The sequence below is a fragment of the Podarcis pityusensis genome, assembly GCF_964106645.2.
Source record: "Podarcis pityusensis genome assembly, chromosome: 3".
Lineage (NCBI taxonomy): Eukaryota > Metazoa > Chordata > Lepidosauria > Squamata > Lacertidae > Podarcis > Podarcis pityusensis.
Genome location: NC_138026.1, coordinates 5973868 through 6045956, shown reverse-complemented (window position 1 = coordinate 6045956; position 72089 = coordinate 5973868). Strand labels below are relative to the sequence as shown.

General features: G+C 43.0%; 1 long non-coding RNA gene across 2 annotated transcripts; it reads left to right on the top strand.

Annotated features, from left to right (window-relative positions):
* Nucleotides 1-33682: 33682 nt before the first annotated feature.
* LOC308473725 lies at nucleotides 33683-61162 on the top strand. 2 transcript variants are annotated; one of them, XR_013984249.1, is made up of 4 exons: nucleotides 33683-33849; nucleotides 42629-42776; nucleotides 60596-60679; nucleotides 60799-61162. It is a non-coding gene; the product is annotated as an uncharacterized lncRNA (long non-coding RNA). The 2 variants fall into 2 exon arrangements; XR_013984250.1 differs by having other exon boundaries at nucleotides 42629-42890.
* Nucleotides 61163-72089: the final 10927 nt, after the last annotated feature.

Sequence of the window (72089 nt, the reverse complement as noted above, 5' to 3'; positions counted from 1 at the left end):
AGGAAACCAGTGTACGTCACATCCAGTCTCCCTTTCCCGTGAGAAACTCCAACAGTACAGACTGTGGAATGTAAACACCTGTCTCGTGACAAGCCCTTTCGCTGCACAGTGAAGGAAAGCAGAAACCAACATCCTCCCCCTTTCTGTGAACGTCACTGGGCAGCGTGTTCGTACAATATCAGTACAAACCCAACTTCTGCACATAGGTACAGTGTTGATCCCTTGATACAATCTTGGACAATACATCAGCAGGAATTTCATTACCTGGCATATAGGACACCGTTACGAGTCCCTTCTGAATACATTCCCTAGCATGCTGCAACTTTAATTGCAAGTGCTTCGTGCTTTGCTTACAACCTTCAGACTTCAGCAAAGCCAAACATGCTTTGTTGTCCTGGTAAACCTGGATTGGACATTTGACAGGAATTTTCATATCTTTGCACAATTGTATTAACCATTCACAATCCTTAAGTGAATAAGACAGTGCATTCAGTTCGGCTTCACAAGTACTTAAGCTAACTGTTGTTTGCTTCTTGCATGACCAATCAAACAGACTCTGATTGTACATGTAGCAAACTCCAGACGTACTTTTCCTGTCTGTAGTGTCACTTCCAAAACTTGCATCTGCAAATATCTCAAGACCACCAGACTTCTGATTGTTAAATCTCAGTCTGTAATGCATAGTGCCTTTCAAATACCGCGCTATGCGTTTCAGAGCTTTCCAATCCTTGACACTAGGATTGTTGACTTGTCTGCTTAGCAAATTACAGCTAACAGCAATGTCTGGTCTTGAACATCTGGCAATGAAGTTTAGCTTGCCTAGCACACTTCTGTACAGTGTAGTGTCAGAAAATGCTTCTTCAGTGTCATCTACCTGATAACCTGTTGTCATCGGTGTGTCTACAGGGTTAGCATCCATCAGATTTAGTTTGCTTAACACATCAGCAATTTTCCGTGACTGGTGTACTAGAATGTTACCATCTTGATCTCTCTCTATTTCCAGAGATAGGTAGTTGTTTACCTCACCAAGATCTTTCATGTCAAAGTGCTCTTTCAGTTGAGCTAGGGCGTCATTGTACATTGCGACATCTTTCCAAAAGAATAATAAATCATCAACATAAAACAAACAGTACAGTTTCTTTTGCCCCTCCTCTTTGACAAATACACATGGATCAGCTTTCCCTTGCTGAAAACCTAGAGAAAACAATACTTCAGTGAGTTTTGTGTGCCAACACCGTGCACTTTGTTTGAGACCATAAAGGGATTTCTTCAGAGCACAAACAAATCCCTGTTTTACCTGTACGCCATCAGGTGGAAGCATATAAAGTGATTCATCCAGAGATCCGTACAGAAAAGCTGTGTTAATATCATGGTGACTAATGTGTAGATTTTCCTCTGCAGCTAGCTTGAGCATAAGCCTAATGCTTTCATATCTCACTGTCGGTGAGTAGGTCTCGTGATAGTCTTCACCTGGTACCTGTGCAAAACCTCTGGCTACCAATCTGGCTTTGTGTCTGACTATCTTGCCATTTTGATCTGTCTTCGCTTTGAAGACCCATTTGCTTCCAAGCAGTTTCATTCCTGGAACTACTGGAACTAGCTCCCATGTTTTGTTCCTTTCTAAGGAATCAAGCTCAGCCTTCATGGCATTTAACCATGGCTCAGCTTCCTTTGAATCCAAACCCTGGATTTCTTGAAAACTTGAAGGTTCAAATACCTTCTTGGAGCTTTTAACAGCTGTTACTGCTATCGTAGCAAACTCATCAGCAAATCTCTTTGGAGGTCTGCCTTTTGTGGCTCTTTGTGACCTGCGAATTAGCCTTAAGTCTTCAACACTCTCCTCTTCCTTCTTAGGAGAAAAACGACCTACTGTGAACAATGGTTCCTCCAATTCTTGATCAGAGCTTTCAGAGGGTCGCATAGAGGCTTTTGCACTCTTGAAATCCTCTGAATCACCCGATTCAGTTTCAGATTCAGACTCAGAACCTTCATCAGTGGGTGTGGGTTGTTGTGGTTGCTTTTGACTATCCTCAGTCTCATCACCGTCATCAGGATAACATTGGAAAATTCCCACATTCTCCCCCCACTTTGCATTGTACTCAACACTTCTCGTGAGCTTAATTGTCTTAGAGTCAGTCATCATTATTCTGTAAGACCCTTTCTGATAACCTAGAAAGATACCATGCAATCCACGCTTGTCTAACTTGGAATTTTGTGGTGAGTGAACCCACATGTCAGAACCAAAAATCTTCATGTGTTTGATGTATGGCTTCTTGCCAAACATCTTCTCATAGGGGGTACAACCAATCGCTGAAGATAACCTGCGATTGTAACTGTAAACAAAACACGAGAGAGATTCGGCCCAATAACTCTCTGGAAGATTGGCATCATGCAGCAAGGTTTTTAACCCTTGAAGCAATGTCTGATTTGCCCGTTCCGCAAGTCCATTCTGCCATGGCGAGCGAGGACTAGACAAATCGTGTTGAATTCCTTTCTCAGTCAGAAAAGCTTCAAACTGCTGAGAAGTGAATTCTCCCCCGCGATCAGTGAAAAGAGTCTTTATCTTCTTACCATGCACATTTTCCAACCAAGCACAGAATTCCTTGAACCTAGGAAAAGCCTCTGATTTCTGCTTGAGATTGTACACAAAAATATATCTAGAAAATGCATCAATGAGAACCATGAAGTATCTATTTCCACCCAAAGAGGGCGCTAGTGGTCCAACCAAATCAGCATGAACAACCTGGTATGGTTCCGTAGCTTGCCTACTAGACACCTTACCTTTCGCAGCCATTTTCACCTTGTTTGCTGCGCATGCTTTGCACTTCATGTGGTACCTGCAGGGTTTAATAGTCATACCTTCAACCAAGGCAGGCATTTTAGATACTGCCTCAAAATGCAAATGACCAAATTTTCTATGAAAATCGTGAATACATTCTGCATGCAAACTTTTGTTAGAACCTGCAATGCAACAAGTGTCATCCTTTTCAACATCATCATAATACAAAACAAACAAATGATCAACATATTCAGCATGCAATACATAATCATTTTTCTTTGTGATGATGCACTTCTTGTTCTTGAAGGAAACGTCAATGTTCCGCTCATTCAGCTGTCCAACGCTGAGCAGATTATGTTTGGCGTCTGGCACGTAAAGCACATTCTGTATCGATAAGTCCAAACTGTGAAGAACAACAGTTCCGTAGCCTTTACTGGGAATAGTGTGGTCATCCGCCTGGTGAATCGCACCTTCCTGCGGCGTAAAAGACACAAACAGTCTCTTATCGTTGCACATGTGGTGGGTTGCCGCTGAATCAACAACGAAGAAAGATCTAGACGTCTTCTGGACCTCTGCAACCTTTGGAGTGAAGCGTGAAACCATAGCCTTGTGCTGCGTTGTCCTAGACACCGGACCTTTGCCTTTGCTTCGGCCTTTTCCGCGCGATGAACTTTCGCTGCGCTGCTCTGTCTTGGCCCTGGGATATCTGCATTCCCTCTTCATATGGCCTAGACGTCCACACGAGTAGCATTTCACTGCCTTCAAAGCTTTGGCGCCATCTGGTGGTTCCACTGCACTATGGGATGACGTCTGTGAAGACTCCCCTTTGCCCATGCAGCTAGCACCCCGGCGATCTGCTTCATTTAAAATCACGGCAGTAACAAAGTCCACTGTCAGCTGAGCGGTTGGCTGCACAGCAATCTGGGTTGCAACAGACTCCCAACCTGAACCCAAAGATTGTAGTATCATGAAAGAATACACAGCCTCTGGAAAGTTGAGTCCTCTCTGTTGCAGCTCATGTCTCAGATTTTGCATCTCCATCAGATGTAAACGCACATCTCCACCTTCAGCAAGAGCCATATTATGCAGCTTGTTAAAGTAAAACATAGTGGACCCAGCTTCTGTCCTTAAGTGAGCTTCTCTCAAAGCGTCCCAAATTTCTCTGGCTGAGGTCTTATCACGCAATAGACAGAGCTCTTCTGGGGATACTATCAATGTAAGAGTTCCCCTTGCTTTGGAATCCTTAGCTTCCCATGCATCTGTAACTGGAACTGGGGGGGTTTCTGTAATCACCTCAAACAAACCCTCTTTCCGCAGAATTGCCTCTGCATACAGAACCCAGTCGGCGTAATTTGTCTTGTTGAGCTTAGGAATCCCACAAGCATCCTGAAGGGCCATCATGACTCTGGCATTAGCCTTCAGCGTCATATATGCTGCTTTAAATCTTGCTGCGTCACTGCTGCAGCTGCTTTATTCCAAAAGCGCACTTAAAAGTTACTTTCGATTTCCCCAGCATAGTAACTTGTGCCTGGGAGCCTTTTGCCTATTCCCGGCAAAACGGCTTTGAAAGTTCGAAGTCCAGCCATAGAGCCATAAAGCCATTAACTAGAGGCTGGCAGGCTGCCCGGAGCAGTAGCACATACCTCATCAATCACTTTTACGCGCAGAGCAGATTCCGATCCGACCTGTCCCTCTGCATTCCGATCCTTTGCCGGCACTCCGATTCGACTTCTGGAGCCCATAACCACGTGTTGATTTAAAGCAGAGTCTCGTGCCCAGCGGAAGGATGAGGAGTACGTGCTGCATACTCTATATTGCTTTATTTACAGTTCAAAGCTGGTATATTACAGAAAGACATCTTGCCTCTGCCGGAGCAGAAAATGCATCCTCTCTCCTCGACAGCTCGGAGAGAATCACAAAGTGAAACAGCAAAGTACAGTGAAAAACAGGAAACCAGTGTACGTCACATCCAGTCTCCCTTTCCCGTGAGAAACTCCAACAGTACAGACTGTGGAATGTAAACACCTGTCTCGTGACAAGCCCTTTCGCTGCACAGTGAAGGAAAGCAGAAACCAACAGCCACGTGACCCGGAAGTGTTTTCGGACGGCACTGGCTCCCGGCCTCTTGAGTGAGATGAGTGCACAACCCTAGAGTCTGTCAAGACTGGCCCGTACGGGCAGGGGTACCTTTACCTTTTTATTCCGTTAAAGGAATCCAGGGGCTCGCTTGCTTTTGTCCGATTCCCTTCCAGGGCTTAGGGCCACACCAGAGCCCCTGGGAGCATTTGGGGTGAGCTTGAGTCTGAGCCTGGTCCAGTGCTCCCCCAGGATGTTTACCTGTACTGACCTCTGCTGGAGTCCAGTCGTCAGTGCTGCCCTGCCAAGGTCAGGTGCAGCTAGTCGGGAACCAATGCCTAAGCAAACCACTCACAATCTGTAATCAATAAAGCTGTAGCCAAAATTATGCCAATAACCTTAAACTAAATTCTGTGTCAATTGTGTCTTTATTTATTAGGGGAGGTCTTGGGATCTTAACACGCAAATGCAGGCTGATGAGAAGAGCACATGCAGGAAGCAACAGTGTTAGAATCCAGCCAGATCAAGCTGAGTCCAACTAGGAGCCAAAAGAGAAAGCAAGTTAATAGCTAATATAAAGGGTTGAAGGAGAGATCTCCCCTGATCCCAAATACAACACTCTGTTGAGCCTCTCAACCAACATTCTTCTGTTTGCAGCAGTGTGTGAAACTGGCCAACAAACTGTCCCCCTCAACAATTACTCTGTGGTCAATGGCTACAAAGCATGCTCAGTCAGGGTTTGGGGTTTTTTGCCCACTTTCTCCCCAAAGGTTATTTTTTGTGGGGAGGTGTGCTTCTACAAAGCTTGAGATTCCTCCAAGCAAGTTGATACCTCCCTCTTGGGTGTGGTTTTGTGCTGTTTTTACAACGTAAGGATCCATGCTCAGAGAATGAGATCACTGTTTGTATTTACAAAGGAGGGTGATAAATCATAAAGCAACACCCTGATTATGGAACCCCTCCCTTAAGAGAGTCAGGCCCAGGCATAGGCCAACTCGGCCCTCCAGATGTTTTGGGACTACAACTCCCATCATCCCTAGCTCACAGGACCAGTGGTCAGGGATGATGGGAATTGTAGTCCCAAAACATCTGGAGGGCCGAGTTGGCCTATGCCTGGTCAGGCCCCATCTCCACTGTATTGTGCCTCTTTAACCATCATGACTTTCCCTAAAGTCAATCCAAAGTTTATTTTATAAAATTTTAGTTGATTAAAGGCACCAAGAGTTGTTGAGACCCTCCCCCCCACATTTCTCTCTCACAGCTACCATTTCCTGAGGGAGAGGTCTAACAATCAATAACTCTTTCTAGGGAACTCTGGGAATTGTAGTTCTGTGAGGGCAATAGGGGTCTCCAAACAACTCTCAGCACTTTTATCAAACTACAGTTCTCAGGATGCTTGGAGGGAGCGTGAGCCTCACACTGTTTAAAGCAGTGCAATACTGCTATAAAGTTATAGTGCAGACAGGCTCATTTCGTCGCCTCTTAGAACTTCCAAGAATTCTGGGTGCTGCAGTTTCTTGAGGGCTGCTGAGACTTGTAGCTCTGCGAGGGGTAAAAGCTACAGCACCCAGATTTTATTTGAGCGAAAGAATGTGCTTTCAAGGTGCAGTGTGTACACAGACTGAGTTTTAGGAAGGTGGCAATAGGTTGATCCTTTAAACTTCGTACTGTAGTAGTGTTTTCAAACTGACCCATTCTTTTCACTTTCCTCTCTTGCTTCTCTCTTAATGTGGAAGCTGCTTCGGGTGCCCTTTTAGGGCCAAAAGGTGGGATACAATTTTTCCAAAATAAATCATTGACAACGACAACTCAGCCCATGGAGGACCATATAACTTTGGCATAATTCATATCATGAGATCGCAGTCATGAACACATCCCTTATAAACCTGATGAGCAGAGTGCTGGATGAATAGTTCAGTTAGTTAAGTGAATCCATGAACTGACCTCGGCAGTTTTGAGTTGGTACCATTTCTCCTTCTAAGCGTCAGAAGGCCCTATTTTGACCAGCATTTGGCAAGTCTAAACCCTTGGGTATTTCCGAAGGGGGAAAAGTACAAGCAAATTATCACGGGAACGGCAGAGTTGGCAAGAGGCAGAGTGTTGGCTTTCTGCTCCACTAGACTCCTTCAGGGCATGTTCATACTAGCAGAGGAGGCAGTGAAATACCCAACCCTTTTGCGGCAGGCAAGGTGATGCACTTAGAGTTAAATACTCACCCTGCCCACAGGCCTCTCTGCACCCTTCTGTTCACAGGCTCTGCCCATTTTTAATCCTTCCACTCCACAATTCCCTCGGAATCAGTCACTGATTAAACTTGCCCTTCTTCACCTGCTGTCACAACCACCACTAAATCCCAAAGCAGCTCCACCCTACCCAACAGCCCCACTGTGGAAAGGCATCTTTCACAGGAGCCAAATCAGTGGCACAGCCATAAATTACTTTTAAAAGGGAACGAGTCTGCTTGCACAGAGATGCCCAGAGAAATGGCACACACCCGGTGCTTTCCTCACACAGTATAAATTGTTGGTCATGCGAGCCACCGTGTGAAATCAGTGTCCCATTTATATTATATACAAAAATAAATGGCAATCAAAGGAGGTTGTGTGCAAGACAATCCCCATATAAGCCCAACTCTTTGGAGCTCAGGGTCTGGGAGCACAATCCTTTGACTCCAGCAAAGTAGAATAAAACCTATTTGAAATATATTATTTGATGAAAGCAGATGTCAGCATATACTGCTTATGTAATTGATATTTGATTTATTCAAGATTTATGCATGCTGTGCCTTAGATTTATTAATGATAATCCCCTGCTCTTGTGTTTAATATAGTGGAACCAAAACATAATTTGCTGGGATCAGTCAGAAATGCATCAAAGTGATTAACTCTACATGCAAACCATTATCCAGTGACATCCCTACTGTGCATAGTGCAAAAGGAGGCAATAATACCATAATTGGCTTCACTTAAGCAAGTTGGATATTTGCTGTGATTGCTGGTAAAACTTGGTCCCTTTAATCTCTGCGGCTCTGTAACTCATCATCCTTCATCATCAAGCCTTCCTTCCCCCACCCCCACCACTGAAGCCTTAGAATAATAGTAGTAATAGTAATAATAATAATAATAATAATAATAATAATAATAATAATAAATGTTATTGAAAATTGTATTGGATCAAGCAATGAAATACATGGATGTGCTTGAATAAATCTCAATTAAACCACTATCTTGCTCTACGTTTGAGCTTCCCGCATGCCTTCAAGTATGCATATCAAAAGTGTGTGATTTGCTACACAAGCTATTCTATGCTTACACAAAAAGTTATTGTAAGAAAACTCATGAGCCTACCTGAACTTCTAATTAGATAGTGAAACACAACTATGTTCAGCAAGACAGCTTTTGATTCATCTCTCCTTGCTGGATACATTATCATGCAAAACAAGAGCTGTGGTGTCTCTATATCTCTTAGATAGATTCTCTCTATATAGGAGGAGAAGAAAAAACCCACAGAATGACCAGTGAATTTCCCAGGAATAATGAGCATGAAGATGTAACTCTCAGAAAACCCACCCCACCCCCCAAACCCTGGAATACCTTGTGTTCTCAAGCTTTTGTTGTCTCCGGACAGGATAATAAACCTGAGACAGAAACTCCAGATCTTGATCCTGGAAACACATCTGGAGAAGGATCAGGCAATGTTCTGCCATGATTGCTCCTACACTTCTTTCTCTTGTAGCAACAAACATGACAACCTTTCCCCAAGTATGTATCTCTGGCAATAAAGTTACCGTATTTTTCGCTCTATAAGACGCACCAGACCATAAGACGCACCTAGTTTTGGAGGAGGAAAACAAGAAAAAAAATATTCTGAATCTCAGAAGCCAGAACAACAAGAGGGATTGCTGCGCAGCGAAAGCAGTGATCCCTCTTGCTGTTCTGGCTTCTGGGATAGCTGCGCAGCCTGCATTCGCTCCATAAGACGCACACACATTTCCCCTTACCTTTTAGGAGGGAAAAAGTGAGTCTTATAGAGCAAAAAATACGGTAATTCTTCCCATTAGCTTGATTAAGCTGCAACTGGTGTGGACAAAAGCATCCTCACCCTTGAGGGGAGTAGCCCTGTCTTGGATAGCATTGCTTGGGCTGCTGGAATTTGGGTATGTAATAAAATGCAGGCTTTTAAAGATTCTTTTCCCTATATCCCCCCACCCCCAACATTCCAAAGAAAAGTACTGGTACCTATGGAAATCTTGACCAGAGGACTGGAAGAGGGGCAGGGGCGCAGTGGGGCTGCTTAATCATTTCATAGAATCAGAGTTGGTAGGGACCTCAGGAACCAACTACTCCAACCTCCTGCAATGCAGAAATCTCAACGAACAAATATACCCACAACGTAGCTGGCTGAGTTTATATGATGTATAAAGAATTTATATAGTTAAACATAACTCTTTTCACATTATCTAATTGAGTAGAAGCAATTAAGGACCATGGGACGCGGGTGGCGCTGTGGGTTAAACCACAGAGCCTAGGACTTGCTGATCAGAAGGCCAGTGGTTCGAAACCCCACGACTGGGTGAGCTCCCATTGCTCGGTCCCAGCTCCTGCCCACCTAGCAGTTCGAAAGCACGTCAAAGTGCAGTAGATAAATAGGTACCGCTACGGTGGGTAGGTAAACGGCGTTTCCGTGCACTGCTCTGGTTCTCCAGAAGTGGCTTAGTCATGCTGGCCTCATGACCCGGAAGCTGTACGCCGGCTCCCTTGGCCAATAAAGCAAGATGAGCACCGTAACCCCAGATGATCAGGGGTCCCTTTACCTTTACCTTTAATTAAGGATCAACATAAAATAAACACTGCATACAGCAACTGCATACAACAACCATACTTTGCATAGGCAGATGTGGAACATTACAAAGAAAAGTTCATCTTTTGCAAGTACTGCTCCTGAAAGTTGTTACGTTTGACACTTGTATTCGCTAAGACACACGGGGGACACAAAAGCTTCTATTTGGACATTACGTATAGAAGAACTGACCTATTTGTACTTCCTGTTCTAAATGTTGGTTCTTAATTGCTTCTACTTAATTAGATAATGTGAAAAGAGTTGTTTATATGATGTATAAAGAATTTATATCGTTAAACACAGCCAGTTATGTTGTGGGTATATTTGTTAGTTGAATTTACGTAACTATCGGTTTGACAGTGTTGTATACCTGAAGGAGCGTCTCCACCCCCATCGTTCAGCCGGGACACTGAGGTCCAGCGCCAAGGGCCTTCTGGTGGTTCCCTCATTGCGAGAAGTGAAGTTACACGGAACCAGGCATAGTGGCGTCTGCCCTGTGGAACGCCCTCCCTTCAGATGTGAAGGAAATAAGCAGCTATCTTCTTTTTAAAAGACATCTGAAGGCAGCCCTGTTTAGGGAAGTTTTTAATATTTAATGCTGTATTGTTTTTAACACTTTATTGGAAGCCGCCCAGAGTGGCTGGGGAAACTCAGCCAGATGGGCGGGATATAAATAATAAATTATTACCATTATTATTATTATTATTATTATTATTATTATTATTTAAGGAATCTCAGCTAAAGCATCTATGACAGTTGGACACCCAACCTCTACTTAAAAACCTCCAAAGAAGGAGAGTCCACAACTTCCTGGGGGAGACAGTTCCACTGCCAAACAGTTCCTGTTGTCGGAAAGTTTTTCCTTTGAACCACATCAGCAAGGCCGAGAGGGGATATTGTCATATGGGCAGCCCCACTGCCTGGGCTTGTGCCCTGGGGAGGTCACTTGGGTGCTGCCAACTCAGCAAAAACTATGTTGAAGGCAGCAGTCATGAATTACTGGCGTCTGCAACCACAGCATTGTCCCCAACCATGTTTGGCTTTGCCCTACCCACCATTGACATGTGAACCCTGGAAATTAATCACAAGAGGATGTGGAACTTAAGGTGAAAAAGCTTATTCACCCTGTGCTACAGGGAATAATAATAATAATAATATAATAATAATAATAATTTGTTATTTGTACCCCACCCATCTGGCTGGTTTTCCCCAGCCACTCTGGGCGGCTTCCAACAAAGATTAAAAATACATTAAAATGTCACACATTAAAAACTTCCCTGAACAGGGCTGCCTTAAGATGTCTTCTAAATGTCAGGTAGTTATTTATCGCTTTGACATCTGATGGGAGGGCGTTCCACAGGGCGGGCGCCACTACCGAGAAGGCCTGGTTCCCTGTAGCTTTGCTTCTCGCAGTGAGGGAACCACCAGAAGGCCCTCGGCGCTGGACCTCAGCGTCCGGGCAGAACAATGGGGGTGGAGACGCTCCTTCAGGTATACTGGGCCGAGGCCGTTTAGGGCTTTAAAGGTCAGCACAAACACTTTGAATTGTGCTCGGAAACGTACTGGGAGTCAACGTAGGTCTTTCAGGACCGGTGTTAAATGGTTTCGGTGGCCGCTCCCAGTCATCAATCTAGCTGCCACATTCTGGATTAGTTGTAGTTTCCGGGTCACCTTCAAAGGTAGCCCCACATAGAGCACGTTGCAGTAGTCCGTCCAAGCGGGAGATAACTAGAGCATGTGCCACTCTGGCGAGACAGTCCGCGGGCAGGTAGGGTCTCAGCCTGTGTACCAGATGGAGCTGGTAGATAGCTTCCCTGGACACGGAATTGACCTGCGCCTCCATGGACAGCTGTGAGTCCAAAATGACTCCCAGGCTGCACACCTGGTCCTTCAGAGGCACAGTTACCCCATTCAGGACCAGGGAGTCCTCCACCCCCGCCCACCCCCTGTATACTTAGGGTATACTTAGGATAGTAATGAGGTAGAGCTCCTTGGAAACAGAACCCTGTATCTTTTCCCTGGTGAGCAGGAAAGTGGTTGGGGAGGGATTCTGAGCAGACAAACGCCTGCTCAAAATGCATTACTTTTTAGTAATGCATGCATTTAAATGCAGACTTTTGCAAAGCATATGCAGCTTTGTAAACATGACATCACTGGAGAACTACATTGTAAAATCTGGAGAAGTGTAAATTTCAAAGGATAAGTTTACATATTGCTCTGGTTTACATATTGTTTCAAAATATGTGGATTTGGAAAATTCACCTCTAATTGCGAACTGAATCGAATTTCTCCACTGCCCCTTGTCCAGAGTCCAAATTCATGCCCCACTTTTACTTGGGTGCAGCCTGAGCTACTTTGGATTTTAACACGCAGAAAACAGCAGAGGAAAGAATCGTGGAACTTGATGAAAAGTGCCCTTTAAGCCTGTTTCTAGTAGTGGCAAAGGGAAAGGCAAATTCACACCTGAGGCCCCAGTAAAGAAGGCTAGAAGGTTAGAGCCAAGTCCAGACAACAAACTCACATGCTCTAAAATCCAAACAATTTGTTTACATCAAAGCACTAGTTCCTGGAGACTGAGAAAAGTCTGTTTATGTCTCTCTTGCTTGTCCCTTTGGCTATAGGAACCCAGCTCCTAATTGACAGTTCCCTTGGGATTGTTCAGCTTTGACTAAGCTATAGTTGGCCAGGCAACCAGACACATACCTTAAAGCAGCCGTATTGCTGCCTTTATGGCTCCCCAAAGTCCTTGGCGCTGGTGCATTTTGCCATTATACCTAAATGTCATGGAACCTCCTTTTCTCATAGGGAATGTCAAAGAGGGAGATTCTCCCTGGGAAGAAAGAATGTCATAAAGAATGTCATAAACAGCAGCAGTAACTTCTCTGTTTATTTTTCAAACCTGAAATGCTTTTGAACGATTGCAGGCTTTTCATGCCAAAAACTGAGGATAATTTTGTTGAGCAGACGTAGGATTGTTTGGGACTTGTAGGCTGGTATTAGAATGTGACGAAGAACAACCTGAAACCACACTAGCAAAACCTGGCCTAGTTACAAGAAAGCCCCATTTTAAACCACAAGACTGTGCAATGCAGAGAATCTCACCAACTTTCCAAGAACTCTGCTTGGTTAATTCATCCCGTATGAAGAATGACCACTACCCTCTAGAGATCAGCACATGAGGAGGACATATGCAGTAGGAATGTAGACTTTAACATTTCAACATTGGACATTTTCACTGGGGGCAGGGAATTAAGCTGGTTATTCTGCTTCACTGTACTTCTAATAGGCTTTATATTAACCACCCCACACATCTGGGGTTGTAAGTAACCAACCTCAAAGAGACAAATATGCAAAACTTTCCCACCTAACCTACACAATTCCCTACTCCATTTATTCTCTTGTTCCATGGTGTTCCAACCCCTGCTTAGGTCTTTGTTTTTGCTAGCTTGTTTGTTAGTTAAATCAGAGCCTTCTAATTGAGGGTCCGTGTTATGTGCGGGCCCAAGGTGCCCCCCCCACTATCCTTGAGGGGGTGTGGGATTGAGCCCGGCCCACACAATAGCCCCACGGTCACACCACAGCCTTTTGGCCAATCAGAAATTGGTGGCATGATCGTGGGGGCATATAAAAGGCAGTGGCGCATTGCTGGGGCTTCACCTGCCTTCGCACCGCCGAACAACCCACCCTTTATTTTAGGTGCTTGCTTTGGCCTTGCTCTGGACTTCTGTTGGTTGCCTGTTTTGGAACAGGGGCTGGGTAGGAATTTTTTCCATTTGGCAAATTGGCAGTGGCCATTTGTTTTTTGCCTATCTCTTAGCAATCGTCACAACTTTTGTAAGGTTTGGCGGTTAGGCATTGGCTTATTGTGATGTGGGGGCGGGGAGGTGCGGCCATCACCTGCCCCTCCAGGTACAAGGGTATCCATGGGTCTGGATCTCTTCTGAAGTCTGCTTGAGGGGCTAGGGCCATGCCAGGACCCAGCGGGAACCCCAGGGTGAGTTTCAGTTGGTCACTATTGACAGAGCTTCCTCTGTTGGTGGTATACCCTTCCAGACTTCCTGCAAAGCGGGCAGGAGCCAGATATAGTTATTGCCAATGCCTAAGCCAATACCACTTACATTGCTGTAATCAATAAAGTTGTGGCCTAAATTTTTGCCCATTAATCTTTAAACTAAAATTCTGTGTCAGTGTGTATTTATTTATACTTGAGGGTGCGCCGGGGTCTTGATGCACAAATACTGAAATTTCAACTAATTTCTACAGTAAGCTAGGTCATAACTAAAGGAAATAAAGGAAGATAAAACACTGCATGCCAAAGACATTGGGGGCCAAAATTAGCCCCCCCAATGGTAAAAAGACACAATAAAAAGAAAAAATAGTTTCATCTGATGTTGATCTAGCAGTTAAGACCAAGATCCATTTCAGTGGATGTTAACGAAGGAAATTGGGATTCACCAGCTGTTTCCCACCTTGATAGTAAATACTGGAAGTAAGATGAATGAATATATTTAGAGAAGCTTCCCCCTGTGTGTGAATGAAGCACTGAATGACCAACAGATCTCAGACCAGAAAGGGCCAGTCTTCCCCAACCTAGTGGCTTTCAGATGTTTTGGGCTACAATTCCTATCAGCCTGAGCTAGCCTTCCTCAACATCTGGAGGGTTCTAGGCTGTTAAGGATGTTTTCTGTGTAATCATGTGAAAGATGATCAGCGATGCAACTACACTTTTTTTGCCTCTAATGCACATTTAAAAAACCCCAGATGCTGTTTCTCCTCTGCAACCAAACGTCAGGAATGCATTATATTTTGGAAGAAAACCTGCAGTAGCGAAGGATACTTCTTTTGCATGCAACTTCCCCCTCATAAATATGCCTTAGCTCAGGCATAGGCCAACTCGGCCCTCCAGATGTTTTGGGACTACAATTCCCATCATCCCTGACCACTGGTCCTGTTAGCTAGGGATGATGGGAGTTGTAGTCCCAAAACATCTGGAGGGCCGAGTAGCCTGCCTTAGCTGCTTGTTCTCCAACAGGGGCTCCCACATAGGAGCCGAGGAGTTGCATTTGTAAACGTGTGTTGGAACCTGGCTCCTGAAAAAACTGTTAGGAAAGGAACTGAAGGCAGGAAAAGGGGAATTAAGCACCTCCTCCCATCTGCAGAGAAAGGGTATCTTTGCCCAGGATCTCAGGACATGCGATGGAGGTGGAACATGTAGTTTTGAAAGATTATAGGAAGTGCATGCTAGAATATGAGAAAGCGTGTTCTCTTTCATAGAGAGCATGTGTTGCGGTGGGGTCTGCCAGGCCACCCCTCTGTTGCTGGGCGGGTTAGTATGGATGACCATCCGCAGTGATTGGGTGGTTGGGTTACTGGGCAAATTTTGGTGTTGCCATTTAATCTAGGGCTATTGCGTTGACCTTGCTATGCCTGTCATGGGGTCGTCTGCTTTGGGGCAGGGGCCTGGTAGGAATTTTGTCCAATTGGCTGGTGCCATTTGGTTTTTGCCTACTGCGTAGCAAATCGTCACAACTTGTAAGGTTGCGGTTAGGCATTTGTTAAAAAATTGGTTGGTGGAGGGGTAAGAATTGGCGGTGCCTGCCCCTCCAATGCTGCTGCAGAAAGGGATGCTGCCGTTAAAGGAATCCAGGGGCTTGCCATTCTTTCGTCCGTACCCCTGAATGGGGCTTAGGGCCACGCAAGCCCCTGGGGGCATGCGGGGGGGGGATGAGGGTCTGCTGCCCGGCTCCATGCTCTCCCCAATATTGTTTTCCCTTACTGGCTTTCGCTGGAATCCGGAAGTCAATTCTGTCCCTGGGCGGGGGACAGATAGTCATAACCAGCGGCGTAGCGTGGGTAGTCAGCACCCGGGGCAAGGCAAGTAATTTGCGCCCCCTAACCCGGGGCAAGGCAAGTAATTTGCGCCCCCTAACCCCTAACCATGGTCATTAATACTGACGGCTCTACTCTGGGGCAAATTTCGTAGCGACTACTGCCCTCCGTGGTGTTGTTTTTGCAATTAAAGGACCCCTGCCTCAAATAAAGCATGGGGATTGGGCACTGGGATTTGCCAAGGGAGCTGGGAATTGCAGTTCAGTGGCGGGTCAGGGGGAGAGGGTCCCTTCCGCGTCTGGGTGCCGTGGGCCCCTTTGCGCCAAGACGCGCGTCTTTGGGTGTTGCGGCGCAGCCTTCTCGGTCTCCCTCCCCGGCCCGGCTAGCCCTGACGCGGCTTCTTTCTGGCGCGGGGAGGGGGCGCCTCTGGGGCCAGTGGGTTGGCCAGCCTCCGGCGCGGGTGGGCGGGCCCCGTCGGGGCGGGTGGGCGGCGTGGCGCTTGGTGCCGAAGCCTCCGCCCGCAGCACCCCATCGGGAGACCTGGCCGGAAGGAGCCTCGAGCCGGCTGTCGGACGCGGCTGAAGCAGCCAGGGCGGCATGGCAGGCGGCGGCGGCTCCCCGGCAACTCCATGCGGCCAGCCCTGCGCACTGGCCGAGCCCCGCAGGCGAACGCTGCCCGTCGGTGAGGAGGGGCTGCCTGGCGCGCCTTCCGCAGCGAGCGCTGAGAGCCGCTGCCATGGGGCTCTGGGCGATTCCGGAGGCAGCGAGCGCGCCCCCCCAGAAGTTGCGCCCGGTGCAGCCGGCACCCCTGGCACCCCCCACGCTACGCCACTGGTCATAACCAATGCCTAAGCAACCACTCACATTTACCATATTTTTTGCTCTATAAGACTCACTTTTTCCCTCCTAAAAAGTAAGGGGAAATGTGTGTGTGTCTTATGGAGCGAATGCAGGCTGCGCAGCTATCCCAGAAGCCAGAACAGCAAGAGGTATTGCTCCTTTCACTGCACAGTGATCCCTCTTTCTGTTCTGGCTTCTGAGCTTCAGAATATATTTTTTTCTTGTTTTCCTCCTCCAAAAGCTAGGTGCGTCTTGTGGTCTGGTGCGTCTTATAGAGCAAAAAATACGGTATGTATTTTAATAAAGTTGTGGCCAAAATTATGCCAAAAACCTTAAACAAAAATTATGTGTGAATTGTGAATTATTTAGGGGTGGCTTGGGGGACCTCGACATGCAACTGAGCTGAACTCGTGGAAACGTGAGTCTTCACTACTGGAGAAGACTCCCATACTTTGGGCACAAAACTGGCGTCCATGATAATAAAGCTTTGTGGGGAAAGATGGCAAACCCATATGTTTGCTGCAGCCTGACTTCTGCTATGTACTTTTGAAAGGAAACCAGCTGCGCAGAATCAGGATATAGCCACCGAGAAATCCGCTCTTATATGAAGTCACTAGCACCTTTTAGACACCATATCAAATGCCCGCTTCCCTAAGTCCCATTGACTTCAGTGGAGCCTATTTCTGAGTAGACATGCATAGGAATGAACTCTAAGCCCTTTTGTGTGATTTCGAAAAGTGCTTAGTCTGAAATGTATTCTGTCACTACCAATTCAAAATGGCAATTATGATCAGGGGCCAGGCTGTGCCTTCTCCCCCCACCCAAAACGATACTCAGGCAATGTTCAGAGGCCCAATGCCATATAGACTCCCCTTTTCCGAGGTCTTTACATGAGACAGGGACTTCTCTTCATTGCTGATCAGGTTTCAAACTTTCTTCCTCAAGGACATCGGCAAAGCGTCAGCCTTTGTAAATTTTAGGCAGCGGATGAAGACTGGTCCTTTTTGTAGTTTTCAAAATTGCAGAGAGCAGCAAGCAATAAACACCAGGCTGTTAAAAAAGCAGCAAAAGCTCTTAGGGATAGACAGAGACAGCTATTTCTGATCTGTAGCAGTTTTGCACGTGTTCATTCATAAATGCAATTCTAAATGTATGTTTTAGAATAAATACGTTCCATCCCATTTCTGCATTATTCTGCAATTATTTTTATTTATTTTTTTAAAAAAAGATGCACAAAATCATATTTAAATATGTATCTTGTTTGAATGTATACAGTGCAGAATTGGCTTATCCCAAAACATGCATTAAAATGGCCTTGTGGTATGTTTATTTTAGTTATTTTAGTTTCAGAGATGTGTGATATCTGAAGGGTAATTACAATCCTATCCACATATTATTCTGGGATGCATGGATCAGGTCAGTTTTCATGAGACCTCACAGAAATCAAATTCCTCAAGCATCCCTAGATGCTATGCCATTTTTATGCTGTTAGGTTTTTATTGCCACTTTTAAAGTTCTTTTATGCTGCCCTGTGGATCTTTCTCTGTTCACCGAAAAGCATCATATAACCTTAAACAAACAAATATTTCTTTAAAAAAAACAACAACTGGATTCTGGTGCTACTGTCAAATTGTAAAAGTTGTGTTGTGAGTGTCAGTGAATTGGCCATTGACAGAACAGATTTAGGATTGCTGGAACAAACCAATCCTAATACTTGCCTGAGGACAGGAAGAGCACACATTGGATAATGTTTAATCACTTACTAAATAATAGTCTCTGAAGAGGACTCAAAAGGTTTAGAATGAAATCTTGGTTTATGTGTATAATTTGATTTATTGGTCTTCTATGCTTATGATAATATTTTATTCTCCTGTTAATTATCCTGTGTTAAATGTGCATTGTATCTTTTACTTCCTATTGTAATGTTTTCTTTTGAAATGTTTACAATAATATTTTTAGTCAGCTTTGCTGCGTTAAATGTGCATTCTGTAGTTGACCTCCTCTGTAACATTTTATTTTGAAATCTTCAAGATAATATTTTAGTTTCCAGTTAATTGTGTTGCTCTGGATGCAGACTCTATATTTGACTTTCTTCAGTAATGTTTTATTATTGATTTTGTTTTTGTTTTAATGTGTTGCAAACCACCTTGAGATTTTTTTCCCTTTAAATGAATACTAATAATAATAATTTTACTGGTCTCTGATAGCTCTGCATGGTATCTTCACCAGTTTGTTCATCAATGTCCTTCATTTAAAAAAATACGCTGAAGACATGTGATTCTTTCCTGTGTTGGGCAGAGTTACTGAGTATTCTAAACGAAAGGATAAAATGTAGTTCAATCAGATGAAAGACACGTGCACAAAACAAATGAAAATGTTGCACGGTAAATCTGAAGCGCAGCATCGAGTGCCATTTTTTAAAGTGGATTTCTGTGAGGGGGTAGCACTGAAGAAGGTGCATCCCTGCTGGTGGTACAACTAGTCAAGGCAATGACCCCACCTGGAAAGGATAAATCTGCTGGAGAGAATTATGTTTATTTTCCTTTACCTACACAGCCCTCCATTCTAAATATTGCATTACAGCTGACAGCGGGGTCTTGCGGTGCAGCCAAAAGGTTTTCTGAGGGAAGTGCTCTTGGAATGCAAGCTTAATTTGTTTATTTCACCTATGCGGAGTATAACCGAGGACGGAGAAAAGGCCTAGATGAAGGGAGAGATTGGAAGGGACACACACACACACACACACACACACACACACACACACACACACACTTTCCCCAGAATAACGCAGTATACTAATTCATTCCGATACTGCTATTTAGTACCTGCAAAGTCTATCATGATGCATTATTAAATTCATGTATTATTGAATCACAATTCTTGTTGCCTCGTAAGAAATGTGGATGATTTCTTGGCTTAAATTAAAGCACTGCTTCCTTATTTGAATAAAACCACATTGCTGGTCTGCCTAGCATGATAATCAGAAAACTGCATTAGGCAGGTAGTACTGTATGAATTAAAAAGTAATGAAACACGACTTTTCAGTCAGACATTGTTCCCCTGCCTGCTTTTCATGACAGCAGACTTCCTCCTTTGAGTTGATAAGACAACGGCAAATGAAGATAGCAACATGAGAGCAAAATCATTCACTCTAATAGGTTCCACCTGTGCAGACTTCAGCTCATTTACATGGCTGCAGAAAAATTAGAAATCATGCAGCAATTAGTCTGTTCTAGATTATGCGCTCTGTCAACTGATACCACTCTAGAGAGCAGTAGTGCTAAAATGGTTTCAGAAGATAAATCTACTAGCCTATACAAACATTTTTAATTACCTGGAAAACTGAATTGCCTGTTTAGAAACCTCCACTGTGAACCCAGGCTGCCCGAGCAGCCCTGGCATCAGATGTCAGAAAATCCAAATGTTTATATAATTGACTTTTACAATGTTTGATGACTTGTTGAAACTGAAATTATGTCTTCAATTCTGCTGCTTTGTACAGCTGAGTAGTTAAAAGAAATGCCTGTTCAGGGACAAGGAGGTGTAATACATTAAAAGCTTTCTCCCCTCACCCCCCTCATCCTCTCTCCCCTGCCTAAGTATGTTTATTTCTTTCAGCCCTAGCCTGGAAAACCTAATCAGTGCATTCTGATTATTTATTGTAAGATGATCCCTTCTGTTCAACAGCATAGGGTTGTCCAGTGGCATTCACAATATAAATTAAAGGCCAGATTGTGAAGTCTCTGGGAGCAATCCAGCAAGCACCACTTTGGCAGCACAGAGGGAAAAGAGGATCTCCACCGCACTCCAGACGACATGCAATTATTAACTCTATCCCTATAACTTTGGCAACTGGGCAAGGGCAGCAGCTAAACTGGACCTTGTAATCAAATGAGCCTGTACCAGAAACATATGCCAAAGCCGAAACTGCTGTGTGATGCATCATTCAGATGGGTCTTTGGTCTGTCTAAAAGGTAAAGGTAAAGGGACCCCTGACTGTTAGGTCCAGTCGTGGACGACTCTGGGGTTGCTCATCTCGCTTTACAGGCCGAGGAAGCCTGCATTTGTCCGCTTCCGCAGACAGTTTTCTGGGTCATATGGCCAGCATGACTAAGCTGCTTCTGGCGAACCAGAGCAGCACATGGAAACGCCATTTACCTTCCCACCGAAGTGGTACCTATTTATCTACTTGCACTTCATGCTTTTGAACTGCTAGGTTGGCAGGAGCAGAGACAAATTGGTTCATTCAGTGTGTGTTTTTTAAAAAAGTTTCTCATTTTTCCTGTCTTTAATTCATTTTTCCAATCTTAAGTTCTTCAAATATCCACGTCAGCTTGCAATTTTATAAAGGGGCATCATGAAAATTCACCAGCATTTTACTGAAAATGTCTCCTTATATGGACATTTTTGCAAAGCATTTTCCTAATTTAATACATTTGGGCATGTTCTTTTTGCTAATATATTTAATTCACACTTTACCCTAGTGTAAGCATTTCTGTACATTTTGTACATTTTTGTGCATTTTTGTACATGCTACCCAGCTGCAGAATCACATTGCAAAACTTGGAGAACTACGAAACTTGGAGAATTTCAAGAGGTGCTTGTGTTTTGGTTTATCCTGACCCTCCCCTATTAAAAATCTATTTGCCTTTCTCACTTACCGAAATCTGACCCATTTGTATGCCTAATGCGTTGGCCAACAAGCAGACTCTGCCCATTTGCACCACAGCTCACAATGGCTCGTTGTGAACAGCTTGGGTACAATCTCCCTGCTGCTCCAATCTCAATGGACCTAATGGAAAAGACCTCCCCACTAAATGCCATACACACCTTATTTAAAGTCATGGTATAAAACAAGAGGCCCTGTTGGCATTTATCAGAGTAACCTCCTTGTAGTAATTTTGCCCACTTACATCAACAGATGATGTAACCCCATGGGTTGAAATAGCTGCTCGTGGACAAGCCATTTTTAATGGCTTTCTGAGTTATTAAACAATCTGATGTAATTAACACCCATGCAAATATAGCTGGTTCATAAAATGCAGGGTGTATAAGAAGCAGGGAAAATTGAAAGACGGGTTCCAGGGACTTCTTCTGAAGCATGTAAAATATTTATATACATCCTTTCAGCCCATTTTTAGCAAGGTGGACCAAGGCAGGAATTTTAGCTCTCTTCCTTTTGATTTCCCTCTGTTCAAATGCCTTGATAGATTTCCACCGTAATGTGGATACCAGGCTGTCATGTGACCATTTAAATGTAGTACAACATGGATTTTAAGTTGAGCTGCTTTGCAGTTAAGCCCACCTTTGCCACCTGGCAGTGAGTATGCGCAGCCAGTACAGCGTTCCAGCCCTTCAATGCCAGTCCAGGCATCAGAAAAGTTGGAGACTTCAAGCAATCTAGACAGAAGTCTTCATGCCTGTCCTAACAGATCTCCACTCTTAAAGAGCTCTTCTGTTAGGTGGGAAAGGAGGATCCCCTTGCACTGAAGTCCAGGTGCTCTCTTCCCTTGATGTATGAGCATCGCTGCCACAGTAACAATCAATCAAGCATAGTCATGTGCCCAAGCTGATCCCTTGATTTCAGAGAAGTCACTGGATCCACAACACATTGAGGCAAGAGCTTATGCAGCCTGAGGGCTAAGAGACTAAGCAATGGATTAAGGAAATCCATCTTTTGAACCTTGGCCCTGCCTCAAACTCACTAGTTACCCTTAGACAAGCAACTCTCTTTTGGCCCGTTTAACACCCCTCCTCCAACCAGGGGCAGACTTTGGTCTTTCAAATTTCAGTGGCGCCCTCTGCGAGGCCAAAATTCAGCGCTTCTCTGCCTCTCGCCTTCCATTTTATTCAATTCAATACATTCTGACACCCTGAGGCCTCCCCTAGACTCAGTGCCCAGGGCAGCAAAAATGGTCGCGCTGCACTGAATCCGTCTCTGCCCCCCCCCCACGCACCTGTAAATGGGAATAATAACTGCCCAAGAACAGCCCAGGAGTGTGGTTGCACTGGGAAGCGACTCCCTCTGCTGCCAATGCATGTGCTAGTCACATTCCCTGCCAACTGTGCATTCAGCGCGCATGAGATGTGTGCATAGACGCGGATGTGTCTATGGCAACTGGAGATCAACCAAGACCTTGCTAGCCCATTAGGGTACCCACGCCTTGAGCAGAGGAGTGATACACATTACACATATTACTGCTACTACTACTACTACTAATAATAATGTAATAATAATAATTTATTAGTTATACCCCGCCCATCTGGCTGAGTTTCCCCTGCCACTCTGGGTGGCTCCCAATCGAGTGTTAAAAACAATACAGCATTAAATATTTAAAACTTCCCTAAACAGGGCTGCCTTCAGATGTCTTTTTAAAAAAAAGATAGCTGCTTATTCCCTTGACATCTGATGGGAGGGCGTTCCACAGGGCAGGCGCCACTACTGAGAAGGCCCTCTGCCTGGTTCCCTGTAACTTTGCTTCTCACAGCAAGGGAACTGCCAGAAGGCCCTCAGCGCTGGACCTCAGTGTCCCGGCTGGATGATGGAGGTGGAGATGCTCCTTCAGGTATACAGGACAGAGCTCCTTCTCAAGTGCACCAAATGTATGGGGGGGGGTGTTGCTGGGCATGTTACCCTAAGATACCACAGCACTCTGTTGCCCTGATCTTGGGAATTCTTAAAGAGCACAGAAGCCCTTCTGCTTACAAGATCTTACCTTGAAAACACAGTGGGAAATTTGGGACATAATGATAACCATCTTTATCAGGCCAAAAGGAGCTTCATCTTCCTACATCCCTGAGTCCTGGTGCATTTGACAGGCCAAATATTTCATTCTTTGATGACGCAACAGTTAGTTATACTGTGTGGGATTCAAATATAAAGGGCATTTATGGAGAAATGTATGTGTTTAATGGAGGAGCTGTTAAGAGCCCTGAAAGCTCTTAGGCAGCTAATGAAGTGTTTTAAGATTCCTAGCAAACACCAACCTTGCTTGATGACATACACGCTGCCCTATACTATGGGGGAAACGATGACAGAATAGGCAGTTGAGTTGGTAAAAATGACTATAGGTGGCTCATTTGGAAAAATTTCAGCAAGATATGTTCTAAGCCATGTTGGCCTGCCAAATTTAGAGGCTGAAATCAAAGGATTAACAAGGTGAGCCTGATCTGAAACATACAGAACTAGAAACATTAATGGAAAGTGCAAAATAAACCAGTGGATTAGCATTCAAATCTGTTCTTTAATGCTGAAGCCCTATGTACAATTCATTGGAAATAAGCGCCGCTGAATGAAGTGGCATTCTGGATTGGGCTCCATGTATTCTTAAAGACTCGATAACAATTATGCATTGGGAAGGGAATGCATGAGGAAATAACCCTTTTATAAAATGTGTTGCATTGGTCAGAAGTCAGGCTATTTCCCTACTGAACAAACACAGAAGAGTGTGTGTGTGTGTGTCTTGTCCAGTAGCACCTTAGAGACCAACTAAGTTTGTTCTTGGTACAGTGGTACCTCGGGTTAAGTACTTAATTCGTTCCGGAGGTCCGTTCTTAACCTGAAACTGTTCTTAACCTGAAGCATCACTTTAGCTAATGGGGCCTCCCGCTGCTGCCGCACCGCCAGAGCATGATTTCTGCTCTCATCCTGAAGCGAAGTTCTTAACCTGAAGCACTATTTCTGGGTTAGCGGAATGTGTATCCTGAAGCGTATGTAACCCGAGGTACCACTGTATAAGCTTTCGTGTGCATGCAGAAGTGTGCATGCACACGAAAGCTTATACCAAGAACAAACTTAGTTGGTCACTAAGGTAGGGTTACCAGATGTTCCTGGGGACAGTCCCCAGATTTGCAAATCTGTCCCCGGGAAACGTGGCGGTGTCAGCATCAGCTCTGGCTGGCTTCAGGAGCTGCTCACTGCCTGCTACCGTGGCACCTGCCATTTTACCTCGCCGGAACTTCCGGCGAGGGAAAATGGTTGGCACCATGGCACCGGGCAGCTCCTGAAGTCAGCCAGAGCCAACTGCACTACCAGGCTGGCTCCGGGCTGCTGACTGCAGCTGCTGCTGCCACTGCCGAAGGGGAACAGGGGACGTCCGGTGGTACAGAACTCCTGCCCCCTTTGTTTTGACTGATTGGGGGAGGCTCGGGAGTTGCAGGCGGGCAGCCCTTGCCCAGTTTTTTAAAAAAACTCGGGCTCAGGGTCTTTTGCCTCACCATTCCCACTACTGACTCCCTGTTGCTACTCAGCTTCAAAAAAAAAAAAAAAAAAAAAAAAAAAAAAGTGTCCCCGGATTCATTGAAAAAAATCTGGTAACCATACTCGAAGGTGCTACTGGACAATTTTTTAAAAATATATATATATTTCAACTGCGTCAAACCAACACGGCTACTTACTTGAATCTAGAAATGCAGAAGTGATTGAGAATGCTGTGTTAATTTTATTGTTGTTAGCCACTCTGAGCCCGGCTTCGGCTGGGGAGGGCAGGATATAAATTTTTTTATTATTATTATTTTATTATTAAAGGACCACTGAAGCCAATCAGATGGCACAACAAGACAACTCGCTTTATGCCAGGCTGCATAAAGGGGAGGCATCCCTTTGTCCAGCTCTCCCAGTTCAACTGGCTGGCTGCTGCCAACCTCCCCCTTTTGTGGGATGTAAAAACGTATTGCAGTCAAATACAACATTCCTACAATGCCCATGCTGGGGAATGCTTTGTATCACTCGGGAGAAAACTTGCTAGTTCCTCCTGAGCTGGGACAGACTTCCTTTGCATGTGACTTAATGTGAGTGTGAGCTGTTCTTGGTCAGAGGAGCACACGGCCTCCATGTTCTGCTCTTCTTGTTCTCCATTTTTGTGTTCCTAGGATTTAGGAGAAGTGACTGCTGAGTGGCAGTCACTTGAGACTATTTCCCTTATGGGATAGTTCACATAGTTATAAAGCGGTGCCTCGCAAGACGAAATTAATCCGTTCCGCGAGTGTCTTCGTCTAGCAGTTTTTTCGTCTTGCGAAGCAACCCTATTAGCGGCTTAACAGATTAGCGCTATTAGCGGTTTAGCGGCTATTAAAGGCTTATCGGCTTAGCGGATTAGCTGCTAAAAGGCTATTAAAGGCTTAGCAGATTAGATAAAGGGGGGGGGAAAGCGAAAAAAAAATCTCAAGTCTCGCAAGACATCTTCGTCTTGCGAAGCAAGCCCATAGGGAAATTCGTCCTGCGAAGCAACTCAAAAACGGAAAACCCTTTCGTCTAGCGGGTTTTCCGTCTTGCGAGGCATTCGTCTTGCGGGGCACCACTGTATGTTGTTCTGTAAATTAAGTCTGTCTTCAGGGAACTTATTGTGAACTGGATGGTTGTAAGTAAACTAGTTTTATGTTAACTTTAATCAGATGGTCGTGTCTATTCTTTTAGGATGGATATCAAAAGGGAAACCAGGAATCCTAAATAGGGAGGCTCAGACGAGCCTGCAACCAGCTAACCGCTGTGTAATTTAAAAGAGGGATTGTTTAACAACTTTGCTAAGTTATAGAACTTGCTGGATCAAGTTAGGAAGGATATCATAAAATAATATATCCTCTCCTGCCTCCCTAAACATCTCCACACCTTTCACCCATGAAACATGTGAGTGTGTGGGTGACTGAAGGGACCCTAAACAGAGGGACTGGCAGAAAGCCCCAACATTGAGTGTTCTGAGGATGGGCAGAGCTGAGCCAACCCAGGATCCTCTAGATTCCAAACCAGCCTTACTGTTATCATGAGCCAGCACTGAGCCTGACTGGGGAAAATTGTCTACTGAGCCCGGCTTCGGCTGGGGAGGGCAGGATATAAATAATTTTATTATTATTATTTTATTATTAAAGGACCACTGAAGCCAATCAGATGGCACAACAAGATAACTCCCTTTATGCCAGGCTATGGTCTATGGTCCAGACTATGGCCTCCATGAATGGCAATACTGTGGACGCCCTGCAAAGTCCCACTGGAAGGGAAGATAGCAGTTGGATGGCCCCCTGTCACTGAACACTTCAAGCTTTCACATTTTAGTGAACTACTTGTAAATAGCACCACAGCAAGTATGAAATCACTTCAATCGAGGTGGGTGAATCTGTCAATTTCAGTTTCTGTTTTTTCCGGTCAGTTCAGCTCTCCACATCTATTTGCAGTTTTTAAAAAAGTTCTCATGAAAATTCACCTGCACTTTAGTGCTAATTTCTCCTAATACACACATTTGTGTGCTATTTTTCCTCATATGCTCATTTCTGCACAACAGATTCCCCTAATTTAATGCACTTTTGTATGTTTTCCTCCCTAAAATATGCATTTTTATGCACACAATACTTCCGTGTATGCATTTTTTGTAAGAATTCTTTAGTTGGAGAACTGCTTTGCAAGACTCGGAGAAGTGTGAATTTCAAATTATGGTTGTGCTTCAGTTTATATATTGTTTTGGAAAGTGCAAATTTAAATAAATGCATACATGCATAATTTTATTTGTATACTTCCTTCCCACAGTTTGAGCCATGCTCAAGACAGCTTGCAACATGGAAAAAAACCCTAAAACACAAATAGTCAAAAACTATAAATAAAACATTAAAAAATGCACAACCAAACTGAACAATTTCTACAGAAATCACAAGATCTGAAATAAAAATACCAACACTCCCCCCAACAATAGCAACACTCCCACCAACAAAACTCCAGCTCAAGAGTCCGTTCAGCAGCCCAGTGGCGTAGCGTGGGTTGTCAGCACCCGGGGCAAGGCAAGTAATTTGCGCCCCCTAACCCGTGGATTTGCGCCCCCTAACCTGTGGATTTGCACCCCCTAACCCTAACCCCCAGATGTTGTGCCCGGTGCGGCCGGCCCCCCCTGCACCCCCCACGCTACGCCACTGCAGCAGCCTCAGCTTTAGTAGCCACAGTCAGTCAATGTCCTGCCCTTCCAGGCCAGGTAGGAATGCCTTCAGGTTCACAGCCAAAGTATGAACTGAATGAACATTTCCCCATCCCTGCTCTTGAGAAGCCATCCTCTTGCCTAATGATGATGATCACTATTTAATATCCTTCAGTGAGAGGCAATACACCCTCCTTTAGCATTAAACATTTTGTAGGAAAGAGTGAAAAAACTGATGTGGGAGAGGGAAGGGCAAGCAAGGGGGAGGGGTCTGCATTGGTTACCTTATGGAAAATAAGGGCAAGATTTTAAACTGTCTGTGTTCATAATCTCCAATCTGGAGCAGAGTAAGGAAACATACTGGGCACATACTGCCTCAAGGCATAACATTAAACTGGGGAGAGACATTCAGTTTAATCTCTGGCATGACAAATACTCTTGAGGGAATTCTATGTAAATATGCAGTGCATGTTTTCACCCCTTTCTTTCTTTTCTTTCTTTTTCTAAAAAGAGAGAGAGAGAGATGAGCTACCCTCAGTCGCATTGCATTGCTGGAGCATTTAGCTTTGCCTTCAAGGAGACGAGGTTCAGTTTAAAGTGTCCCCTTGGGATTCCACTTCACCACATCCTCTGCGCCGGTGCAAATCATTGGCATCACAGGAGATTGCCTCTTGAGGTACAGAATTCCTGATGCACAATCTTTTGAATAAGCCCAGTCAAAACGCACAGCAGTCAAGACTCCCAAGCTTCTTCACAGGCTTTCCATGGAGGTTCAGAGGTCCCACACCATCTGCAGAGCACAGTAATATGAGATGAAATTGTGGGTTTCTATCAATTTGCCTTCTGGATTTGAGACCCTCAGGATATCTCAACCCCACATGCCGGTAATAAGAGGGCTTTTAAAAACAGTAGTCTTGGGACAATCCAGACAATCTTTTCGTTGTGCAATCATGATGGTTGATGTCATTGGGGTGGATACATAAAGCCCTTTCCTGTCAGCTGACGTCCATCAGTCAGAGGCGTTGCAAGGTAGGTGCGGTGCGTCCTAGGTGCCACCTTTGAGGGGGGTGACAAAATGCTGTGCGGCAGTCAACAGCTGTGAGTGATACTGTGTGGTGATCCCACAGGGTCCTTGGACGTTTCACCGTCTATTGATCCCTGTGCCACCACTTTATTTCTCACTACCACCACCCAGGCCCTACCTGGTAAAATACTGAGTTCAGTCAGGGTTAAATTGGAACATAAACTTATGTTTATTTATTGCAGTTTAACAAGCGTGTGGTTTCATAAACAGTATCAGTCAATTACATTCATGGGGTGCCTATCCAGACCTATAACTTTTCCCTACTTAGAGCCAGTGTGGTGTAGTGGTTAAGAGTGGTAGTCTCCTAATCTGGGGAACCGGGTTCGCGTCTCCGCTCCTCCACATGCAGCTGCTGGGTGACCTTGGGCCAGTCACACTTCTCTGAAGTCTCTCAGCCCCACTCACCTCACAGAGTGTTTGTTGTGGGGGAGGAAGGGAAAGGAGAATGTTAGCCGCTTTGACACTCCTGAAGGGGAGTGAAAGGCGGGATATCAAATCCAAACTCTTCTTCTTCTTCTTACTTGCTCTCACTCACTAAACTACCTCTCAGATATTTACTTGTCTTCCTAGCCCCTAACTGTTCCTGACTCAGCTTACTTCGGTCCACTAACTCAACCTACTCCCAAACTCTATCCCAATTCACTCCCACTTTAACCAACCTCCCAACGAACTCCTCCCTTCGCCCCTCCCAGAGCTGGTTTTATAGTCCCTCTGACTCCACCCCCCTGGGTTCTGATTGGGTAACCTGTTTAACTATTTCAGCTCCAGCGCTCTCATATGTTAACGTCACAACACTGTTACTTTGGCGCGCGCAGGCTTCCTGCTGCCAAAATGGTCCCCCAGTTGTATGGCTCCTCGTTGCAAGGCATGTGATTCCCCCCCCCCCAAATAAAGCTCAACAATGTTGGCTCCACCCTCAAATGAAATAAAGTCAAACCATTGTTGTAGACAATAATAATAATAATTCAATGTGTGTGTATGGGGAGGGGCGTTGACAAGAAATTTTCTGCACCGGGTACCACCTGACCTTGCTCTGCCACTGCCATCAGTTGGCAGGAGATTGAAATGGCAGTGGAGGTGGACATAAGTCCCTATTTCATCACTGGGTTCACATTTTCCTATTGGTAACTTCTGCACAGGACTGTTTCCTTTGTTGTCAGCTGCTCTGAGCATGATTTTTGTGCGTGGAAAAGCAGCACACAAAGAAAATAAATGAATGAAATGTAGAGATCCTGGTTTTGCTCCTTTTGCTGTCCAGTGCAACTTGTTCTTCAAACATACGCCTAAGAAAGCGTGAAAGCAAACACGTGCATCATATGGCTCCATGCATACTCAATTGGAAACTTGGACATGTTGCCAACATGAAGAGTGGCCAGGGATAATGCATTAGGAGTTGTAGTCTGACAATATCTGGATGGTCACAGGTTTCCCATTCCTTATATAGACAGATACAAGAGAGAGGAGAGAGGCAGCACTTTCTTTGACCTTGGCCACACTCTGCCCCAACAACAGTGCATCCAAGATAGCAGAAATGTTCCCCACACCAGCTGCTTTGTAACCAGAATCTGGATGGGCATCTTCATCACAACTGATAACCCCCCCCCTTTTAAATGCCTCTTTTGTATTAGGCAAGGGGGTCCAGCTTCATTAAGAAGATCTGATCGAGATTCTACTATATTCACATTAAGAGCCTCGCCTAACAGCAAACTAAACAGCACTTGTGCCTAGAGTACGCCTACCAATAACCAGGGAAAGGAAGGTCTATTTATTCAGAGTCCTTTTTAGGGCGGCCTTTTTGGTTTACAACAAAAGGTAAGTCCAATCCCTAGCTAAACTAAGTCAATATTGAAAAGCACTTTAAATGAATGTTCATTTTATAAATGCTTTGCTCATGTATTTGTTAAAAGGTCATTAGATGCAGTTCCTTTCTTCAGCGTCTTATTAGAAAACATGTCTTCAAAAAGATGCATTCATTGTAAATTCCTAAGAGATGAGGCTACAGCAAGCTGTTACAAAGCATATAACATGGAGATATCATTAAAACAATGTGGGTGCCTGTTAAAATCAGAAACATTTAATTTTATTAGGAAATGTACTGTAAAGCAAAGTCTCCTATAACACCGAACAAGCAATGCCAAATCCCTCTTCTGAAATCAGCTTTCCTCAAGTCCTAGCAAACACACCTTCCCTCCTTCCTTCCTGCCTGCCTGCCTGCCTGCCTGCCTTCCTTTCCTTTCTTTCTTTCTTTCTTTCTTTCTTTCTTTCTTTCTTTCTTTCTTTCTTTCTTTCTTTGAAAAAGCAGGTGTTGTAAGGCTTCACCAGCAACTGTAAGCTGGTGATATATACTCTGAAATCTAATATTTAAAATGAGCTGTTCCTATGAGGAGTATCTCCACGGTAACCTCTAGTAGCAAAGTGGGGACTCAGCTTGGCAATATAAGTCTGAGCTCAGGAAGCTTTTGACTTTGTGGAAACCAGCCTTCAAAGATGCAGCACATCTAAATTCCAAACTGATGCAGCCGCATCAGGATACTTCTGCATGTGCTGAACAATGACACTTGCATCCAGGAAATATAAGAGAGAAAGATGTGCGGGAGGCACTGAGAAGATAAATGAAATAGTTCAAAGAGGCAGTTAGTGGGCTGATCTTTTCGGTCTCCTATTCAGGCTCTATATTATATTTTAATATTTTAATATAGCACTATATAGAATAATTGGTGCTCCGGTTATTGCCCATGCATTTTCAGGGGTTATGACAGTAGATCCAACACAGCTGTTTCACCTTCAGTATCCATATCTATTTAGCTGGATATATTTGAGTTAGAAAAAATACCCATAGCATCACTTAAGAATGGTCCACAATTCATCATCACATGTACACTGGCAGCAGCTCCCCAGAGGACTGAATGGAGTCATTCTACCCCCTTCTCCTCCCCTTTTCCTGCTGACAATGAGTCCCACTATTACCAATTCCTGTCAGCTCCAGCTAGCATGGCCAATAATCAGGAGATGATGGGAACTCTACTGTAGGGCCACAGGCTCCCCATTCATGAACTATAGGATTCTGTGCCCCTCTCATATGAAGGCCTGATCAGCACGGTTGAACCAACCAGTTCAACTGAGCTAGTGTTGGCAAAATATTATCTCTGTGACCTGCCTGTTAAAAGGCAGACCACTGAGTTTTTGCTCCAGCTGCAGCTTCTGAACCATTTGCAAAAGTAGCCTCACATGAAAGAAAACAGCAAAAGTCCGTTCAATAGTTTATGGGAGCAGAGAGAGTATGGACCCTCCACCTTCTAGATTCCTGGGGAAATATCCTTTAGCTGTCCATTCAAATGTTTATTAATAGTCACATAAATGTCGGGGGGCCAAACAGGTTTTAACACTGAATTCTGTGCACTGAGAAGAGTGTTCAGCAAGGTGCTTTGTGTCTGACAACCCTTCTCCTAATTATAATTCCCAGGATTTGCTGTGATGACACAATGGCTGTTAAATCAATTCACACTTGTGGTGTACGTATGCCTTTAGTGTTTGCTCTCAGATTCTTTTCTCATTATGTATCATTGGAAGGGGAGAGGATTCTGTACCTACAAAGGAGGGATAGTACAAAAATTATTTTGGACATTGCACTATCTGAACATTTGACCCAAGTTAGGTAAGTCATTGAAGGCAAAGTGAAACGGGCTAATTTTAAAATGGTTTCCATTTATTAGTTATATTAATAAATCTCAAATTCCCAAACATCAATGTAGAGTCTACCTTCAATAATGAGGACAACAGCAGTAGAACGCTTATGTTTACTGACAATTTATTTTATTCAGCAAACTTTCCCCCCCCCCCATACTTGTTTGTTTTGGTTATGGTTTCATATGTACATTCGTTCTTTGGTATTCAGTGGAATCTTCTAATATACTTCTACAAAAATTTAACAAAATTTTCTTTATAAAAAACCAGGGCACATTGATATAATTACTAGCATTTTTATGGGATTATATGGGGGTGTGGAGAGTTCCACAGGTGGGGAAACTATCTGCCTCTGGAGACTGATGGACCCTGAAGGTTTCCAGGTGATTTTGAGGGGGGTTTTCTGGCTAATTTGGCTGGTGTCTTGTCAAAGCACTGGACAATCTGTGGCATATGGAGATGACCCCGGTGGGTAACACAATCACTCTTGAGCACCGTCTGTCTCTGAGCAGACTCTAAGATGCTCCATAGTATGCCCTGGGGCTTAGAGTCATAAGAACAAGTTGAGAGGTGGCTTCAGTGCAAGTGGAGGAAAACTACCACTGAATGCAACTGAACACTAGTACATGCTCATTTTCAAGCCTACTCACTGGCAGTAATACAGCAAAGAAGACTTTTCTCCACCTTCACTGCATCTTCTCAGTGTTACCCATTACATCCTTTTTTCATTCTGGTCCTGGAGAGAAGCTAGAGTTCACAGTGGTCCTCTGTGACTTGTCTGCTGATCACACTGGGGATAAAGTCCTTTGCATCAACTGTGACTTGGGCTTATAGCAGGTCAGTCTGGTGAGGCTTTCAGAGCACTATCTGGTCCGGTATTTTGGAAGCTTTTCAACTATGGTTAAGAAAATGAACACAAAAATCGAACAGGACTGAATATGCTACTCTCATTCTAAATTCAAAATATCCCCAGAGAATGATATTTGAGTTATTCTGTCTTTGACCCACAAATGACTTAGGCAGATGTGTTTGCATTGGTGGAGTCGGTGCACGGAACGTTTTGTACTGGCAGAGGCACAACAGCCAATAGCACAAGGTACCATTTGAACATGTTGCCTGTCAGTCGAAATCTCACTTTAACCAGTTACTAATTACTCTCATATTTCAAGGGGAAATGGGCATGAATGTTTGGCTCCATTCTGGAATAGATGCAGCTAAGGCAGATTTCTCAGTCCTTGCAGAGGCAGTTCTACAATGACTTCTATGCAACGCTGAGCCACACATTAGCCACCAGCAAGAAACCTCAGATCTATGCTGAAAAGGGTCAGGAATAAACAGGTTGGTTTCTGGTGCTTGTATTGCTTAAACCCCATCAATTCCAGTATGTAAGTTATGCACATGTAACATACACCACTCCTTACATCATCCCTGAGCAAGGCCATTTCAGTTTAATGCCGGGACAGCTGTGGCTCAGGTTTCTGGACTGGTAAGGAACCTTCCGTGATGTCAGATTTAAGACTGTTCTCAAGGTTGCCAAAGCCCAAGAGGAAAGAGAAGAAAGAAGTAACTCATGGCACTAGAGTTTCCACCTTAACGAAAGCAAGAAAAGACTCAGGGGTGGGGTGGGGTAAATCACGCAATCTTGGGATATTCTAAGCCCACAAAAGTGGAGCCTGCAGTTTTTCCTTCTGTAGTTCACTATGAAATTGAGTAGCAATAATTTAGGCTGTTCAATATGTCATAAATGGATACGCAACAGACATCAGCTACACCTAGTGGGACTGTACAACCGTCTGTGAGCCAGAGAAAAAACATCTGTGCAGGTAGGGAACTCCTCTTGCAGCTCAAGCTTTACTCACTATTTCTGGCTAACCAGGTTTCCCTGCTAAAGTGATAAGCCCCTGTATTCCATTTAAAATGGGGGCCTGTCTCTTCTGCAGTGGATATACCTGCAGGCAAAGAAAGAAAGAAACAGTTAACAAAGTTTTAGCTCGTATGCAGTTCTCCCATTGCACATGCATTGGATCTTTTCCTTAGTCAAAATTCCTGTTCATTTATATAGCAATCAATGCACTCCTTGACATGTCTCCTCAGAAGGAAGCCTAAGTTTGATGTGTATAGTTTTGCACTCAGTGTTGAATAGGGGTGGGGAGAGAAGCCACTTAGCTAATAATGTTGTGGCATCTGTTCAGGAAAAGGGAACCAACTTGGACCAACTTCCTTCCTTCCTTCCTTCCTTCCTTCCTTCCTTCCTTCCTTCCAGAAAACACCTATCATATGATCTCCAAAACAGAAATCCCACTTTTTCCTACTCTCCTTTAGTGAGGACCCATAATTTCTGTTCTTTCTCCAGCAAATGAAACTGAGGGCCAACTTAGGTAAGATGCCATTCAGGCATTCCCAGTCCAGATCAGGCCTGCCATGCCTGAAAAAGCACATATTGTTGTGTTTCTTCCAACACAAAGAGCAGGCGCAGGGCCCCCTGATACGGACTGCCTTCTACCTCCAAAAACCATTCACACAATTGCTAACAGCATGAATGGTGATTCATGTTTGTCCCTGACTCTTCTTAATGCATCTTCTGTAGATAAAAAAGGAAAGCCAAGAGTTTAGTCCTTTTAAAAAATACGCATCAACTGGATTTTAAAGGAGATTTCCTTTCTAAATATTTACAGATTTACTTTATATTTCACACCAAATTGGTCATGAGGCACCACTTCCCCATATTAAATGGAAGTTGAATTTGCCTGAGGCCACACAATGGCCATGGTTTGTTTAACTTAACTATGGCTTCATTGAACATGTGAACTCACTCAGCAACCAACCAGGGATTTTTCTCTGCCAACAAATGACAATGCCAATCCCTGTTTGCTGCTGGCCTATGAACCATGGCTTATTTTAACTATGGTATAAGTATGTTATCATGTCTGATCCTAACAGTCTTGCATAATCATGGTTTATGTAGCTACCCAATCCCAGACACTCACCAAGCTATAAAGGAAAAAGGCAAGAGCAGCTGGAAACAAAGCAAGCTTTGGAGAAACAAGCCATTATTTGTTTTATCATCTCTGATATGATGCATGGTTTATTGAAGAAACTTATTTAAAACAAACCTTGGCTTGGCATCTTGTGCAAATATAGTTGGTAAGTTCATGGCATAAGCAGGGACATGTTCAAATCTAACTCTCTATCACCAAACCATACAGAACTTTACTGAAAGTAACAAAGGAGTGAGGAGTTGCATCATAGGCCTACTACTGCTGCCTAGGGAAAATGTATGCCATTAATCTGGGAGTGGAGTAAATAAGGACTGAGGCAAGGGAAACTTGCCACTGCCTATTGAAATCCAACAGGGAACAGACATCCCAGCAAAGACCCAGGAGACACTGTCAGGTTTATATCCCCAAAGGTGGCTCCTCCTCTTCCTGGTCATTTGCTGGGTCCCAATGCATACCTGGACCTTCTCTAGTTCTTCTGTCCTCCAGTAGTGAAGACCTAAGAGCACTTCTCTGCTGTCTCTGCTCACCTGATACTGTCTCCACTCTGGGGATGGAGGTGAAGGGGAAGAATCTCGGGTCCAAGTGAAATGTGGGGGGCTGTCAGGAGATCAGGCAAAAAATCTTTAGGGCTTGGTAACTTTGGCAGATCCAACTATGACAGCAAGCTCTTCAGGCTCCCTAGAAGTCCCCCTTGGAGTAGGGGTAGTTGAATCAGCAGATTTTTGTTTCAGTTTTCCACATTTTGACATCAGTTTGCAGCTAGTTAGTTTTGTTTTGTCCAGAGTCGTGGAAAGAAGCATATATTACACTTGTACCGAAAACAGAGACTGAAAAGACACAGCTTAAGAACTACCGCCCTATATCATTACTCAATGTGGATTACAAAATTTTTGCTGACATTTTGGCTAAGAGATTTAAAAAAGTGTTGATGGAAGAGATTCATAAAGATCAAGCGGGCTTTCTCCCAGGAAGACATTTGTCCGACAATTTGAGGAATATAATTGATATTCTGGAAAAACTAGAAGTGAACATAAACACTAAAGCAGTTTTGATATTTGTGGATGCGGAGAAAGCTTTTGACAATATTTCTTGGAACTTTATGAAGAAGAATCTACAGGGCATGGGGGTAGGCCAAGGCTTTGAGAATGGTATAAGTGCAATTTATTCAGAACAAAAGGCTAAATTAATTGTAAATAATGTGGTGACGGAAGAACTTAAAATAGAAAAAGGGACACGACAAGGTTGCCCAATTTCCCCACTTCTCTTTATTTCGGTCCTGGAGGTTTTGCTGAACATGATTAGAAGGGACCAGTTGGTTAAAGGTATACAGGTCGGAGCTAAACAGTACAAATTGAGAGCATTTGCAGATGATTTAGTATTGACGCTACAAGAGCCAGAATCTAGTACTAAAAGGGTTTTAGAACTGATTCAAGAATTTGGTCAAGTTGCAGGATTTAAATTGAACAAGTTAAAAACTAAGGTTTTAGAGAAAAATCTAACACCAATGGAGAGAGAGAGGTTTCAGAATGTGACAGGTTTAACAGTGGTTAAGAAAGTTAAATACCTGGGGATCAACATGACAGCAAAAAATGGGAATTTATTTAAAGATAATTATGAAAAATGTTGGGCTGAAGTGAAAAAAGATTTAGAAATTTGGTCAAATTTGAAGCTTTCACTGCTGGGCCGTATTGCTGCAATAAAAATGAATGTATTGCCTAGAATGTTGTTTTTGTTTCAAACTTTGCAAATTGTGGACAAAATGGATTGTTTCAAGAGGTGGCAGAAAGATATTTCTAGATTTGTCTGGCAGGGCAAGAAGCCCAGAATAAAATTTAAAATACTAACGGATGCAAAGGAAAGAGGTGGATTTGCCCTGCCAGACCTCAAACTTTATTATGAATCAGCAGCTTTTTGCTGGTTGAAAGAATGGCTGCTTCTTGAAAACACTGACATTTTGGACTTAGAAGGTTTTAACAATGTATTTGGATGGCATGCATATCTGTGGTATGATAAGGTCAAAGCACATAAAGCATTTAAAAACCATATTGTCAGGAAAGCACTGTTTAATGTTTGGATAAGATACAAGGATTTATTAGAAAACAAAACTCCAAGGTGGCTGTCACCAATGGAAGCGAAAGCCTTGAAAAAGCTCAATATGGAGGTCAAATGGCCGAAATATTGGGAAATTTTGGAACAAGATGGAGATAGACTGAAATTGCAGAGTTTTGAAAAATTAAAAAACAAAGTGTGAGACTGGCTTCATTATTTTCAGATAATGGAGGCATTTAATTTGGACAAGAAAATTGGCTTCCAGGTGGAAAAATCAAAATTAGAAACAGAACTGTTAGAACCCAAAACTAAGAATTTGTCAAGAATGTATAACTTGCTGCTGAAATGGAACACTCAGGATGAAACGGTGAAATCTGGTATGATTAAATGGGCACAAGACGTTGGACACAACATTATGTTCGCTGACTGGGAACAGTTATGGACCACAGGTATGAAATTTACGGCATGTAATGCCCTAAGAGAGAATATTATGAAAATGATATACAGGTGGTACATAACCCCAGTCAAGCTTGCAAAAATCTATCATTTGCCCGATAATAAATGTTGGAAATGTAAAGAAACTGAAGGTACATTTTTTCACCTTTGGTGGACGTGCCCAAAGATTAAGGCTTTCCGGGAAATGATATATAATGAATTAAAAAAGGTATTTAAATATACCTTCCTGAAGAAACCAGAGGCCTTTCTCCTGGGCATAGTCGGCCAAACGGTGTTAAAAAGGGATAGAACTTTCTTTATGTACGCAACAACAGCAGCAAGAATACTCATTGCAAAGTATTGGAAGACACAAGAGCTCCCCACACTGGAGGAATGGCAGATGAAACTGATGCATTGTATGGAACTGGCGGAAATGACTGGTAGAATCCGTGACCAGGGAGAAGAGTCGGTGGAAGAAGATTGGAAGAAATTTAAAGACTACCTACAGAAACATTGCAAAATTAAAGAATGTTAGAGTGATGATGGATTGAAATTAAGTGGTTTCTAGCTGCACAGGCTTTAAAGTTATATACAGATTAAAATTAAGGATTAGGAATAAAAAGGTTAAAAGAATGGAAAATTGGCTATTAATAGATAAAAAATTAATGTTATATTATATCAAGATTAAGGATTGGGATTAAAAAAGAGAGAAAGGAATTGCTGAATTGGAATACAAAAGAGGGAGGTATGAGGAGGTCCAGAAAATAAGTAAATTCAAAAGTAGTGATGAAAAGATGGAATTGTTTTTAACTGTTTTTTCTTTTTTTATTTGTGTATTTTGTATTGTGTATTTTTCTTTTTACTTTTAAGTTCTTTTTTAATGATGTGTCTCTTTTTATCTGAAACTTTAATAAATATCATTTTAAAAAAAAGTTTTGTTTTGGTTTTTTAAGAAAAAACTCTTCATGAACTTTTTTTCTTTAAAAAAAAGTCCTCATGAAAATTCATTGGCATTTTAGCACATATTTCTCCTGATATAAACATTCTGTATGCAATTTTGTCCAATAGACACATTTTTGCAATCATTTTCTCCTAATATAATGCATTCTTGTATGTTATTTTCACCAATATATGCACTTTTATGCACACTTTCTTGTAAAATATACATAGATTATTTAGTTGGGAAACTAAACAAGAGAAGCTCAAATTTTAAAAAACAGCTAGCTGTGTTTCAGTTTGTATATTATCTCAGGACCTGTGAATCAGGTAGGTGCTGTTCTGGGTAATGAAATTCTTGCAGATCTATATTCTAACAATTATTTGCCCTAGCAAATGTCCTATTTTTTTAGAGCAAATGAACTCCATCTTCCCCAAATCCAGTGCATTTCTAGCATAGATTTTAGTGGTTTCCAGTCTTTCATAAAAAAAGAAAGGGACTGGGATACCAGAAAGTCCTATCCAAAAAATAGAATTTTTTGATGGATTTGAAGGTCTATATCTAAATTTTATTTAATTAAGCTTGGAGGCAAAGGCTCCACAAGAAGCACTCATATGTCATATGGGGCTGAAGGAACCACAAAAAGTGCACCTCAACAGGCTGATCACCAGGAATGGAGAAAATGTTCAAAAACAGCCTAGATGCTACATGAGTTTGCCGCAGCTCTGCCTGCAGACGGTCCTAAGTTTGATCCCTGGCAGGGTAGGGCTGGAAGTGTTCCTTGCCTTGGAAAGCTACTGCCACCCAGTATGTGAAATACTGAGAGAGAGAGATCAATGGTCTGACTCAGTAGAAGGCAGGTTCCTCTGTTCCTAACACCATCTCCTCCCACCAGAGGAGTGTAAATTAATGTCATCTCCAGTGACTCAGCAGGCTGTGCAAACAAAAGCTCTTGACTAATAGCCCATCCTTCATGATGCCAAACAAACAATAACACACACATGAAGCAATCAAGGAAACAACGGCAGGGACACTTGGTGCCTCATCTGTAGTAGGAATTGGCCAGGACTGTGGCGCTCCCTAGCCTCCTTAATGTGTTCTAAAGGAGTAGCACCACTGGCCCTGCTGCAGAAACTGCATGCCTCCCTTGCGCTTGATCTCTACCTGTTGGGTGTGCATGTCTGCAAGAGAGAATTTAGTATACACAGAGTTCCACCAAATTGCGAATGCAAATTCTGCAGGCTTTCCTCTCCTCTGGAAACTTATGCACACAGAGGTCTACATCTGAAGGCTTCACTTCTGCAGATGTCCATACTTATTGCTGGGTGTTGAAGCGATAAGGAGATTGCATAGCAAAGCCCCCCTTTGCAGTTTCTGTACCTTCTCTCTCTTTCTTTTTTAAATAATATTTATTACTTTTCCAAAAATTTAAACACTAAAAAGACAATACAATACAATACATTAAACTAACAAAACGAAACAAAAACAATAAAATAAATCAAACAATTTCATTATCCCATCTTTCATTCACTTATTTCCACGACCTCCTCACACCTCCCTTTTTGTATTCCACTTCTGTTAATTATTTCAGCAATTCCTTTCCATCTTCCTCTGTTTTCTATCCTATAATTATCTTAACTCATTCTAACCTTATTTTTTCCTTTAATACTCTATTAATCTATTTATACTTAATTCCTTATAACCTTTCTACTAAAGCCATATAACTTCATTCCAACATTTTTTGTAACATTCATTGATTTGCAGTTTCTGTACCTTCTCGTTCCTTCTTCTGAAATTGCAGAGTGGCCTGTTCTCCTAACATATCAGATGAGTGGGTGGTCTTTTGTGGCGGTCCCTGGATCCCCTGCCCCTGTTTGACATTGACGTTGACTTTGCTTCTAAAATGCCTTGGTGCACTTCAAAGTGCAGCACCCGTGAGACCCCCACCCACCAGCTTAATGTCCCAGAGGTGCTGATACATATCAATTAGCATGTGTGAATATTACACATCTTGTGCCTCGGCCAGTTCTCTAAGCCCTTTCGGTACTTAGCAATGCCTCTGCCTTAGATTAGGCTAAGAGATGACGACTGGCCCAAGGTCTTTCAATGAGCTTTATTGTTGTGTGAGGATTCTAACCCTGGTCTCTCAGGTCCTAGACCAGGGGTCAGCAAACTTTTTCAGCAGGGGGCCGGTCCACTGTCCCTCAGACCTTGTGGGGGGGGGGGCGGACTATATTTTTTGGGGAAAATCATGAACGAATTCCTATGCCCCACAAATAACCCAGAGATGCATTTTAAACAAAAGGGCACATTTTACTCATGTAAAAACACGCTGATTCCCGGACTGTCCATGGGCTGGATTTAGAAGGCGATTGGGCAAGATCCGGCCCCCGGGGCTTAATTTGCCTACCCATGTCCTAGACCAACACACTAACGATGACACCAAACCACATCTCCTGGTTAGTATAACTCTGAGGGAACAGCAGGTAAGAACTGTTCTCTATTTTGTGCAGGCTGCAGCCAGTGGCGTAGAAAGGTCATGTGGTACCCAGTGCAGAAAATTTCTTGTTACCCCCCCCCCATTGAAAAAAAATTATTATTATTTGCCTGCAAACATGGTTTGACTTTCTTTCTTTCTTCTTCTTTTTTTTGCGGAGCCAGAGTTTCATTATTTTTGATATCTGCCCTTCCATTTGCTGCCATGTTCCTTCACATATCCCTCTGACACTGCCCCCAATTGTGATTCAACTATGGCTGCCACTGCACTTTCCCCTCCAATTATGGGTCTCTTCCCCAATCCTCAGTGAGGGAGGCCTGCAGCAATCCGAAGGCTTCCCAACCACCCTTCCCAGGTGCTTATGGTAAACATTAAAACAGACATTAAAACATACTGTGAGGGGAGGGACTCCATCAGGCAAGGCCTCCTTCCACCTGCCTTGCTCCACCCTCTAGTCTCTGCTTCTCAATTTGTATTGTATTATTTTATGTACTGTGGCTTGCCATTGTTTTATTGATTATAGTTTAGAAACTATTTATTGTAACGAGTGGATTTCTGTTTAACTTTTATATGTTGATATTCTTATTTTATACTACTCTAATAATTATTGAATGTTACTTTTTGATGTAGGTTGCTTATTTTAAAGTTTTGTTTTATTATCACATTTTTGTATTGCATTAGATTGTTATAAGATGTACATTTTTTGTTTCCTCAGCTTGTAAACTGCCTTGAGTATTGTAAGATAGAAAGATGGTATACAGTCATTCCTCGGGTTACAGATGCTTCGGGTTGCGTGATTTTGGGTTGCGCACCGTGTCGAACCCAGAAGTACCGGAACTGGTTACTTCCAGGTTTCGGTGCTTGCACATGCGCAGAAGCGCTAAATTGTGCTTTGCGCATGTGCAGAAGTGCCAAATCATGACCCACGTATGCGCACACTCAGCGCTGCGGGTTGCGAACGTGCTTCCCGCACGGATCACGCTCACAACCCGAGTGTCCACTGTACAAATAAAAAAAAATGATGATGATGATGATATCGCCATTAGCACTGAAGTGTTCTAGCTCTCCCACGAAGGTAGAAGTTATTGTCACTAGACCCCACCCATGGCTCCAATCTAAATCAGCCTTGCTCATCAGGAATATCTGTTTAGACTCGTATAACACATTTTAACTGTTTCCCTCAAATGTTTTATGGTGTTTAATAATACAGTTAGCAGCTGAATAATAAATGAGAGGAGGGAAATGAAAAGGTAATAGGAAAAGGGGATCTGATATGTTTTCAAATGAGATTTGAAATGACATGAAGAAAGAAAGAAACAGGGCCAAGAGTACTTCCACATGACCACAATTTCCCCCCAAACTGCTTGGAAGGGTCCCTGATTCCAACCAAAACACCCCGTACTGTGTGCTTATGATTTCATTTCCCTGGCATTCCTGTCTTGATTAGGTCTCCATATAGACATTTTCTATGTAGTAAATGGAAACTGGTTATGAGACCCTTTCAGAAGTCTGTCTGGGGGTCTACACATTCAGTGAAGATGTGGAGTTGTTGATGCAGTCGTAGCAGGCTCTGGTCCAAATTTAAATGCACATCTGCAACATTCCTGCAAGAGCTAAGCCAAAATTTCCCAGAATCTGTTTTTCTGTGAATTTGTCTGACAGTTTTCTTTCTCTCACCCCTGCAGAAAAAGGCCATCCTGCAGATTTTTATCTGTGGCGTTGTGGAAGATGCAAAATGGTGACCAGGCTGCTGATACAGTTTTTTTTTAAAAAAATCAAAACAAGCAAGCAGAGCTTTGCGGGGGCAGTTAAAATGTTGTTCTTCTGCTAATGGTAAGCCCCATCTCAAAGAAACTGCTGGAGAATTTCTACCCAAAGAGAACTTTGGTGAAATGTTCCCTGCAGAAAAGGTGGAGAATTTTGAGTATAAAGCTTTTCCCAGTGGAGGTGGGTTTCCCAATATTTTACTATCATTTGTTTATTAAATTTATTGGCCACTTTTTGCCTAGGTAATTCAACCAGCATAACAGAAAAAAAGAAAAAGGAAAAAATCCTGTTAAAACATCCCACCCACAGACAATTAAGACCATTAAGAGCCAAAGGCCTGGCAAAAAGAGAAGAGGCTTCGTATACAAGTAGGCGTGTTCCAGGCATGCACTGGAATGTGCAATGGGAAGAAAGCTTGCCAATGGCACAGCCTCCTCACACTGTGTGTTGGTTCTTTAAATGTCTGGTGGCACAGCCATCCTTTCTGAAGGGGGCAAACATCAAAAACCCCTTTGTTGTTGCAAGAGTATACATGTCTTCTACATTATATAGGGCCACACTCAACAGCTACAATGTGCATAAGAGACACATGCTTACCAAAGTTTATGTTAATTTTACAACAACAGTTGTACAATTTTACAACAACTGATCAGTTTAAAAAAGTGTGGTGGGTGACTCATGTGCACAGGGCATATGTAGAAGGGGAATAATACCCTCCAAACAAATAGAGACATTATTATTATTATTATTATTATTATTATTATTATTATTATTGGCCCACCCATCTGACTGGGTTGCCCCAGTCACTCTAGGTGGCTTCCAACATATATAAAGACACAATAGAACATTAAATGTTAAAAAACTTCCCTGTGCAGGGCTGCCTTCAGATGTCTTCTAAAGCAGGGGTCGGCAAGGCTTACCAGGCATGGGCCGGATCACTCCCGCGGAGATCCTCCGCGGGCTGGGCCGGTGCAGCGTGATGCCAGAAATCGCATCTATACATGTCCGCGGCGCCGGAAATCGCTTTTGCGCATGCCCAGACGCCAGAAATCACGCCTGTGCAGAAGCAATTTCCGGCGTCTGGGCATGTGCAGAAGTGATTTCCAGAGCTGCAGAAGAGAGTCCCTGCACTGCACTACACTGGTTTAGCGCAGCGCACGGGGACTCACTGAGTGGGCAGCTCAGTTCGGGGGTGGATCATGGGCCAGTTAAACGACCCTCATGGGCCTCTTCCAGCCCATGGGCCTTAGGTTGCTGACCTCTGTTCTAAAGATTGTATAGTTACTTATCTCATTGGTTCAGGGGTCGCATAACTCCATACCCTCTGATGAAAATAAGGACGTCCTACCACACACTCCAGGAACGCAGGTGGCGCTGTGGGTTAAACCACAGAGCCTAGTTAAACCACAGTGCGTTAAACTACAGTGCGCTGCTCTGGTTCGCCAGAAGCGGCTTAGTCATGCTGGCCACATGACCCGGAAGCTGTACGCCGGCTCCCTCGGCCAATAAAGCGAGCTGAGCGCCGCAACCCCAGAGTCAGTCACAACTGGACCTAATGGTCAGGGGTCCCTTTACCTTTACCACACACTCCAACATGTCTCAAATGAAAAAAGGGACATACTGTGGAAAAGTGGGACAATGTGGGCTCAAATCAGAAACCTGGACGGCTTCTGTAACTCTGGGACTGTACCTGGAAAATAGGAACACTTGAAGGGTCTGTGATGGTGTCATATAGATGCCCCATAAAAAGAAACATTGAAAAAATGTTCACAGCAAATGCCTGGTATTATACGAAACACTTTTTGGCTCCGTCATTCCCAGAGAAAAGAACAGAACCAAAATTTTATTCAATATAGCAATGATAAACCGGGAGCCAATCAAGTTGTGACCTGGCAAGCTGAATATAGCATTGGCTAGAGAACAAAGGGGCATTTGAAATGCTAAGTTCTTAGACAGAAAATTGGGAAATATCTCCAGGGGTAGAGAGGAGATGTTAGATGATATAACAGTTGACAGGCATTGTAAAGAAAACAGAAACTGAAGCTCCCTGCAGATGGATCACTTGGTAAAATATTAAACTGTGGAAATGCTAATCTTGTCCATCATTCCAAATATGAAAATGGATCACGTCACTTTTAATGCAGAAAAGTCACCACTTACTAGGAGGACTGGATTAAAAGGTCAGGTGAGAAGGGTGACCCAAAATAACTGAAGCCTTACTAAGGCCGCCAACAGGTTGTCTTGTCTGCTTCCAGATGCACTTATAATGTTCCAATGCGGGGAAGACCATATTACATTACAAAATATTTTCAGGTGCACTCAATGTGGTGCTGTGGTGAGAGGGACATACTAGGGCCTGAGAGACTAGGCTTCAGATTGCACTCAGCCCTAAAGCCCACGGGGTGCTTTTGGGTCAGCCATTATCTCTCAGCCTCACCCCCTCTCACAGGGCTGTTTTGAAGATAAAATGGAGAGGAAGAGAAGTGTGCAGACCTTCTTGAAATGCTTGGGGAAAAGGTGAGATAGAAATGCAATCAATCAATTAATTAACTCGTCATGCTGAGCCTCAGCTGACATATACTAGCTTAAACTTGCTCCTTCAGGTACTTTTAAGGTTTGAGCTTTGGAAAGTCTGCATAACAATGAATCAGGCAACGTAGGCTCTCTTCAGGCCATTGCCTTGTACATGGCAGCATTGAGATGAGGTCAAATCAAATCAAATACCTTTATTGGCATCACAGTATAAAACATTTCAGGTCACTGGGATAATTAAAAGGACAAGGGTGAAGCTGTTTTGGGTCCTAAGGTCACACTGTGATCGTGTGCACTTAGATATTCTGATATGCCCTGTCTGTTCCCCAAAAGGATGGTTCGTTGGGAACCCTTTCGGGTAAAATTGTGGCTAAAAAGGAAGCTACTAAAGCAGTGATATCTTTGCCCCGATCTGCCAAGAGAAGTCTCATTTGACTTCTTCTCAGAGTTATAGGCCAGAGGTCCAACATTTTGCTCAGCGTCGGTTAGCGAGGTCTACTGTGTAGAGAGCAATCTAAGAGAATGTGGTTCATTGAATCAGGTACACATGGGGTATGTGAGTAGTAGATCCTTCAGATATTTGGCACAGGTTCCGTAGGATGTTGTAATACCTAAGGCCTCCGGAGAACAGGATCTCAGAGTATGAGGTAACATTTTGTGGTCATGGAAATGAGGTTCTTAGGCTATTGAAAAGGCTGTGATAAGGCATAGAAGACACAAAGAAGTTTCTGAACCATTCTGACATGCTTTCATTAGTTTCGTTTTGCATTCTCAAGGGCTAGATGCTTTCAGAAACTTGAGAGACATTCTCTAGATTCTAATGAGTTTTGCATTCTGTCCTGTCTGTATCTGTTCTTTAGGGTTAATGGTAATTTTTTTGGGGGGGACGGGGTTGCAGGGCAGGCAGGTGGAATAGACATGTGTGCATTCAAAGCAACTGTGCTGGCTGAAGGAGGATGAATTTCTGCATTTCTGCCAAACAGAATATGGTCAGCCTGAGGAATCAACAATGAGTTATTCCTGTTAGGTGGAATGTACAATGAAGCTTAACTAAATGTTATGAGGATATGTTCCCAGGGTGGGGTGCAAGTATACTCAAACAAAGGAACCTGACACAGTTCTTAAATAAAAGGCACAGTTACCTTACACTGTCATAAAAAAACTAGCCAGTACTTGGTAGGGAGGAATACTTAAGAACCTGAGACCAGTTTTTCATTCACACTTAAAAACACTTGACATTTTAATGAGCAGATGGTGGATAAAGAACCTTGTCAGATTCTACACCCCAAAGAGAACAGGAAATGGCATATGAGGGTTTCTAACATGACAGAGAAATGCTTACATGAGTTGAAAATTAAGGGATTGGGTCTTATTGAGTGGTGATCTTATATTATAAAAATTGATTAAGCACTAATTAGACATTTTGAAGAGTAAAAGAAGATTGGGCTCAATCCTATCCTGCCATAAATCTCCTTTATGCTGCTCCTTACAATTTAGGCAGCCTCAATCATGATGTTATGGGATTTCTTTGTCTATGCAAGGTTTACCACAAAAGGGGGGGGGGGGGACAAAGAAGATTCATTTAAGAACTAAGTAGTGGATTTGAGAACAAACTGGAAGAAGTGGTTTGACCAGAAAATGGAAGGGTGATATGGAATCATGCTTTCCTATCGACCAAGCATGGAATCATGCTTTCCTATCGACCAATAAGGGCAAGCTTATTTATTTATTTTTAAAAGAAAGATATAGAACAAATGGATGAAGTGGATGAACAACTGTTGTATTTTGGAATAAGGGATGTCTACTATTATTGTTGAGCAGTGCTTTTTTTCTTTAAAAAAATGTTTAGAGGTACTCTCATTTTCCTACTCATATTGAAATACTGTCCCTCAATGAGGTCAAACTTCACAAAATGTTTATGCGTACCCCTGCGTCCGCCCAGAAAAAAACCACTGTTACTGAGGCTTGAGGCTCTGGTGTAGAAAGAAGAAAAAAGGAACCTGAACATCTTGACCAGGATCATTGAATTGGCTGGCCTTTAAGGTTTAGTAAAAACAGAGTAAGAATGACAAAAATAGCAAACCTTCCAAGTGTTGGGGCTACCACCGAAAATATTCTGTTTCATTCCTAGCAGCCTATTGGTGGGCTCACAAATGAAATCTCCATGGCCAATATTAAGGGCCAAGCAGACTCATATGGGTTTAGGCAACCCTACAAGCAAAAAAGTTTACAAAGCTATTGTACTACCAACCTTACTGTATGCTTGTGAAACATGGACCACTTATAAATGCCATCTCCAAATCCTCGAAAGATTCCATCAATGGTGTCTCTGAAAATTTTTACACATCACTTGGGAAGACAGGCAAACTGATGCCAGTGTATTGGAAAAAGCAAAGATCACCAGTGTTAAAGCAATGATTCTTCAACATCAACTTCGTTGGACTGGTCGTGTTGTGCAGATGCCTGATGATTGTCTTCCAAAGCAACTACTTTATTCCGAACTTAAAAATGGAAAGTGTAATGCTGGTGGTCAACAAAAGAGGTTTAAAGACTGTCTCAAGGCAAATCTAAAAAAATGTAGTATAAACACTGACAACTGGGAAACACTGGCCTGCGAGCGCTCCAGTTGGACAAAAGCCTTGACCAAAGGTGTCATGGGCTTTGAAGATACTTGAACTCAGGACGCAAGGGAGAAACATCCTAAGAGGAAGGCATGCCTGGCAAATCCACACCGTGATCAACTCCTGCCCAGAAACCAATGTCCCCACTGTGGAAGGACGTGTGGGTCCAGATTTGGCCTCCACAGTCACTTACGGACTCACTGATAAAACCGTGTTTATGGAAGACAATCTTACTCGGCTACGAGTGATCGCCAAAGAAGAAGAAGAAGACAAGCAGCCTAGTCCCAGTCCAGTTAAGGCTTTAAAGATAACAACCATCATTATGAATTGGGCCCAGGGACATTTTACCAGGAACAAATGTTTTTCCCAGCTTGAGAGATTTGAAACTGTTGGCCAACCAGATTTCCCTTCCAAATGCAGCCTTTCAAAATAAATCTGCACATGCCCTCCTCATACTACAGACAGGTGATTTGTCTGTAGCATTTCAATTATGCATTGCTTAATTATTTGTCAACTAATTACCTTCTTGAATATCCCCAGGTAACAGGAGAGTTGGCTTCCCTTTGCTCATTGGGCCATGAAGGAAAGTAGTTCAATAGCACATCCTTTCTGGTACCTTCCAGACAAAGGACCTTTTGATGAAGGAAACTTAAGAAATTTCCTGAATGAAATGACATTAACACAGGACAACCTGGACTAGCTCTAAAAGCAATAATTAACATGTAACATTCTTTATGGGGGCTTGCTCCTATGAAAGAGAAGCAATTGATTGGTGGTTGTTTTTTTACATGTTTAGTCTAAATCTGTTTACGTCAGGAAGAGGTGAAAGGATTGAAGGTTAATCCTGAAAGTAGCCTATAATTGTTATTTTGATCCTGAATGCTCAGGCAGCAAATATGAATATTTGCCCATGTATTAATTAATTAATTAATTGCTTGATTGATTAAAAAACAAAATTCAAAAGAGAAGTATTCAGTCATGGAGGTGTGAGCTGAACTATTCTCAGAAGTTTCTGGAAGCCTAAACTTGGTGTGACAGAAATGTTGTATTTCAGGGAATGGTGAACTGCATCAGTCATAATCCAGAACGGGGGCTGCCAAGTCACAGCTGGCACAAGGGTTGACAGCTGCCGGACAGCCAAACTACATGTTCTATTAGTCAAGCCTTTTTAAAAGCATGTTTAATGCTGCCTCTTTAATTTTGTACAAAAAGCCACTGGTGGGGGCCTGATCCAGCACCTGAACTGGATATAGAAACCACAGGCTCTTTCCCCTTCAAAATAAAAGTGGTAGTGTTATGGTGACATTTGGCCCAGAGACTTCCACCAGAATTACACCAAACACCATCCTAGTTTTTAAAAAGCCTTCAGATAGATACACAGTCCTGGGTGTTGGTGGCAAACCAAGGGCAATTGGGTGCCATGGAGAAAGCCCTGCATTTCTCCCACTCCTCTTCCTAATATGCCAAGATGTAGGGTGTCATTGCTCTAAAAACTTCACTCATTGATACTACCCAATTAGGGGGATATAATGGAGTATCCTGGAAAGGGTGGCTAGCATCTGAGCATGAGCCTCCCACACTGCAAGATCACCACCCTTATTATTGCAAGCGTCGGAAGACACAAGATCTACCCACTTTGGAAGAATGGCAGATGAAGGTGATGGACTATATGGAATTGGCAGAAATGACTGGCAGAATCCGAGACCAGGGAGAAGAGTCGGTGGAAGAAGATTGGAAGAAATTTAAAGACTACTTACAGAAATATTGTAAAATTAATGAATGATAGAATGATGTTGGATAGTAACTAAGTGGTTTCTAGCTGTAATGCTTTAAGAGAATATGAAAAAAAGGGTTATAAATGGGTTAAAATCTAATGGTAAGGATTTGCTGAACCAATAAATTGAAGTGGAATACAAAAAAGGGAGGTACGAGGAGGTCTGGGAAACAAGCTAAAGGAAAATAAGTAACTGGAAATATGTGTATCTGAAGAAGTGTGCTTGCACACGAAAGCTCATACCAAGAACTAACTTAGTTGGTCTTAAAGGTGCTACTGGAAGGATTTTTTTTATTTTGGAAATATGTGTGTTTTTAATTGTTTTTATTTTGTATTTTTCTCTTTTCTTTTTCATTTTTACTGTAATATTTCAAAAAACCTAATAAATATCTTATAAAAAAAATATATTATTGCAAGCGTCACTCGTGTGCATTACTGACAAAGACGCAAGCAGAACATACTGGAGGCATGCTCTTACAGAAGGGCACCATTCTGCCGATCTTGCATCTGTGTCCCAGAGAAAACACCTGCACCACTAGCCATCTCGTATTCCAAATACTCTTGCTCTGAAACTGCCTCTAGCTTATGGTTTCCAGATTTCTTTCAAGGAATCGGGGGACACTTAAAAAAAACCACATGCTTTATTATTTTAGGAAAGGGTTGCCCAGAGTTCTAGACCTTTTTTTCGGGGGGGAACCCCACAGTTGTCAGGCACACACCTCGACACAAGGCAGGTGGAGAAGCCCATCTACAAACACACAAACGCCCCCCCCCAAAAAAAAGATTGGGGTGGGGTGGGGAGAGAGAGAACGAGTAAAGGCGCTTGCTGGTCTTGGAAAAAACATGCATTAAAACACACACACAAGGCTCCGTCTCTCTCTCTCTGTCTTGCAACGTGGCACAGCTCTTTTCTAGGCTTCTCCTCCTCTTCTTCACCACCTCAGCACCTCGTTCACCCCCCTCAACGCAGGCGCGCAGAGCCCACAGTAGAAGAGCAGACAGCTCTGCACGAGTTTGGGGCGAGCGTTGTGACGTTAACATATGAGAGTGCTGGAGGTGAAATAGTTAAACAGGTTACCCAATCAGGACCCAGGGGGTGGAGTCAGAGGGACTATAAAACCAGCTCTGGGAGGGGCAAAGGGGGGAGTTCATTGAGTTTGTTGGGAGTTGGGTGGTTAGTTGGAGTGGGAGTGAATTGGGATAGAGTCTGTGGGTAGGTTGAGTTAGTGTAGCGAAATAAGTTGAGTCTGGAACAGTTAGGAGCTAGGAAGACAAGTAAATATCTGAGAGGTGGTTTAGTGAGTGAGAGCAGGTAGCGGAAGTTATAGGTCTGGATAGGCACCCCATGATTGTAATTGACTGAGACCGTTTATGAAACCACATGCTTGTTCAACTGCAATAAATAAACAGAAGTTTATGTTCCAATTTAACACTGACTGGACTCAGTATTGTACCGGGTAGGGCCTGGGTGGTGGCAGCGAGAAATAAAGTGGTGGCACAGGGATCAATAGACGATTCGCTGCCACCACTTTCCTGTGTGATCGCCACAAGCGTTGATCGAGGAAGTGAGCCAGAAGGAAGCTGTCTGGCTCGCGCCTTGGTTTAAATAGCCCCCCCCCACCAGCGGATTGGCTGGCTGGAACTTTGACATGACTGGGACCTCCAGTGCTGCTCTCTGCCATGGCACCCCCATGTTGCCTCACCAGAAGTCCCCAGGCATAAATCAGGGGACATTAATTAAAATCCGGGGACATATTTTGTTCGGGGACAGATTGGTGAATCTGGGGACTGTCCCCAGGAATGTCTGGTAACCCTAGTCTAGTTTCTTTCTCTGCCAGCCCTTATAGCTCTGTCATTTCTCTAAACTCTGATGGGTACTATATTCCAGAGGCTGGAGAAACTGCTTTTCAGGCTACAGGAGCACATTCCCCACTATCAAAGGCTCTTTGGTTTAAATCCCTGACCGTTTACAGAGATTGAATGATCAAACTCACAACAATATATTCACTTACATATTTATGGGGTGCCAGCTGCTATATTATTCCTCCATGTGATTCTATCAGTACCATTTATTTTGATGCCCTTGAAAGTGTTACCCTCAAGCTTGCTGCACAGTAAATCTGCAACCGGAAACTAGGACCGTGCTTCTGATAGGATAGATTCTGTTGAGAAATTTTGCTTGTGGGAGAAGAGTAAAGCTAAGCCATCCCATACCCATGAGACTTGCGCTGCTGAAATCACAAACATCTAATGGAGCAACAAATGCCTTACTTGCTCCGATGCCTGCAGCTGACCACATCTAGCCTTCCTAAGAGACACTGCGGCAAAAAATAGAAATTACTGGGGGGGAAATGTATAAGGTTCTCAGAGGAAAGGGAAACTTCTGATAGCTAAACCTTTGAGTAAATGAACATAACCATCAATCACAGCATGAGAGATATTGAGATGCATTTGGAAAACATTGATTTCATACCATCTTTACTTATAGATGTTTCTTGTTTTAGGCTTCACTGAAATTAAACAATGTGTGTTCTGGATCCAAGATACAAACTTGCTATTTTTGGATGCTTTAGTAGGAGGAAACGGATACGTATTTCAGAATTTAAGGGCCTTATAATTCATTTTAGGGCTGGTTGTGGTTAATTCTTAAATGCTAATTCCAAAAAGAAAATGTTAGAGGGTTTTTCAGGAAATCAATACTTTATTATACAATAATTGCATCTGCAAATTTAATGTTCTTCATAAGACTCAGAAAGGACAGGAAGGGCTGGTAAGGTCAACAGACACAAACGGTGGTCCTATGACATGGAGAAATGGAGGCCTGGAAAAGTAGCTAGATGTCATTAAAATATTTTCCCCAAGTACAACCTTTATTATGCAAACCAAACTACTAGTACATCTGTCTGGATAACACTTTGGCCCAGAAACATATAATAAACCTAACCACAGTGTCTCAACTGAAATCACTGCTTAGTTAGTTGGCCAAGAGCTTTGATTATTCATTTGTTTAACTGAGCGATTTGTTTCTCTTAGGGACAGTAATTAAATTTCTTTGTCCTCCCAAATCTTCCTCTGGCTCATTCCCCAGTTGTTCCAGCTTCCAACATAGAATCAGTGGAGACCCAATGATAGGGCTATATACCCTGGAGGCTGAATTGAGCTGAAAAACCATTCTTCCAAGAATTTCTGGGTCATTGTCTAATTGATAGCAGTATTGGCATGTTTCATATTCCAGCATGTTCCAGCTCCACAGGCAGTTCTGATTCTCAACCCAGCCATGTGTGACTACTGTAGGCAGTATATTGGAACCCAAAACAGCTCTGCCATATGAACCTAAAAATGGTTCAGCCCCAAGAATATTGCAATATGCACAGAGAAAACCAGCACCACGTTCATCAGGTTTTGAAAGAAGCACCCAGCAAGCAAATGATTTGTGCTGCTGCAGTAAGCTAAAAGGCATCAGAGCTTGTTTTCAGGAACTGTCTTCCCATGAAGGATAGATATGTACGTGCAGAGATACACACGCACACCCCAACACACCTCTTTCACTTACAAAGGAGACTCACTGCATGTTCCAGCACATTCTGGGGAAGCATTTTAGGGAACTGGCCTGGTGCTCTGCATGACATGATAAGCCACAGTTTGTCTTAAACCATAGTTGAATCAGGATCGTGCCTCTCTCCTCCCATGGAGCTTCACCCACCCACCAACGAGCAGTGCCTGCGTGGCTCAAACAAGCCATGCTGTGGTTTATTGTGACATGCAAACCCCCAACATGGTTTGCTTGTTTCTTCTCATAGTCTGGAGGTGGTTGGCCAGGAATGCGCATGGCAACAGTGCTCATTTTATTCTTTTTACTTAAAATATATATACTATACTGTTCTACAACAAACCTGCGCATACCCCCAAGCAAATGTACTTAGCATCTGGACAGCAGATGCAAATTCCATTTTACTCCTTTAGTCATGATGATTCAAGTGAGTTTAAAACGTGAATCCGCATGTGCTCAGAGTATTTTGTTCTTTTTGGGGTTGGCAAACTGTTTTCTTTGTTGCTCTATTATCAGAGAAGGTAGAAGCATGTGTAAAACATGGCATGTCAGTGGGGGCAGGGAATGAGAAATCTGGATGTTCTTTAACTTCACACGGCCAACTAAAGGGATGGTGTCTGTAAGAGCATTAGATGCAGGATCTCAAATCACTTTTCTGCTTAGGAACCACATGTGAGGTCTCTGGAGGAACAGTGTGATTTAAGTGTGTCAGGCAGATGATCTCTCACTCCCCCCCCCCCCAATCTGACGGGAGAATTTGGTAAACAAATGGTGATACTTTCCAATGTAAAATAAACTAGAATATTCTCTCTTAATGCGGACATCTCTCCCAGGTATTATTTATGAAAATATTAACTCTTGAACGGGACGCGGGTGGCGCTGTGGTCTAAACCACTGAGCCTAGGACTTGCTGATCAGAAGGTCAGCAGTTCAAATCTCCGAGACGGGGTGAGCTCCCGTTGCTTAGTTCCACCTCCTGCCAACCTAGTAGTTCGAAAGCACATCAAAGTGCAAGTAGATAAATAGGTACCGCTCCAGCGGGAAGGTAAACGGCGTTTCCGTGTGCTGCTCTGGTTCGCCAGAAGCGGCTTAGTCATGCTGGCCACATGACCCGGAAGCTGTTAGTGGACAAACGCCGGCTCCTTCGGCCTATAGAGCAAGATGAGTGTGCAACCCCAGAGTCGTCCGCGACTGGACCTAAAGTCAGGGGGTACTTTTACCTTAACTCTTGAACATTCGATATAGAGGAGAAAACTGCAATTTTCCATGCTGAGGGACCCAAACACCTGAACTAGACTTTGGTGTTTTAACAAAGGAGGGAAGGGCAAAAACTTGCCCAGCCTGCAGTCTTGACTAGCTCCTTTGGCTGGTTGGCAGTAGATGACCTTCGGGGTCCCTGTCAACTCTACAAAATTCTATGATCCTATGAAAAATGCAAAAAAGTCTGCTGCTTACTAATTTACCATATTTCCGCAAATCTAATGCGCAACTCATTTTTCAAAACCTTGAAACCAAAAAAGTATTTGCTGGCGACTGTAAATGCACCATCAATTCTTATTTTTTTGCACGCCCTAACTTTTGCAAGGTAATGTCTGTCTCCCAAAGACTTGCACAGCTGTTTGTTGCAGCAGCCCTAGCTACAAGCTCCCCAAGTGAATGGTGCCTCTTGGGCTGGCCAGGGGGTGCTTCCCAGGCCCCTGTGGGACAGTGGGAGGAGGCCAGCAGTGGAGGAAACTGCTTGGGCACCTGTGGGGCAGGGCACACCGCAGGGCCTCCAGAGTCTGTCTGCCTCCTCCCACTCAGCTGACCTACAGCTGGGGGGAAGGCAGCAGGCGAACTGTTTGGGCAGTGTGGAGCCTGTGTGGGCCCGAGTCACCACATCTCTCCCAGGACAGACGCGTGGCTCAGGCGCACTGCAGGCCCCGCGGTGAGTGCCGCCAGGTGTTTTGTCACCCCCCTCAGTGGTGACACACGGGTCAGACTGAACCCTGTCTTTGGGGCTGGGGGGAAGTTCAGAGACCAGGGGCAGCAGCTGTGGCTGCCCATAGGACTCCCAAAGAGAGGGGAGATGAGGCTGAGAGCACAGGGAGGGTGTTCCAAAAGGGGTGAGGGGCTGCCAGCTCTGCAGCCAAGGGGTGACACAACTGGGCTCCTGAGCCCCACAGGGGTGCTGCAGAAAGAATGCAGTTGGTCAAGCGAGCCATGGACCCAAAAGGTGGAAAAGCTCTGCAATAAAGTATGAGGAATAACCCACCACACAGCCTAGAGTACCAGGTGTGGTTGGAGCAATGCAAACGTACTATCATTTTTCTACATATTTCTACATTTATATATGATCATCTTCCCCTTTACAGACCTGTTAGATGATTAAAATCACAGGGAGAGGTTTTACTGGAGGCACAATATTCTGCAGTGATCTGTAAACAGGCATTTTCTGACACTGAGCCTGTTGTTTGGAATGTCCTTCCCTCTGCTATATGGGATGCATTGTCCGTGGTGAATTTTAGATCTCTGTTGCAGACTTACTTTTTTGCTCTGGCTTTTCCTGACCATTAATGCTAGACGCTGTACATTGATGCATATTTTATGTTTTAAGTTTTTATATTGATGTTTTATATTTTTGTGCTTACGGATTATTTTAACAAATAAGTGGTTTGGAATTGCTTTGAAATAAATGGTGATGATGAAACTATTTCCTTAAGGTCAGATAGGAGATATTGTTTAATTTCTTATATAAAACTAAGAGCACACAAAGGGAGAGTTTTATTCCCTGTTTGTTCATATTGGTGCTGCATTCTAAACGAAAATGGGGCAGATTTACTGTTTGTACTTTTGTATCTAGTTGTGGCATGCTAGCCCTTCAACAGAACTCTTGCATATATGCCACTGTCGAAAGACAAACAGCGAAAGACTTAAAAGTCCATCCTCCCATTTTAAAAGAAGCCACAAGGAGACAATAGATACAAAGCGAAGCCGACCCAAGAGACTTTTCTCTATCTCTTTCATGAAAGTTCAAAAAACTATCGTCAGGCAATAGTCTTGTGTTCATGAACACCAAAGGAGGGGGCAGAGTGGAAAACAGCCGAGCCCCTTCTCTTTCTGCTAGTGTCCACTGTGGAATTTATGTAGGAATTTATGTGTTACTGGAGAAATTTAGAGTGCAAGAGGATATTCACGCTACCTAAAAATGCTGGGGGACTCCTTCTGGATGGGTTGTAAGCTCCTGGCAAGCATGCAGATTTCCTCCCCATAAAAACCTGATTTAAATAGCTTACCAGTATGTTGCACATATAGTAAAGGTGGAAGATATACATTTATTGAAAAGAAGATCGTAAACCTAGTTTGCATGCTGAGAGAACATCTGGCAGTTTATCGCCCACATTGTTCATCAACTGCTTGTTTCGGTCAATCTCTTGCAAAGAACTTGGGACAAAGATGGGGTGAAAATGCCATAGAAATGCAGGCTTTGTTCTTAGTTTGCATAAAGTAATAGCAAAATTAGTACTAACCTCCATCTTTTCACATTGAGACACAGGGACATATCTCCCATATACTAAGCTTTATTTGCAAGGAGGGGTAGCCTTTCTGGATATAGCTTATTCTCTGTCTCAAAGTGTTATAATCTCTCCTGTCCATGATGTAGTTAATCAGCCACCAATGTTCTAGGATACTGTAATTAATCAAAAGTGGACGTGCAATCCATGCATACAAGAAACATAAATGGGGTGAAATTGTGCAAAGAAAAAAAAAGTTTAATGCCATTTTTATTATTTTCTGCTTCCATATTCAACTAATGACACATTCTTAGGTGCCTTCAAGGAGAGAGGTTATTTCTCTTGCAAAAGCTGGCACAAAATGCTGTAAATGAAATCTTGCTCACCAAAATTATGCAGTAGTTTTCTGTTTTTATAATGAATTTTAAATATTGATATACTTTCTATGTTTTTTCTTTGTTAACATTTATGCTCACCACTTTGAAATTTCTGAATATTAAACAAAACATAAATGCCACAGACAAACAAACAAACAAAATAATTGGGCTGATTCTTTTGCATTGAGCATGAAAGACATTCATTTTATTTTAGCCTACTTTGCTGCCAAAATTGAAAATATAGTAAATTTGCAAGCAAAATATAAGTACAAAATTGGCTGCATAGGAAACTTAACCTATGGTTCAGCATTCCATCTGTAAAGCATATACTGTAGTATAAAGTTGTTATAGTACAGTTGCTATTTTTGGGGTGGGATTCGATCACATATTGATAAAACCAAGTTGTGGGAGGTCTTGAGCAACAAACCTGCTTCCTTTCGTAAATAAGGAAAATGCGCTGGAAATGTGGCCTAAAACTTGCTCTGAAAACATACCAGGGGGAATGCAGTTTGTTTGGAAGTCCCCGAAGAGTATAAGCCGTGAACATGGGTAAAGGTAAAGGTAAAGGGACCCCTGACCATTAGGTCCAGTCATGACCAACTCTGGGGTTGCGGCGCTCATCTCACTTTATTGGCCAAGGGAGCCGGCGTACAGCTTCCGGGTCATGTGGCCAGCATGACTAAGCTGCTTCTGGCGAATCAGAGCAGCACACAGAAACGCTGATTACCTTCCTGCCGGAGCGGTACCTATTTATCTACTTGCACTTTGATGTGCTTTCGAACTGCTAAGTTGGCAGGAGCAGGGACCGAGCAACGGGAGCTCACCCCGCCACGGGGATTCGAACCGCCAACCTTCTGATCGGCAAGTCCTAGGCTCTGTGGTTTAACCCACAGCACCACCCGCGTCCCTTCCGTGAACATGGGTATCCTTGGTTAAAATCTTAGCCAGGAATAATTAGGTTGCTTTATAATTATCATTAGGTTGCTTCACTAGGAGAAGCCAAAGAATTCTTTGTGGAATTGTGTATGCCAGAGATTTCTCATAGTAAAGGAACGAACAGGTATTTCTTTGATGATAAGGCAGACTCAGACGACAAAACCAAAAAACAAGATCTTGCTGCTTCTGCTATTGGAGTTCTAGCTGAAGACAGACAAACAATTGCACAAGAGCTGAAAGCTGGGCTGGGGAGTTTCATATCATTCCTTCCTTGCACCCCCTGCCCCTGCTTCAGAAATGACAAGAAATTTATGCTCCTTTCAATTATTAATCCTCCCACAAAAAACTCCATCAGTTAAAAAGACCAGCTCATTGAGAACCTTTGGCCTAACATGGTGATACTAATGGGATGAACGTACATACTATGACAGCGGTTTTCTTTTTTCTTTTCTTTTCCTTTTTAAATTTTTTTATTGATACAGCAAGAAAAGAAAAGAAAGAGCAAACACAGATACAGAATTACACACAGGAATAACAATAAACACAAAATTTTCTTAAGAAACAATAAAACATAAGTTGGTCTTAACACTATAGACTCGACCTCCCTTCTATTCCTTATTTCAATTTCATACTACTTATTGCCAATACACACTTTTCTCATCATTTAACTTTTTCTTAATATATCTTAACTCTTATGTCTAACTTGCAACTATTACTGAAGTTCCTCGAATGCTGCAACAGAGTTTAAACTACTATATTTCTATTTCAAATATTCTTTGAAAAACTCCCATTTTGAGACAAATTCCTGTTTTGATTTATTCTTTATTTTTTCTGATAGACCATCTAATTCAGCATATTCTGTCAACTTTTGGATCCATTCATGTATAGAGGGAATTTCAATACTCTTCCACTTTGCCGCAATAAGAACTCTTGCTGCTGCCGTGGCGTAGGAAAAAGATACCCTTCATTATTATTTTTTGCGGAATATCCAAATGCTGTGTAACTCCTGATGTGCTGTGGCCCACTGGGCTGCCTTGAATGGTGGGGAGGAGCCATGGGCAGCACCAGCCTCTGTCCCTCCTTCTTTCCCTCCCTCCACTTAACAGATAGATTAGTTTGTGCAGATTAGATTAATGGAAGTGGCCACTCGTTGCAAAAGCGAGAGTAGCATCACCTGCAAAGTGTGCCTGGCGGGAAGAGGATGGCCTGCTGAGGGCCTGAAGGACCCTGCCCTTGCCTCTTTCCACCTGGCTTGGGGTGGGGCTTGACAGGCTTCACAAGGACTGCAGCTGCATTTAACTTGTTTTTAATTTTCATCTGTGTTGTTTTAAATGAGACCATCTTGGCTGTGAGCCCTGGAAGACCTGCACCCTGCCTTGCTGGCCCTTTCCTATCTGGCCTGGGAAGTGGAGTGCGGACTGACTCCAGCTACAAAAGCTGAGGCTGTTGAACAGGTTCTTGGGCTGGAGTATTGTTGAGAGAACTGTTGCTGTTATTGATATTATTGTTGTATCTTTAGTTTTAGATCTTATGATTTATGTGGAAATTGTTTCCATCTGGTTGTGTACTTTTTGATGTGTTTTTATTTATTGTTTATGACTTCTGTTATGTCTGTAATGATGTAAATCTTGTCATGTTGTAAGCCGCCTTGAGCATAGTTTCAACTATGGAAAGCCAGCATACAAATAAAATGATGATGATGATGATGATGATGAAATGTAGTGCCTGCAGACAAGTCAAAGGAGTGCCACAATTGGTCAAGAAAGCCATGGACTCAGAAAGGTTGAAAACCACTGTATGATGATGATGATGATGATAATAATAATAATAATAATAATATACTATTTATACCCCGCCCATCTGGCTGGGTTTCCCCAGCCACTCTGGGTGGCTTCCAACAAAACACTAAAATACAATAACCTATTAAACATTAAAAGCTTCCCTAAACAGGGCTGCCTTCAGATGTCTTCTAAAAGCTTGGTAGTTATTTTTCTCTTTGACATCTGGTGGGAGGGCGTTCCACAGGGCGGGTGCCACTACCGAGAAGGCCCTCTGCATGGTTCCCAGTAACTTGGCTTCTCGCAGTGAGAAGGCCCTCAGCGCTGGACCTCAGTGTCCGGGTAGAACGATGGAGGTGGAGATGCTCCTTCAGGTATACTGGGCCGAGGCCGTTTAGGGCTTTAAAGGTCAGCACCAACACTTTGAATTGTGCTCGGAAATGTACTGGGAGCCAATGTAGGTCTTTCAAGACCGGTGCTATATGGTCTCAGCGGCCTCTCCCAGTCATCAGTCTAGCTGCCGCATTCTGGATTAGTTGCAGTTTCCTACTGCCTTCAGTCTCCTGCCTTAAGCTAATCCATGGGGTCTAGGTGCCATTTGGCACAGTTGAAGGAAGCTTCTCAGCAAAGACTAGAAGGTTGTGAGGAGAGCAGACAAACAAGTTATAACTAGGTTAAGACCAAATCTTCAAATACTCTACCATACCGAAAAACATTATAGCAACGACATTGCTGTTAGTATGCTTACAAGGCCCAAACGGAAAGTTGTGATCACACACTAACATGACAGCGTATTCATACCACTGCTTTGCATTAATTTCAGCTTGAACCACATTACTAATTCTGTCACACCTGCTGAGGGGACCCTGTGCTTTCTGTTCTAATGACATGACATCCCAGTATCCATGTGAGTAATTTGTCTTTGATCAGGGATGGAATTTCTTTCCCTCCCCTTGCCCTGCTAGTTTGTCTGTTTGACTATGTGATTTCTGATCTCTGGGCTAATATTCTCCTTGTCCCCATCAGAAAGAGCACATTTGAATGATAAGCTGGTAACCTGCAAGAAATCCGAAAGTTGCGAAGACAAATTGGCACTAATTTTATGATGTGATTAATACAAGTTGACTCAACATCCTGAAGAAACCAACGTTGCCACCTTGGGAAATACATTTCTGCACCAATTATTCCTAGGTGTTATATCTGATTAATTATGCTCTCACTCCATTAGATAACTGATGGGTAACTTTGCATCTGTCTCCACATTTTTGATTTAACAGACAACTTTATTGAAAAATTCATGGAAAGAGAACAGCTGATGGATATTGTGTCCAGGATCCACTGTATCTCCCTTTCATGCATTATAAAGAAATAAATATTTTTAAAAGGGAAACTGGGTGTGATCAAAGGAAGCTAATTTTCTATGCTGTTTAAAAACACAATCTTCTCATGAATAGCTCTTTTATCCAGAATTCTATGTATCTGGGGGATGCTTCACTTTCCAGTTATGCAATATTGGGGGCTTAGCAACTAACAAGGTTTTACGATGCCAAGCAGGGATTCAGGAACTGGCAATAGAGCTGGAGATAAATGTGGAAAAGAGTAGATAGTACACAAAATTATGTTACTGTTACAAGGTTGTTGCTGTAGTGCTTGATTGCCCACAAAGCTTTAAAGAATAGCAAACCTCATGCTCACATTCCTCCTCAGAAAACTGGTTAGTTTGTACCATGGTTTGTTAGCTACCCAGGATCGTAAACCATGATTTGATCAATGCCTTTATCGAACAAAGCAACGTTCATACTAAAATAAAAATGTATGTCTCTGCTTACCCATTGCTGGGAACTGCAAGTGAGAAGAGGCAAGTAATTTGCGCCCCCTAACCTGCCGCCGCTGCCAGCTTCTTCTTGCTGCTGCCTGGTCTGGTCTGGTGTGGTTCTCTCCCGCGCTCAGCGCTGCGCTGGGCGGCCGCTGCACTGTCCCTCCCCCAGATAGTCCCTCGCTCTCTCTCCGCAGCGCACGCCTGGCACCCACCCCTCCACAGTGGGCGGCGACCCAGCGGCACGGATCGGATTCGCACAGCCAGCACTGCAGTGAGAGAGAGTGAGTGAGCCAGGTAGGGGCAGAGAGCTGCGAGTGCGAGCGCCCCCCCCCGATGTTGCGCCCGGTGCGGCCGGCCCCCCCCTGCACACCCCACGCTACACCACTGCAGCAGGGTCCTTCTGACGCTCCCTACAAATTTTTAATGAAATGAACACTGATTAGGAAGCAAGAAAAGTTCCAAACATCTTTCAGACATACCAGAGGACAAGGCTCACTACTTCTTGTGCATATAAGGTGCACCCCAGTTTGATGTTATGCCCATAAGGGGCGATTGTTCAGCAGCAATCTGCTTTTGTTTTTTTTTTTAACTGTTTGCTTAGTAACATAACATTATTATATATATTCTATAAACAAAGAATACAAAACACAATTCATTCATACTACAGTGCATACCTACATAGCATTAATATATATGGTTTCTGAAAAAGGGCTTACATAAAAAATCCATTCAAAATACCATCCGGTTTACCTCCCCCCCCACACACACTCCAGCCCTCCCCCCCATCAGGCCTTCCTTCTTCATATCTTTATCCATGTACACAGTCTGTTCATTCGAGCTTGTATGTTAGGGTTGGCTTCCCCTCTTTCTATCCAGTCCCTGTAAAAAGCCCATTTATTTGTGATTCTTTGGCATTTGTTTTCCCATCTATCCTCTGCCACTATCTGTGCGAATATTTCTGATTGTGCGTATTCAAAAACATAATCATTCCATTTTTCCATATTCCATTTGGCCTTTTCTTTCCATCCCAAAGCAATAACTGCCATACCAGCTAGAATCATAATCTTGTACAACTCTTGCTTATTACTTTTTACTTTGTTATTTCCCAGTATTCCCGAAAATAACAAATCCCTATTAACTTCTATGTTTATGTTCAGCCGCAATCTGGTAACATGCATAATTGAGACTTGAAAAATAAGAGAGTCATCGCATTGTAGTATATGCCTCCACGAGGCAAACCGATTTTAAGGCCAGGGGATGGAGATTCACAGCAAAGACAGAATGCCTTATCGAGGTTGCCTTGCAAAATAATAGCACATTTTAAGATACAAAAACTCCTGCAGAATAATCATACATGGTCTGATACATGGGTTAAAGAGGAAAGTTATTCCCTTTATCCTTTCTGAAATGGCAGTCCTACAATCAGAAGATACAGTCCTTCTGCATCAACAGGAACTTGAGCAGGAGTTCATTTTATAACATTTCTGCTGAAAATACGAATAAAGTTATGTGTTTTAAAGTTTAAAAACAAGAAAGCAAAGGTCTTACATTTCAATACTGGGGCAGAGAAAACGAGGGACGAGCAGAGCGCTACAAAGGTGCTAAGGAGGAATGTACAGTAAGAGCAAAAGGTAACAGGATGAATTTGTCACTGCAAATGATACAGACTTAGAATTCATTTCAGCTGCATATGAGGAATATGCAGCTATACTTGAAATTAGTTTAGACGTTGCTTGACAAGACATGATCTGATGTCTAGGGTGGTGTTCTGAGTACATATATACATTTTGGGGAGGATTCACATGTTTTTATTTATGAAAATTATTCTTTTGTAACTCCAAATGGGTTAGAAAATTCCCAAACCATTTAAAATACTTTAAAGTTATTTTGGGACATAGCCAGATACTTAATATTGTATTACATTTTATAGTTGTCACTTAATCAAGCTATTTAATATTATAGTACATTTTAAAACTGTCACTTAATCACATTTTCTTGACCCTTTTATGTGAATTAAAGATCACTGTAGATAAAAAATGGCACGCTTTAGTTTAAATAGATTCAGTATGTCCAGTCTGACAGTTACTTCTGAGACATTAAAAGAATTCTCTGTGATTAATGTGACCCACACCGTTAAATGGTGTAATGTTCCATTTCTTCAGCCATTAGAGGAAACAGCCTCAGCCACTACAAGTGAAAAACACACCCGGCGGAACATGGACTTGAAAATCGTGCGAGATACTGTAGTGCTAAGCACTGTTAAGGTAACAGAGCAAGTTATAATTTTTCAAAGGTAAAACTCTTGGTTAATCAAGTATTTTGTGTATTGATTGCATTTCAGTGTCATCCCATAACTGGGGAAAGGAGGCCCCACAACAGAAGCAAGTTAGGCAGCTGTGCGGGGAGAGGATAAGTACCACCACCCACTTATTTCAAAGCATCTGGCTCAAACTGTAATAAGGGCACAGCAAAGGCACTGTGTTCCTGGAGCTAAATCTTTGTAGGAACTTACTTTTTCAGCTCTGCCCTAGATGTGTAGCCTGAAGGAGCCACAGTAAACCACAAACAGAAACCTATATTCTATTTTGGGAGAGCATACCCTCCAACATTTCTTCGATGAAAATTTGTTGTTGTTGTTTAGTCGTTTAGTCGTGTCCGACTCTTTGTGACCCCCTGGACCTGAGCACGCCAGGCACTTCTGTCTTCCACTGCCTCCCGCAGTTTGGTCAAACTCATGCTGGTAGCTTCGAGAACACCGTCCAACCATCTCATCCTCTGTCGTCCCCTTCTCCTTGTGCCCTCCATCTTTCCCAACATCAGGGTCTTTTCCAGGGAGTCTTCTCTTCTCACAAGGTGGCCAAAGTATTGGAGCCTCAGCTTCAGGATCTGTCCTTCCAGTGAGCACTCAGGGCTGATTTCCTTAAGAATGGAGAGGTTTGGTCTTCTTGCAGTCCATGGGACTCTCAAGAGTCTCCTCCAGCACCATAATTCAAAAGCATCAATTCTTTGGCGATCAGGCTTCTTTATGGTCCAGCTCTCACTTCCATACATCACTACTGGGAAAACCATAGCTTTAACTATACGGACCTTTGTTGGCAAGGTGATGTCTCTGCTCGATGAAAATAGGGATGTTCTATTCAACAACAACAGCATTAACAAAACTTCCCTACATGTTCCTCTTCTCAGTACTGGATCTGCTACCAGTCCTGAATTAAGCTATAATTCCTGCAATGCTCAAAGGATATACAACTTTCAGCCACAATAAAATCAGCTTCTGCCACTCTTCAGCCTGAGCATAACACTTATCTAGTCAAGGCATAGCAACAAGGGGTGTGCGTCACAGGTACTGAAACAGCAAGACCCTCAATGGAAAATGCCAACCCTTTGTGGGGGTTTTCTGCATATGCTAGATATTCATTTGGTTGGATATGTGTGCTTTACTCAAGTTGCATCCAGTAATTTAGCATTTTTCTCCCATCTTTATCTCAAGTACAGATATCCATTACACACACACACAGTGAGCAGTGCAGGTTCTCTACAATGACAAATGCCTCTTTCAAACCACAAAAGCTTCTTATGCAAATTTAGAAAAAGGAAAGAAGAAGAAAATGATGTACAAAAAGAGAACTGGACTATCCTGTGCTAAACTGATAATGAGCAGTGTCCTTGCTTTTCAAATGCTACCTAAGTCCATATTCATTCTCAGCTAAAAAGATCACAAAGAAAAGTCCTTCAATGAAATTGCTTTTAAGTTTTCTTGGGCTTTTCCAGAACTTGGGCGCTAAATATTTCTATTCTGCAAGGTGTTGGCATACATAGGAAATTATATTCTCTCTCTTGTGCATTTTAATGCAATGCCCATCTTATTTTTTCACCCTTTGTCCCCAGATCCTTTTTGTTTGTTTAATTAATCTGACTATAATTGTTCCTTCTTTGTATCTTAATCACAAATCAGATGTACAGTGTTTGCTAACAGCTGTGAATAAAAGAGTAGCCCATTCTTGAAGTGTTATGTATGTTTTTCTTGATAGTTTAATTAGAAAGGGTGAATAATACTCTATTTAATTCATCAAGTAGGACAATTAACAATAACATTGATCTTTTTTGTTTGACAGCAAAATTTGTTTGATTACAGAACTGAATATAATGTAGCCAAATCGCCGTCAGTAATTCATTTCAGATAGTCAATTAAAAATCCTGTGTGTTCAGTACACATGCAAACAATGAACAATGGGGCAAACTAATCAAGGCATGATTAAAAAAATAAAAGCCAAGCTCTGGAAATTGGGATGTCAGTGGAAGAATGGGCATGGCTAACAAGGACAGATTTTATACTGCCTGCCAAAGGGGAGGGCTTTGTCTTCTCTCTGTGGCACCTTCAAGGAATGGCCATGCTGGAAGCTGATCGGGGAATAATCTGTGACCAGTTTCTGCCATTTTTTCTTCAGTGCGATATTTTATTACCTTGGATGATGTCAGTCTGCACATAAAGCATTCTCTTTAGAAGTGGATCAATTGGGCTGCATTTCACTGAAATAAGTGGAACTATGGTAAACGGCTGCGTCTGGCATAGCGTGGGCTTTAGTATGGAGGAAAGATTAAGAGCACTGTGACATTTACTTTCATAGATCTTGAGAAGCTGGTAGGAATTTGTATATAAGTTGATTGAGGTACACACTGTTAGGATATTTCCGTTCCACCTTAAAAGGGAGCAGGCTGTGAGTCACAGAGTCTGCGTATTTCCTGTTCACAGGATGTTTATGTTTTCTGTTGCTTTCGTTTTCTCTCTCTGTGTCGTAGACACTAAAGCAGGCAGTCATGTTTTTCTGTGTTCTGATCAACGCTGAATAAAACTTGTAAATAATGCTCTCCTTAGTGCGACTTTTGGCTGTGCATTATCTGCTGATAGAGTGTGCATGAGCTCTGGAATGTGGCAAGCTTTTTCTAGAAACTCATGTCACTAATTGTTGATACTGCGTGACTACGGGACGTCGATGGATCGTCCGGCAGCCGGCTTGGGGGCCATGATGGACTTTATCTCCCTGGCAGTATCCCAACACACATATCCATTTGACTTAGTGTGCAGAAATCCACATCCACATTTATTTATTTTAATTTGTGTATGGGGAACAATGGTGGTCTTTCCCATTCATACCAGTAGGGGTTCCCTTTTCCATTTGCCCCTGCCTTCTAAATTGTTGATTTTATTCTCCTATTAGCAACAAAGTCCTTTATAGTTTTCTTCATTTCTTTAAGTGGTTTTATTTCTTTTTGACTCTTTAAAATCACACTATAGGCTCTTTCAAGCAGCACTCATTTACACACATACATGGGATCAAGTCCCATTGAACCTAAGGGGGAATACTATTACGTGTTGCACTTAAAACAAAGCAAAACCTTGAATCAGCCCATTGCATCTGGCATTGTACTTTAGGTTCTAAAATCTCTATTATTTCTGACCTTAAGTGGTTTTCTTTCCACCCAGAAATATTGGCAAGCCAAAGTTGTTATGTGGAATGTCTTGCTGCAAGTGGTAGATTTCCAAGTGCTTCACCACTAGTAATTATATTTCTGACCAGCTAGTTTGCTATTATTATTATTATTATTATTATTATTGCTATGATTGTTATTATTAGTAATTATATTCCTGACCAGCAGCTAGTTTGCTGCCATGTCTGCTAGGCTGTACTATTTGCTATTATTATTATTATTATTATTATTATTATTATTATATTTCTGACCAGCTGCTAGTTTGCTGCTATGTCTGCTAGGCTGTACACAGAATCATAGAATTGTAGAGTTGGGAAGGATTCCAAGGATCATACTGCCTATGTCTGTTCAAAGTGGTCTAAGTAACCCAGTCTAAAATATTATGTTGAATATCACACCAGCACTTACCTGTATTGTTACCACTGTAATTCACACCAACTTACAATGTTAATTTTAAAAAGGGCGGCATTCCATTCATTGTTTGTGATTGCACCTTTAGTCACTCCTCTTTCAGGAAATCACACCCCTGGGCTCTTGCCCCCATGGATATGGAATTCTGCTGAGCAGCCTTCTGAGCTTATTAAAATTATTTTTACAGAAATACAATGTTAGGGCACCAAGGGGTTGCTCGAGAGCAAGTAAGCAAATGCCTCCCTGCTCGGCTGTGAAGCCTTGCTTTTGATGCCAAAATAAACTTTATCTGTCCAGTATTGGAAGACACAAGACCTACCCACCTTGGAAGAATGGCAGATGAAGGTGATGGACTATATGGAATTGGCAAAAATGACTGACAGAATCTGAGACCAGGGAGAAGAGTCGATGGAGGAAGATTGGAAAAAGTTTAAAGATTATCTACAGAAATATTGTAAAATTAATGAATGTTAGAATGATGTTGGATAGAAACTAAGTGGTCCTTAGCGGAAAGGCTACAAGGGAAAATGAAAAAAGGGTTTATTATGTAATATGTAAAAATCTAAAATTACAATATTTTTATGACTAATGACTAGGATACTAAAAGAGGGGAGGGATTTGCTGAACAAAATAACTGAACTGGAATACAAAAAAGGAAGGTGTGAGGAGGTCCTGGAAATAAGCAAATGAAGGTCAAGTAATGGAAGGAAAGAATTGTTTTTAAATATTTTTACTTTGTATTTTTTCTTTTTTTTGTGTGTGTTTTGTAAAACATTGAAAATCTTAATAAATATCTTTTTTTTAAAAAAATAAACTTTATCTGTCCAGAGTGCCACTCTCCCGTGGCTGGCTCATTCACTGGCAGAATCTGTGAGTAAACCTTCCCCAGCAGAGTAGTTTCTTGATGCCCAGTCTGCCCCTCCCCTCTTGGCACGGAAGCCTACTGCACAGGGAGGGCATGGGTAACAGAGGACCTCTCTCCTCCCCACTTTGCCCAGGCAAGGTGTCCTGGCACTGCCTCGCCTCCTCCGAGCCCTGAAGCTCCTCTCCGCTGGAGGCGTGGTTACTCTCCTCCGCTGAGGAGATGCTGCTTCCCACGATCTTTTGGGGCTCTCTGTAATCCATCCGGCTTTTCCCCTCTCACCCCTGAGCCGATGGCAGTTCCCTGACATACAAGCTACATGTTTGTTTTAGTATTGCGCCTGGAACTTAGGGTGGGTTTTATTTTTTATAAAGCAACATCACTGTACTTTTGTTTTATTGATGGTTGTGTATACTGCTTTGTGACCAGAATGGGGATTCAAGGTGACCTTAACAGATGGGGGAACTGGGCCAAAATTAGCAACATGACTTTCAGTAGGGACAAATGTAAGGTTCTGCACAAATATAAGAAGAAGAGTTTGGATTTGATATCCTGCTTTATCACTACCCGAAGGAGTCTCAAAGTGGCTAACAATCTCCTTTCCCATCCTCCCGCACAACAAACACTCTGTGAGGTGAGTGGGGCTGAGAGACTTCAAAGAAGTGTGACTACCCCAAGGTCACCCAGCAGCTGCAGGTGGAGGAGCGGAGACGTGAACCCAGTTCCCCAGATTACGAGACTACTGCTCTTAACCACTACACCACACTGGCTCTCAAGTGTGGTGAGGGGCACCTAGCTTACTAGCAGTACATGTGAAAAGGATCTAGGAATCTTGGCTGACAACAGTGTGATGCAGCACCACCACAATTTAAGACGGATATTGACAAGCTGGAATGTGTGCAGAGGAGAGCAACCAAGATGATCAAGGGTCTAGAAACCAAGTCTTATGAGGAATGGTTGAGGGAATTGGGGATGTTTAGCCTGGTCAAGAGACTGAGAGGAGATGTGATAAACATCTTCCAATATCTGAAGGGCTGTCACATGGAAGATGGAGCAAGCTTGTTTTCTCCTGCTCTGGAGGGCAGAACTCAAACAAATGGATTCAAGTGGAAATGATTGTTGGATCCTAAAGGCTCTACAGTACAGATTGGGTACAGAGCTTAGGGTTTTATAAAGCAGAGTACCGAAAGACTGAGGATCGTGCTGGGTTTCTTGAGCAGTATATCCTCTGTATAAAGTTTACATATATCAGAACTCCAGAGAGGTGAGGAACCTTTGAGTAAATCACTCTCTCTGTCTTTCTCCTGCGGAAGTCAATAGCTGTGCATTTGAAGGGAAAACAGATTCTCCTTTTCTGTGCCTTCAGTTGCAGCCCCTTCACTTTCCCCCATAAAAGCAAGTGTCCACCATAGAGTGCGCTGCTCTGGTTGCGCCAGAAGCAGCTTAGTCATGCTGGCCACATGACCCGGAAAAACTGTCTGCAGACAAACGCCAGCCCCCTCGGCCTGTAAAGCGAGATGAGCGCTGCAACCCCAGAGTTGTCTGCAAATGGACTTAACTGTCAGGGGTCCCTTTACCTTTACCATAGACTTCACCAGGAGAACCTTACGGGCCTGCAACCGAGGGCCTGGATTCATGTTATATTAAGTATGTAACGTGTAGTGGCATCGGCATTTATTAGTGTGTGGGTGATTTTCACCAAGACTGCGGCATGTAGGGAAGAAAATTTTAACCTTCCCTCTTCAGCTGCAAACCTGACAAAAACTGCTTCCCACAGCAATTGGCAGGGAGGGGGAAAGAGAAAAGCTCTTGCTGCTGCCAGTGGGAGGTTTTCTCCTAATACTAATTGCCATCTGCATGTGTGCATGGTTTTGACATCAGTATTGCCTATTCGGAAGAACGGTTAAACCACCCTACCCTGCGTGAAAATTGGCTCCAGCACATAGTGTGTTTTTTTAAAAAACAGCAGCAACAACACTGATGTTGATGGACACTATGCATTTAAAGCAATGTGTAGTTAGGCCCTCAAATCTTGAAATGGAAGCAAAAGCTAAACCTTTAAAGACATGGTGTATCTGCAGTAGGGATAGCTATTGTGAACTTGACCTGGAGCAGCAGCCAAGACCGTGGCACTCATGAGAAGGAGCAGCTGAATCAGGGTATTCAGTGGTGCAAGCCGTGGTTCCCTTGGAGCACGACAGAGTACTGCTACTTTAAGGTACACTACAGTTCAGGAAGGGGCAGAGCCTGGGAGGTGGAGTCTAGACTGAGACTAACAAAAGGCCTCAGCTTCACTCCAAGCCCCTTATTGGAACAAGCTTTCTGCTTGGAGCTATCCAAGGTTCTGCAACAACAGTTTGACCCTATCTGTTGCCTGCATGACCATCCACCGGACTGTTTTTGTTCAGGATAAAACATGCACCCAAAAAATTTAAGATTTGATTTCAGTTTTCCAAAATTTAAACATGAACCAAATACAAGAAGAGGATCGTACAAGACAGATTACAGGCTGGCCACATCATATACAGCTTTAAGATAGTTAAACCCAGAGTATCTTTCCACAGGCAGCCTTGAGTTGTTGCTGGGTGAAATCCATGCTCTTTTGTGGTAGCATACTAAGTAAGATTGTCCCATATTTTGTCCCAATTGTCCGCTGTGTCTTGATTTCCTTTAGCACAGAGCTGATTGGTCCATTTCTCCATAAGGGCTGAATGCCAAATCTGGCTCTACTAGTCTTGCATTTAACTTCATTTGAACATTCTCCTAAATGTTGCAATGGTATGTTTGGCAGCAGCCAATAAAAACTTAGTTCCTCTAGATATTGTATTGCATTCCCACACATGGAAATTAGAGCTAGTTTAAGACCAGTTGGAAGAGTTTCACCAGTTAGATTTTCAATTCCCTTAAAGAACTGATTCCAAAAGTTACTGACCATTAGACACGTCCACCACATATGGTAATACAACCCTAAAGACCTGCACCCTGTCCCACAAGTGTGAAAACATCCATCCTTAATTACGGTACCACTTTCACTCACTTTCCATTCACCTGTTCAAGAGTGAATATAACCTGAAATAATAGGTTTGGTAGGGAGGGTTGGTGCTGCCTGAGAGATAGCAGCCTTCGATGGCTTCACTTTGTTCTATGCACAAGAGGCAAGATGCTGTGGTAGCTGTGGCTGGTCAAGATACTGTGTTGCCATAGTAAAGCACATGGAAAGAATAGAACTCTAAGCCAGTTTATGATAATACACTTCCAAAGGGCTGTGAATACAGTACATTAAAATATAAGACAGTAGTTGCCCACATGCTAACAGTTGGACAGACACACTACAATAGGAAAAAGGAATGGGCAGAGACGATAGCATTTGGGTGGTAGGTCCTTCACTGGCCAATACATGGGGGTGAGGATACTCTCCCCCTTGCCAAGATGTTCTTTCTGGGATGCAGGGGGTGCAGCCTTCTAGTGAACCATTGGTGTCCAGGCCAGTAGCAGAGGCCTGAGTACCCTTCCCTTTGGGTCTGCATTCTCATGGGATTGGGAGGAAAGTGCTCTTTCTTACATGGGGTGGGGAAGCATTGTCCCAACAGTTGTTTTTCTTTTCTTTTTTTAATGATATTTATTAAAAGTTTAAAAATTACAGGGGAAAAACTAACAATAAAAAAGAAAAAGAACAATAACAAAACATATAAAACATATAAAAGCCATACAACAATACAGCAAAAAAGAAAAACC